The 72,089-nt window shown below is 34.4% G+C and overlaps 1 protein-coding gene across 2 annotated transcripts; it reads left to right on the forward strand.

Annotated features, from left to right (window-relative positions):
* The first annotated feature begins 33,459 nt into the window (after positions 1–33,459).
* Positions 33,460–54,231, forward strand: LOC145689864 (uncharacterized). Of its 2 annotated transcripts, none has more exons than XM_081764133.1 (3): positions 33,460–34,594; positions 39,831–40,384; positions 49,637–54,231. In XM_081764133.1, exons 2-3 carry the CDS (start codon positions 39,948–39,950, stop codon positions 51,087–51,089), a joined length of 1,890 nt encoding a protein of 629 aa, XP_081620259.1. In that variant the 5' UTR covers positions 33,460–34,594; positions 39,831–39,947; the 3' UTR covers positions 51,090–54,231. The 2 variants fall into 2 exon arrangements, with proteins under 2 accessions (XP_081620259.1, XP_081620260.1); XM_081764134.1 differs by having other exon boundaries at positions 33,460–33,697.
* Positions 54,232–72,089: the final 17,858 nt, after the last annotated feature.

The raw sequence follows: 72,089 nt of genomic DNA on the forward strand, positions 1-72,089 counted from the left end.
TTTCTCATTGTTCTCCTTTTCTCAAATTTTGTAAGATCACAATTATCAAGTATTTACCAGGGTTTAATAAACCTCAATAAGAAAAATAACTCACCTAAACCTATGTGGATTTTATCGAATTCACTTTAAGTCTCTGTGAGCTTGAAAAGTTAAAATGTGCATATTTGAAGATAATATATCGGTAGTTATAAACTTCACATTTTTTTCTTCCCAGGTGGACTAGTTGCTGGTATACACACCTTTTTTTGCACAGAATTCTGTGTTTAATTTGTGGGCGGATTAGCCTTGAAATTGATCACTCTGTGGTGGTTCAGATTTCATCTTAACCTTAACGTTAAACTTTAATAAATAAAAGCAACAATTTTCTTTTCAATGTTAGATCATTACTACAAGATTCTAGTAGTTGAATTCGTGCTTCTCTAGTGTTGAGCGTTTCTTTGTTGAAGTTGAACGTACCTTTTCAGACCGAAGCTATATGAGACTTGGACCTACAGTTTAAGGCGAAATCCGAACCACCATGATACGTTCAAATTTCAGTGCTCTTACATGGAATCGAACCTGAGAGCACACGCACCAAAGATTACGTTATCCACCAGATTAGTGGGGAACGCTGGCCAGATGTATGGGAGTTTTTCTTTCTTTCTTTTTCTTTCTTGATCACATCTTATCATTTGGCTCCAAACAGTATAATTAAATTTCACACGTCTGAAGACCAAACGGCATCCAGGAGCGATAAAGTCAAGCTGTTTTCTCATAATGTAGTACAACTGTTATGTAGTGGCAACTTACAGAAAATAATTATTTGAAAACAATAACTATTATTGATCATAACGTATGGATGTCTAATGTTTATTACATGTATATCAGTTTGTATCTTACAAATGATGTATATCGGATTTAATTCTGCCCATGCGGTTAGCGTACGCAACTTCGGCGCGAGAGGTCCAGGTTCGATTGCTGATGTGAGTTTTTATGGTTCTGATTTAATGTTAAGTTATAGGTGCTTGTATCATGTAGCCCAGTTGATGAAATGGATATTATACTCTGAACCAAAACCAAATAACACGTAGTAAAAATTATTTCTGCATTATATGTACAAAATATCTGAGTTTGCCATTCGTATTTCGTGATGCACTTTTTTTAATAGTATAAATTAGAATTTAGAGAAGGGCATCTTCATTTGGCAATGTCTAGTAATAACAAAACAAATAAGAACAATGAGAATAGGAAATAACCTAAATTAGTCTTCTCCTTTGATCTAGTAGTTACGTGGTCCCTGATTCGATTCTCTGTGAGAGAACATTATAAAATTTGAATACCTCACTGTGGTTGTGGATTCTACCTGTAAGTCCACGTCTCACAGAGCCTTGCTGCTGATTGGGCGCCAAACTTCAACAAGCTAAATCTTAAGTTACGTTTGTTGTGTATCTTATTGCTATATATTAAGCAAAATTAGAAACGATTGATATTTGAAGCTGAAAAGTGTTTTTCTGTTGCCACATTGTACGTAACCTGCTGAGACTATCTGTTGCAACTACATATTAAATATATAGAGCTTTGGTGGCACTGGTAGAGCGCTCACTACTGGCATATGTGGGGTTCCTGGCTCAATCTTACCTCCCGCCAAGTGAGGTTTGTAGTGGACAAACGCCGTGTGCATAGATTTTCTTGAGGTGATCCTGTTTCTTCCCACTCTGACATTTTTCGTTTCACTATTTCTGTCACTATCATCACTGTCTCTTAGTTTCAGAGCATAATCGTGAAACATTAAAAAGTATGGCGTCTTCCCTAGGATTGATTTCTGATGAATACGTGTTACAAGATGGTAAAATTGGGATGTTGTGCTCCTTTTGTAAGGGAATTCTCCACTTGTGATTGCCACCATGGCGCTTATGATTAAGCTCTATCTTGTTCACCTCAATTGTTACGCGACTTAGATTACATTGTGAGTAAAATGTTGCACGTGTAAATTCAATTTTCTGTGGGGTTAATAAGAATATTCGTACTAAATATTTGAAGCCAGTAGTGCTCATTGTAATTAATTTCTTTTTCGTATTATGAGTATAAACAAATCATGCCCAGCATGTTTTTGTCATTATAGTACTGGTAATGCTAATCATTACTTCGAAATTAAATATTATGTAGTCCTCTAATATTGTAGGTGGCAACATTCATTTACTATCCGGCTTTAAGCTTCTATATTCCGGGAGCCCTGTTTTTGTTCACTGGTCCCTGATACTTTCGAGAACCTTGTTATAATTTTAGATCTACTAACTTTTCCGAAGAAAAGTTATGATATACGAATATTACCGGGATGAACGGAGACCTATGTACCAGTTATTCCTATTAGTGGAAAAAGTATTTTATCGAGTATGATTCCCTTGAATGGGGCAAAAAATGTGAAACTTACTTGAAACTAAGTTAGTTCTAAATTCTGGCTGTTGTATTTGGTGAGCTTGTCAACCGTCCGATATCTTGATAACGTGACGAGAGAATAGCTGAAATTCGAAGCTTCCACTAACAAGTGTACGCTCCCTTTGGCATAATTACGTGTTTGTAACTGATGTGCTCGAATTATCTGGATATTTACGAGACGCATTTCGTATATATCAATTTGAATTGAGATTGATGTCTTTAATTATTTGCTTCGGGTACTCAGATCAACAAAGAGAATCAAAAGTAGATTAATAATCTTATAATTTGGAACAGTTAAGCAGGGCACATTTTGTGTGATATGTTAAAGTGATAACAGCGGGTTTTGGCTTGTTTCATATTCCGATATTGTAATGATATTACAAGTAACAAAAGTATTTGTAATAAGCCACTTACCGTGACGTTTTAACCACTTACCATATTTTTGTTGTCTCTTTATTTTGACAGGTGTCAAAAATGGATAGAAGCAGCGAAGAATCCTCGATGGTTAGAAGCAGCGAAGAATGCTCGATGGATAGAAGCAGCGAGGAATCCTCGATGGATAGAAGCAGCGAGGAATCCTCGATGATTAGAAGCAGCGAAGAATGCTCGATGGATAGAAGCAGCGAAGAATGCTCGATGGTTAGAAGCAGCGAAGAATGCTCGATGGATAGAAGCAGCGAAGAATGCTCGATGGATAGAAGCAGAGAAGAAGGCTCAAAGTGTAGTCAATTGCACGTTCTAATTTAGTTGCGTTGAATTGGGATTTATGGTTCCATTCAGCAGTGAGACTATATGACAAATTTGGACCTACAGCTTAAAGTGGGGGGAAATTATTTTTTTCAGTTTAACTCCCATGATTATACTATTTAAGCTAAGGCAGTTGAGTTAAGCAAGTGAACGATGACGGAGAAGTTGGTGGAATGAGATGTGGAAGGAAACAGGAGTGCCCCGAGAAAACCAACGAACACTTGTTGTCCAACAAGCTTAATGTGGGATTCGAAGCACTTGAGATCCCGCTAGGAATCGAGCCAGGGTTATCCGCTGGACCTTCATTTAAAGAAGACGTTAACAGTTTTAATTTACGTTTTTATTAAAGGTACAGTGCAAATGTAGTAGTTTTCAATATTTTTTTGTAAATTTAGAAAATATGTTAACTATGATATGTACAGTTTTTTTTAGTCTTTTTTTTTTCTGTAATTTTCTGCACAGAAATTTTAGAATTAGGACAAAGGTTATAGAACGACTAAACAAGTTTGAAAGTTATTTGTTTCACTTTCGCTTGTAAGTAAGAATAAGATTTTTAAACAGATTGGTGAGCAGAACGTCTTTTTAAACGACACTGCATAGTTTTCAGCTTTATTCTATGCCATAAGTTATTTTTGTAACATGTACATAACTATACAATCATTAAAAAAACTTTCTGTATTTATTTTGACTGATTAAAGAAGCCGAATAAGACAAAACATTAAATTTATCAGGTTGTCTAAAAAGTATTGAGCCATTGAAAGCCACAATTGAGAAGATATTTATTGTGATTTATGAAACCACATATGCATATATATATATATATATATATATATATATATATATATATATACAGTGGCGGATCCAGGATATGATCAAGGGAGGGGCTAAACCATAGTTTGCCGTTTTATCCAGTGTAAAGCAGGATTGAAGTCCATTTTATCCAGTGTAAACCTGAGCGTCAAGGGGGGGGCTATAGCCCCTTAGCCCCCCCTTGGATCCGCCCTTGTATATATAAATCCGCCTCTTTTAAAGCTAACTTGGCATCATTCAGTGTTCCGCAGAAATCAAAATAAATAATAATCTGACTGTTCCAAGTTCTGCCTATATGGAGGAGGTATTAAAACCTCACAGCCAAGTTGTCTTGATTTTGTTAATGATGTATGCACTGTCGTTGTCAGCGTTGTATACGGTACACTATTTGTTGACCAGTTGCAGCAGTTTCTTGTAAATTGTTAGATATAATTGCGTTAATTGTCAACAGTACAGTTCGAGCTTATCGTTCTACCCAGCAGCAGCAGCTCGTCATGCTTGATGTTCTAATCTCACTAAACGCACAATTCAACATTCATGTGCGATCATGTGAAATTTGCCACCATGATTGTTGGAATTTTCCCCAAAATACCTAGTCGTTTTTTCCCTTTTCTTTAGGGGTGGGGTAAAGCCCACATAAGAACAGCCACAATAAAACCACCCCCAAATATGTACTTCAAAACTATATTCAAATGAGAACCTTAGTGCGATTATAATTACTTTCTCCTATCGTGTTTCTCAGCCCGTGTCTAGTTTCGAAATCGGCTTAAAATGTGTATTTAATAAGGAGATCTCCAGAAAAGAATACTATTGAGGGAAAAAACTGTGAAAGCCATCCTTAACTTATTTTTTGTCTTCTATCAAATTTGTTGTAACTACACAATTGTGCTCTCTAAGAAAAGAAAAAGATACCATTTCCTTTCTTTTTGTAGTATACATATTAATAGAAATAAATAAAAAGTCTTTTTCCACTTGTCAGTTGACTACAAATTGAAAATGTTCTTTAAAAACAAAACTATTAAAGGTCTACCTCTTATGTTTCTAATATTAGTAAAACAACTAACAAAAGCACTAAATATATGTTAATAATACTTGCGTTACATTGCCGAAACTGTAACATAAGTGTTACTAAATATTTTGTGCTTTGATCAGTTTGATTTTATTAATGCTCTCTGATATTTCCAATTTTATAATCTAATATAAATAAGATAAAGAGTTTGCTTGTTAGTCTCTGTGTGTGACCTGGGAACCAGACGAAGTTTTTTTCCTTCTAAATTCGAACAGTGGGGGTGTGGTCTCACGAGAAGCGTTTACCGGGACATGTAAAAGTAGTAGAAAATGAGCGAGATTAGTGTTGATTTCAGTTTTCGTGGTCGCTGAAATCCACAGTGAAACTCCGATCGCATTAACTTCCAAATTCAACCCATTCAGCTGCGGGCCGGGGATCACCGGGAAGGGTACCGAGACATGTAAATATAATCCAAAATGACCGATATTAGTGTCAAATCCACAGTTTCCGGGGTCGCTGAGATGGTAATACTCCCACAGGCGTTGACTTCCAAATACAGCCCCCTTCGGCTGGGGGCCAAAGGCTATTTTTTTTCAAAATTTGAACCAGAGGCATTTACCGGGATATATTTTGTTTTTCAGTTTGTTTACATAGATACTTTGTGTGGCCCATGCGAATAATGGGTATTTCAGCTACTTAAAAATATTTTTCCAACAGTGCATTTGGATAATTACACATACAAAAGCGAAAAAAAGTTGCATTAAAAAGGAGGTCTGGAAGGATGCGACTACAAAACGATTATCGTATGTAACAAAGGTTCTGTAATCGTGAAACCTATTGTAAGGAAGCAGATGGGCAACTGATTTTCTTTTAAATATCCAACATTTCGATTCTTTCCAATAAACTACTTTTTATTTCAGAGAACGTCCATCTATGACTCCCGATACATGGGTGTTTTGAAGGAAACAAAAGAATTCTTCAGTCAGAACAGCAGGCTTATGGCTCTGAATCCTTGATATAATGAAAGGTTTTGTTAGTATTCTATATTATGTACCTAGGTAAAATTACCTATCCTTTCGTTACCCTACAATTGTCTGCTTCTTCGTTTCGAGAAATCTGTATATAAAAGCAAGTGCAAATGGTACAAAGTGTGTTCCACAAAACTCGATTGGAGCTTCACGGATTCCCTTTTTGTGAAAAGTAAATTCAATAGTTTTATATGTACCTCATGTCCAAAATTATTGTCGCATGTCTATAAATGTGTTGTTGTAGGAATATAATTTGATAACGAATTCGCGCGGTATTTCTTATACCGCTCGGTAAAGACATGTATGTGGCAAATTTCGTGTCAAAAGAGCAGTAAATAGGAACAATAAAACTTTTGATTATGCAACATTTTATTTTACTCATTCTAATTTCCGTATTTACATCTCTTTTACTATGAAATTTACCACAAATATACATTTTCCGATTATACACATAGTATCAGTATTAAAAATACCCTGCAAAATCATTATGAAATTATATTCTTACAAGAAGACACTTATAGATATGCGACAATCATTTTGGACATGAGTGTACAATAGAATATGAATGCTTAAATTTTAAGTTGGAAGTAGCACAGCTTGAAATATGCCTTTAAAATTTAGCAAAATAAAATTGTGCCAAATAAGAACAACAGATTTTTTTAAACGTTTTTCACAACCACACTGTGGAGCTTTTCCCCCCGTTTATCACTATCTTTTTCGCGCGGTGTTGTTGTGGGTTATCCACTTTTCATTACTCGTGATTAGCCGCTTCAGAAATAGCTAGTCTTTCAGTAAAATTTCGATCGAGTAAGTGTTTGAATCAGATCATGCGATACCCAAACTTTAAACTTATTTTTTTTCAGGAGGTTTTTCCAAATGGTTGGATGTTCAACACTATGCAACACACTACTCAACACTATTTATGATGGATGATAAGGTCCGTGGCGATGTCATGACTACTTACATCCCGATCTTGCTCGACTTTTGCCAAAAAAATACAATTCACTTTTGCCGGGAATGTCGCCCACTGCAAGGAGCATCTTGGCTGGCCTAATCTCCAGAACGAAGGCGACTGAACCATCTTTTGATTTGCTTTTCATAAGAGATTTTCACCCTAAGCAATTAAGTTTCTTCACGAACCTGCTCAGCATTTGAGCTTTTATCGAAGTAAAACGTTAAAATGTACCGCAGTTCTGAGGAAAATTCACTCATTTCTGCGGTGTTATACTTTACGCCTGATTATAAGAATTCCAACAGTTTTTACCCATCCATAGTTTCAAATGTTAGCTGTCAAATTGTTAGGCCTGATCCACTGCAACTCATATACCCAGAGATTTTAGGACATTATGCCATCTTTTGCGCCGGAAGCTTAATGCGTTTTAGACTACCTAATATATTACTTAAAAAATAAATAAAACTTCATTATTAATTTATAAGTTTTTGATTGATAATTGGTTGTTTAATGGGGACGTCAGGAGTGAGGATATTTGTCCCTGTCACTGTATACATTTTTCTCTTCATTGCTTCTCATATTGAAGGTATTGATTTTTTTCATAACGATTTTCTACTGATTACTATAGATTTTTAGTGTGTTATACAGTATTTTGTACACTATATATCTCAAAAATATTTAAGAAGTGTTTTTTTTTTAAAAACAACTGGTTTAAACAAAAAAAAAACAACGAAAAATGCCTTAAATCGTATGGGCTTAATGGTGACGTTTCCACATATCAAGTAATGTGCATTAGTTTTATCTCCTTTTCACCTTTTAATCAAGACGTCCCATGTTCAATTCTCGGTCGAACCACAACCCTTCTTTCAAGTGTAAACCAAGTACAGGTTCGAATGTCACTTAATCGAAAGTCTTCTTACCTCAGTATTACATTAGGATCGTAAGTCTAAACACGTAACGAAACTAAATTGTATGCCTGAATGCCTGTTTTTTTATAAAGAAGCCAAAGTTGCTTAAATGTAATGGTAGACATTGGCAAAATTTATCGACTGCCTATATAGCTTCCAAATATTAGCTGGGATTGGACTTTCAGTTTTAATTTAATTGAATGATATCTACATACTAAATTTGTAATTTAATACCTCAGTTTTAGCGTACTGCTTATGATACGTTGACCAAAAAATTTTACATGCCAAGCAATAACGGTACTTTTCATTATTAGTTTGCATTTGAAGTAATAACAGGATTTCCCAATGTCTGAGGCGGTAATTTCCCGATTTATATATAATTCTGTATAATCGTTTCAATTGTGCAACTGTGTATCTTTTTGTCCTTCTGAAATGACTCTTGAATGTACAGGTATGTAAAGATCAGTACAACGTTTTTTTTAAAATCTGGAGTCCTTCGTAAGAGTCGGGAGACTCATCGCATTTTTGACCAATTAGTCCCGGTTTCATGTCCGAATGGAGAACAATTTCTCTCGGATATAAGCCGAGAAGCGGTTTGAATTCCGCTTTAAGCTTATGTGACTTCTTCCAGCATAACCCTGTTGCTGCATAATAACACCGAGGCGAAACAAACTTATTTCTGTTCATATGTAATACAAATATATAAATTATTTAAACCAAACAAGTTTCTTTTGTTTTTTAAATAAAAACAATGGTTTTTGCCAACCCTGGTATACATATTTCTTTGTAGATTTTACAGATTTGTGTCCTTTGTAACGAGATTTATATATGTATTGCAATCTTAGTTTCAGGTGGAAATAATCAAAGATAATGTAAAGATTTTGTATCTGTAAAATTGAATAAAGGAAAGTAAGGCCAACCATAATATGTAAAAAGTAGGTTTAAAACTATATTTTTTAAAAGTGGTTTTGTTATATAATAAGTGTGTAGTGCTAATATGAAATAAAATGAACTGGGATAATTTGGTTCTTTTTTACAATCGGTCATGTCCCCTGATCATGATTTACTTCGGTACTCGAATAAAGGATCTTTATTATAATGTATGTGCTTCATTACATAACAATATTCACAGAGCTTGCGGATTGCAACAAGCAATTATAACTGTCCTACAGATTATTGCAAGATAAAACTCAATTTTTACGTGACGTTAACGTAAACCAATAGATAGGAAAGAGCAAGCATAAAAAAACAGTTTTAGGTGAGTTCTTTTTTACACATAATGGTTATGCACTAAGAGGAACGGAGGCACTGATGGTAATGGTTTAATGAGGAAATGTATGAAACAAGACAACTCCGAGAAAAACGATGTCCACCACGAAGTTCACTGAGTGCGGGTTGGGATCGAACCATTGACCCCACGCACTAGAGGTGAGTCTACCACTGAGGTACCGCATCACTCTGAGGAAGTTTTCAACACAATGCGATGATGCTTTAAAAGTGATAAAATTTACGAATTTATCAGCTAAGGTAAGATATTTTAAGTATTCTTATCTATAGGACAATTTATTCCTTGTAGACTATAGATAATACAAGTGCTTTTAGGGAATTATTGTCTAGCGATTATTTTAGTATTGGGCTGGAAATCTTTGATTCGTGGCTTCGGGGCGCTATAACGATTATTTTTTGTAAAATATAGAGATTTAAAATCAACAGTCCTGCGTGTTCGAATGGAATAGAGTGCGCCTGGAAAAGATATACCGAAAATATTATTGTAAGTAAAGTATATGTTGAAAACTGTAATTTTATCTAATGTTAAATAGCTACAACTACCTCCAAGTAGTTCTAATTTTGAAAATTTTCCCTTCACTCTGATTTCGAACGAAAGTTGTGTTAATATTAAAACATAGTGTAAATGTTTAGTGTATATAATATATATCTTCATGTATTAAAAAATTGGTGCGAAAACTGAGGTGCGAGATCGATAAAATTGAAACTGTGAATAGGTGTGGCTGGCTAGAAGGTCTTTGGCTTTACGTTTTGATAGGCTAATCAATTCCTATCCAAACCAGTCATAATTCAGTGTTCAGGGCCGTGCAGAGCCAATGTTGGAGGGATCGAAAGCATATTATTTGCTCACCGGCGTTGTAAGATGAAGGTCGGATATCATTGCCAGGCTTTTTCTTTTTTTTTAATGATTGAGTTAGCATTTAAACAACGACGCGAAAAGAAATTTCTCCAAATTCTCAGTACATAAAATTATACGTATAGTGTATACACTAAACACCTTTCTGCTCTTATTAATATAACTTTGGATTGAAATAATTGATTGAAGATAAAATCTTGAAAATCACATGGTTTCGAATTTTGAATTTTATGGGGAGGTATTTATCTGGTTCGTGGTAGCTTCTTTTTCTAATGGAAGATATAAATAACAGTTTCTAAGCAGATCACGATGTTTCTATTTAAATGTCAATGTATAACAGTTTCACAACTAAATAAACCTCTGGCTTCATCAAATATGTCATAGATACGGTGTTTGATGAAGTCAGTGATTTAGTTGGCGAAACTGTTATACATCAGTAATTTAATAAAAACATTGTGATTTGCTTAGGTACTGTTTTATTTCTATTTTGAAATATATATAAATTGCGCCGAAATTCTATATGGATACACTCCCACTATTGGTGACTAATTCACGGCTATGGATCTAATGCAAATGTTGGTGAATAGTTTAGGTGGATGGTTACACTGCTAGCAAGTAGTTACGTTTACCTGCCAGTGAGAGTAGATGTCACTACAAGCGCATCAAACGTGATACGCTTTTTTTCCACGTAGTTACGAATCTTACCGTTATTGTATGTTGATTTGTGCTCAGGATGGCGTTGAGTTCCGTATATGCAACGTAAAGGCTTACTTGCCTTCTTAGTATGTCTAATAATGAATATTATAGTAGTTCATTTGTAGAAAATAAAACTAGTTCAAAATCGTTGACATAAACACAGAACGTCCACACACAATAACAGTATTAGTAGCCTATCTTGAAATGTCATAGGCAAAACCATGATAATTAGCTTCAACTTTTAATATTTTAAAATACCATTAGGAAAATATCAATCAGTAAACTCAAAATTATAATATTTTTTAAAATATAGGCTCTAAATCTATTAAATATATAAACAATATTGTACAAATCTAAAGTATAAAATACGCCGTGCATTATATAATTTACCCTTGCACTACAAAGTTAAATGTCGATTATAGTATATTTACAGAAGACGTTAACTAGTTTAATTAACATTATTAGTTGTACAATAAATACTAAATGTTGCTTTCTTTTTCATAAAAATATTTTTAAAGGCTCTTTACAACGTATTTTCATTTAGGCTATACGTAAATCGAAACATATTTGTTCGCATGTATTGATATCATCAAGAAAATGTTTAGTACTATTCGTGCGAGCTTCAAATGAACGTTTTTCTCGCATGACGGATTTTGGTACGCACTCGCGTTTCTTCCTTGCACTATCTTGGTGTATGCCAATTATGTTCGCAGGCGTTGCTGAGTAACTTGCCACTTGTGTATTTGAATTAATTTTCGAAACAGTCTGTGTACTTTTGTGAACTTTTTGGCCATTATTTGATATCGTTATCGCAGACTATTCATATTCAAGCGTTTCGGCTGTAACTCGTTGATTATTATTGAACTTGTTTTTCTCACGTTTCTTGCATGCCTTGTAAATAATATAAATAGACGTAATAAGAAGAATAAAAAGTAACGTAGTTATACAACTAATCACTACTGTTTCGAAGTTGTTCATGATATCTGAAAAATAAATAAATCGCGTCTTAATATCTTCGCTTTGTACGCAAATACGTAAGTAAATTTACAATGCCATAAAAATGTCTTAGCAACTATTTTATCATAACATCATATAAAATTCAAGTGTATCCTGGATATTACAAGCTCTGCTCATAAATGATCAAGATGTATATAAGGATTTTTTAGAACACTTATGGTAGTCTTTGACTGCCTTGCGTAAAGTTTTGAATGTTGTATATGGATCCTAGTTCCATCAGAATAACCGGCTTCCAACAGATAAGTCTGCAATGGAATGACCCCATTAGTTAATATGTACTTGGCATTTGATATGACGTCTGTATGACGCACCTATATCAGGTTGTCTATTGAATTTTAAATATATATTTTATTAAGGTTGGTTCCAAGGCCAAACTGAGATGTGAAGGAAAGAAAAATTGTTTACAACTTTTTCACTTTTAATCTCAGAATGCAGAAGACATTGCATTTCTCCTTATTATTCATCTTCTATGTCTATTCGCTTCTTGTCTATAAAGTAAATAATTAATTGTTGCTTACATTTTGATTTTTACAATACTTAGTTCTTTAAACAAGGCATTAGAAGTCTCCTATACGTATATAAATATAAAATCTTTGAAATAGCTTAATGTATAAAACTTATTTATTTATGTTTTGAAATAATAGTAAAATGACTAACAGTTTCTGTCTTTCTGTGCTAACATAAGCCATTTATTACGCCACAAAAGTACTAATATGAGTGTTACTTTCTTTTCTCTTTTTTTGGGTAAGTAACTTGGTTCATCAAGTGACATCTGGTTATGCTGTAAGATGTGTAGCGCTGGATAATATTGAGGCGTGTTAGATATGTATGTACGTTGTACTGTAAGTAGCTAGTTTCTCGTTTAATTATAGGCTTATTCCGATTATGTCGATTCTGTTCCTAGCTAAAGGAGTATGAAAGATAGTGAAGTAACCCAATGTTAGTTCTGCATTTACTTAAGGCATACTGTTGAAAAAAAATAGACCGGGTTTAAATCGACCTGTTTTAATACTGTTATATTATACAGCCGCAGTAAACTCGGCTGTGCAAAGTCTGCCTAATGTAAATACTCCTTCACAAATAGGTATTTCATTATAGAAGGCCTGTCTAACCGTATTCGGATAATAAATAATTTCAATAATTTAAGTTATATGGTTACAAGGTTGTTAGTATATTGCGTACATATGTGACCTCTAGCAGGCATACTAATTATATACTAAAGTCATGCTTTTAGGCGGGTTTTCATCTGTCCTTTACCTCCGTGAGTTGCGAGCGATTGTGCTAAACAGCCAATGAAATCACGAATCGGAGATGGCGCGCTACACTCGCGTCAGAGTAGAAATTTGTTCAATTCTGACGGAAAAAGCGCGCGTACACTGTTGTATTCACTGACTAACATGGCGGAGGTAAGAACAACGTTTGAAGAACTGCTTGTAGAACAAGTGAGTGAAAATGAAATTTTGTACAACCTTAAGCATCCGAAATACAAGGATTCAATATTAAGGACAAAAACATGGCATCAAATTGCTGAGAATATTGGTATCGATGGTTACTTTCTATTTTACGCATGCGCATTAGCTAGCGAGTAGAAATTTGGCGCAATACACGCACGCATGTATGAAAACGAAAATAATTAACGGTGAATACGCTACATGTGATGCTTCCGTTCTAACCCGAGCATGAAAATCCGCCTTTTTCTTCACCTATCTTGTACGTCAGGCGCTTGTGCAGTTTGTATCTGAGCAATTTGCTTAGAAAGTTTATGTATTTAAAACCATGCGAATAATACCAAAAGCCTTAATATCAGTGCAATGCAATAACTGATGGTTTATGGCAAGAAATCATATGATATACGTTGCTATCCTTAAGCTTCAGAACATCTAGTTGAGATACGTATTTATCCAATTCCTAATATTTATCCAATTATTATTATTATTATCTGGCATTGATTCTTGTAATATCGTTCTCCTGTAATATCGATCTTGTATCCACAATAATAATAATAATAATAATAATAATAATAATAATAATAATAATAATAATAATAATAATAATAATAATAATAATAATAATAATAATAATAAATTTTATTGTCGTTAAGCTATACATAGCAATAGACAACGTCAAAATGTGATACAATATTGAAACGTAAGTATAAATAAATAATGATCTATAACTAAATTAATGATGAAGTGACATTACAAAATAAATTACAATAACAATATGCATTTTAAATACAACCTCACCACGAGATTACAAAATACGTTACATTTCTATTGAACAATTAAAATACTCCTGGAAAGAATAAAAGGGCGTTGCAACTAACCAATTGTAGAACTTACTTTTAAATTTATCTATATGTTCATCTTTTTGTGATGCAGGCAACTTGTTATACAGTTTATTCCAATTGTCTCATAACTATTTAATGATTTAGACAGTCGTTGATATGAGACATTTATGAATTTACTGGTTCTAGTATTATACGAGTGGATGTCTTGCCTGAGTTTTAAATTTTGGTGATTACTTGTTATATAGAGGAGTACTGTGTAAATGTATAGATTGATTATTGTCATGATTTTAAGATTGATAAACAAAGGTCTGCAATGAGCTAATTTGTCTACGTTTGAAATAATTCTGATGGTCTTTTTTCTGTATTAAAAGAATGCTATTTACATGATAATTGTTACTCCAAAATAATATACCCATGGTGGAAAGACTACAAGGTGGATGCAATGCAGTGCTACATTCTTGTCGCTCTGGCGCATGACGTCATATTGGTCGCAGACGTGGCCAACGAGAGTCAGGTGAACATTTAACAAGCGTTTGCTCTCTGGTATCTTACACGCAAACTTCTCTTGTATTTATAGTGATCTTCAACGAAGTAAAAATTTTAGTACAAACAATAATTATATGAACGTAATGTAATCAATGTTTAAGCTAAGTGAATTCAAAGGAAGATATTTACAATAGCAAAAGAAACAGCAATATCAGTTCATATTAAACAACTTTGAAGCTTGAACAACCCAATATTGCTCTTTACCAAGGTATATAAAATAACGCTCATTACATTTTCAGCTTTTAATTTCTTTTCTTTTCTTTCTTTCTTTCTTTTCTTTTTTAAACATCTGAAGTAATACACTCGAGTATGTATAGGCCTGAATAATATATAACACAGTGTGTTGTTAATGCATTTCATTATTATATATTTATGTATGCTCAAGTATATTTTCGTAACATTGATAGGTTTCGATTTACTGTTATTATTATTTTGCTTGAAAGAGAATTCTTTACTGATGACCCCATATAAATTTTGAGAATATCTCAAGGGAAAATTCATGGTTTTCGTAAACAGAGATGCACGTACGTATAATTTTCGTTATGCTTGGACAGTTTCTTTTTAAGAAGTTGCTCCCACGTAAGTTTCATCAGAATCTCAGGGGAGGTAAAAAACTTTATTGAGCAGGGACACACGTATTTAATATTTTAAACATTTTTATTTTTTATTTATAAAAAACATCTTATTTGAAATCGCTGATCGCTTATTTATAGAATTTGTATTTGAACAAGAGGATTCGTGAAATTGACAGTTTTCTGAATATTAGTGTTAAAATTTACGCCATAACAAACTGTATTATTAACCATTTGTACGAAATAGAACGTTGCATATACTATTGTGTTCTAAAAATATATAAAAATAACTATGTATATAGAAAGCACCTCAAACAAAGAAATTGCAACAACATGACTATCTCAAGCAAGAAACAAAGCACTAGGCGTAGGTGAAGACGATGTAAGGGTCTTACAGCTAGACTAAAAAACATAAAATTACATAATTTTCTTAATTTTCTTGATAAGTTTTCTCTTTTCTGTCTCGTGGACTAAAGAAGACAAAAGATAACTGTAAGTGTATGATTATATGGAATTTGGTGGAATGAGAATGCGGGAGTACCCCGAGAAACTCACGGACACGATGTTGTCCACCACATACTCACTTGACTGGGAAACGGACCAGTACCTCTTGCACCAGAGGTGAGCCTTCTGCCACTGAGCCACCGTGCTTCCTTGATTGGTTAAGAATCTACTATTTTTTTAAATTTACTGCAGTCATTCTTAATTTTGTAACTCTGGAGGGGGCCCCTAAATATGTATATATAATTATCCAAAGTTATGATTCAAATGAACAAAGATTTCAAAATTGGAGTGTAAAAATGTCCCGACAATGTCGCCCTGACATGGTAGGTGGATACTTTATCCTCTTGATCTAATACATTATTATGTATCTTTGTAACCGTTAATCGTTATTACGAACCTTCCATTCGTTAGTTAATTTGAAGTGCAAGGTCCCGTTTTAACACCGAGGCTACAGGGAATGCAGACCTCCAGAATGAAATGGGATCTACGCGTTCAATGCTCTCCATATGCGTAATTCCATATCGTGCCTCCCTTCTCGAGTTACATGCCTGCCTCTGTGGGGAAAATTTTGTCTCAATATCTTATGTAAAACGAAACGATGATAGAAATGATCACCTCTGTCGCTCTCCCCCCTCATGATTTCGAATCCAGGTCTTGCCTGAAAGTTCGTCTTTTTAAATCGTACTATTGGATTATGTATGCAGAATCAACACAAGCTACTGTAGCCCTATATACTATTATTCCATACTGTTAATACTAAAAAGAAACTACATAATGAAATCGCTTTTTATAATTTCATTTAATATTGCATTTATTTATTATTTTTATGTGAAACTTACCATATTTTAGGTTTATTTTGTCCTATTGCCTGCAAGCTAAAATCCATTTCTGGAGGCATTCCCCCTCTTTTTGAAGAAATCTAAAGTACTTTATATTAGTTCCTTTAGTTTTTCTGTAGTAATTACCACAGCCGTAAACTGCACAGTTAGGCATTCTCAATATCATTTAATAGAACAAAGTAACAAAGAATTTCCACTTGTCACTTAAAGCCGCGCCTTTTCCCGTTGTCTGTTGCAAACTAGATGACGTCACAGCCACGACAGCGCTCCAGGCGACATGCGCATGCAACCACATTGTAGTCTTTCCACAGGACTAGCTCGGGAGAGTAATGCTCCCGGAAGTAGAAACGAGAAACACAGTTCTGATTGGTTGGCGTTATCCACTTCTTGCCACGTTGCATTAAAATAACAGAAATCAAACGTTTGCTGCTGTTGGCCTTGTTGGCCGAGTGGGCTAGTGCTATATGCTGGTAATAAAAGTCTCTTTTGGCGCGAGTTCAAACCCGGTCCGAGGAAATTTTTTTTACATTTTTTTACATTTTTATAACACATTAAATTAAAATAATATGAAAATAATACTTAAAAAAGTGATTTATTTATATTTGTGCCGATAAGTAGCTGTAGTACTTATGCCCTTTTACTCCAAGTTATAGGGCTCGTTTTGTTCCCCTTGTACTTCATGATATAAATTTTGTGACTAACTTAAAACAACTGGCTAGGATAGCGCGTAAAACAGCTGGCTAGAGTAGCGCGCGGAAAAACGTACTTCCGTGAGTATTACTCTCCCGAGCGGGTCGTCTTTCCACCATGAATATACCATAGAAAATTATACTCTGAAAAAAAGCAAAGTAAGCCGATCTGACAGTTAGGAACATGATTTTTTTAGTTGTTTTAGCAGATATATTACTCTTGAGAGTCTTCCAGAAATATAATTAATTTGCTGTTCCCAAGATATGTTGTTGTCAATATATATACCTAGGAACTTCACACATGTTGAGTTATTCTCAGCAGGCACTTCTTTTAGACTAAAAGTTATATGTTGAGTTTTATTTTCGTTAAATAAAAAAACCATTGGCCTTAAACCTAATCACAACCTGATCCCATGTATTTTCAGTTAAATAATTAAGTCTACTAAGATCAGGACTAGTATTTAGGAAGGCCGTATCGTCAGCATATAGTATATAGTAAGCAGATAAAAAGTAAGGTAGATCATTTATCATTAATAAAAATAGAAGTGGCCCAAGTACTGAACTTTGGGGGTACTCCGTATTTAACTGGTGCAATACCGGATTTATTGATATTTACGAAAACAATTTGTTTACGGTTTTCTAAGTAAGACTTGAATAATCTAAAACTTAAACCCTTGATACCGTAGTACTCTAATATTTTAAGGAGAATTGCGTGTTCAACACAATCAAAGGCTTTGGTTAAATCACAAAATGTTGCCTGAACAAAATCCTTGTTTTCAAAGCCTGTAATAACGTTCTTTACCAACGAATCAATCGCTCCAACAGTAGATCTACCCTTTACAAAACCAAACTCTGAATCACTAATTACGTTATACTTATCAAGATAATCACATAACTGCATATGTATCACAGTTTCAAGAATTTGTGAGAAGACTGGTACCAGAGTATTTGGTCGATAACTGGATGGACAACTCTCGGGTCCCTTTTTATATACAGGCACAACTCGTGATAATTTTAAAACTTCGAGGAAGATTCCCTGTGTTAGACATTGGTTAATGCAATGGATAAGCGACAGAACAATACAATCAATAACTTTTTAATTAGATTACTCGACAATCCATAAATATCAACACTGTTTGAACACTTAAAGTTATTTACAATGTTGAGAACTACTTGGGGAGATATATTTCTGAATACAAAACTATCGTGTATAGGATTTACAGATTGTTCCATTAGATTGAATGCTGTTACATCAGGTTTGTCAATATTACTGTGTACTTCATCTACAGAGTTCAAAAAATAATTACTAAAATCTTCTGGATTGGGGTAAAGACAGTCCCGATTACTATTAACTATAGAATTAATTACATTCCAAGCTTGTTTACACTTATTAACAGACGATTCGATTTTTGCCGAAGTATACTGCTTTCTCGCTTCATTAACAGCTTGCTTATATGTATTCCTAGCTTTCAGATAGAATGACCTAGTTACATCATTTTTCTCTCTCTTAACTGTAACATCACCTCACACTACATTGAGAAAACTTGAGGGGTATATCACGTGGGATTATTTTCTTTATGTGGCCTTTTAAGTAGGCTCCGATTAATTTTACAATATATTTGTGGGATGAATATATCAAAGTTATAGAGAAACAAATTCAAGATGCGTTCAAACAGTGCAATAGTCATTGTAATTCGACAGCAATTGAAACCAATTCATGGTGCAGAGTGACCTCTTAAACTCAGATATTTTACCCTCAGTGATTGGCCTAGAGACAACTATTTTACATTCTGTGGACAAGATATCAACCTTCTTACTTAATAGCTTTATCCAATTTTATCCATACACAATTATGATCAGAAAAAGGAAATATTGATACATCACAATGAATTTGACATAAATTAAAATTTATAAATATGTTATCAAGACAAGCTAGACCTCTTGTTAGCTTCATATTTGTAATACTATAATTAAATAAACTTAACAATTTTTTAAATTCATCTACACTGTTCTTTGTTGTTGTTACGTCAAAATCAGAGTTTAGATCACTACCTATGACTATCTTAAAATTTCTAAAACTTGGCCTACTCAATAGGTTTAACAGTTCCTCGATCCTATCTAGAAAGACTATTGAATTACCGTTTGGGGATCTGTATAGTGATACGAAAACCAACTTAAGACAATTAATAACAATACCTGGGGCTTCGAAATCGATTTCAGTACATAGAAAGTCAAGGTCTAATTTCTTACGCTTAAATGATAGCTTGTCTCTTACAGAAATAGCTACCCCACCGTGAGCACGGTGATTCCTACAGAAACTATTAACAAGTACATAGTCATCTAATTTATTAAACACAATTTCATGCTCTTTGCACCAATGTTCACTTAATCCTACGACATCTAAATTATTTCCATTCCCAAAGTCATTTAAAACTACGTGTTTATTATTGATCCCTTGAACATTTAAGTACCACACTTTAAAATCAACAGCGTGGCTTTGTTTTACATTATCATCTTGTGCTATAACCTCTTGTAGATTTTTGGCTAAGTCAGCATCATTAAACTCTTTTGATCTAAAAAAATAGCATGAGGTAGAGGTATGTAATAGTGAATTGTCTGTGAGTGTAATAGTGAATAATCTGTGAAGAATGTGAAAGAGTTAAATAGTGAGTAATCTGTGGAGAATGTGGTATAGCAAATAGTCTGTGAAGAGTGTGACACTACTGTCAATAGTCTGTGATGAGCATGAGGATGGCCGGCTTTGGCATGGGTCAAAGAGTTCGTGGGAGCAAGAATGAAGTTGGAGTATGCAAGTGGGCTAGTTAGAAGTACTGTGAAGAATATTATTTAGTAGCATGGTGATAAAAATTAGTAAAGTACTTTTGAAGTTTGTGTGCATGTACCCGTGTCCTTAAATAAAGAGTATCTTAGTTTGGAAGTAGTTATTTTAATAGTAAAAGTAATAGCAGTATAGCTTGTATAAGTTTCAGCAGTATAGCAATTCTGTATTTGGATGCATGAAGTGTTATTGTAACATCCGACAGAAATTCTTTGCTCCTTAAAAAAATTAAAGATTGAATGATTTTAGTAAAGAATTAAATTAAAATTGAAAAAAAAACCGGGGGAAGAGTGTAATAGTGAATAGTCTGTGAGTGTAATAGTGAATATTCTGTGAAGAATGTGGAAGAGTTAAATAGTGAGTAATCTGTGGAGAATGTGGTATAGCAAATAGTCTGTGAAGAGTGTGACACTACTGTCAATAGTCTGTGATGAGCATGAGGATGGCCGGCTTTGGCATGGGTCAAAGAGTTCGTGGGAGCAAGAATGAAGTTGGAGTATGCAAGTGGGCTAGTTAGAAGTACTGTGAAGAATATTATTTAGTAGCATGGTGATAAAAATTAGTAAAGTACTTTTGAAGTTTGTGTGCATGTACCCGTGTCCTTAAATAAAGAGTACCTTAGTTTGGAAGTAGTTATTTTAATAGTAAAAGTAATAGCAGTATAGCTTGTATAAGTTTCAGCAGTATAGCAGGTATTGCATCACCTGAAGTTGTAGACTGTGAGATTATGAGCTGAACAAATTTATTACACATAAGGTGCTTCCCATTGCTGTTTAAATGTAGCCCATGTCTTGTGAAATGTGACCTATCTAGCAACTGCAAATCGACGTACTTTACATTTGGGAAAAACTTACATACCTTTGCTATTTTACGATTGGTACAACGTTCATGTTCATGTAGTATTATATTTACACATACACATGATTTTACGTTCATGTAGTAGTATATTTACACATGAACTGTCTGCCAGATCATGTGTATGGAATTCCCACTACAAACACATAGTCTTTGTTAACGTACGCAGCACCTCGTACAAGTTTCGCACTGCCTCCTCACCCTCATTCCTTGTCACATCATTTCCTTCCGCAATCACATTTTATGTCTTTAATGGTCATGTTTTTGGATAGCAATACATAATCTTTCAACACTTCGCTGGTTCCGGCCCCAGGCTTTGTAATGCAGCTCACATCATAACTTGACTGTAGTTTTCCTTGTAGTAGGTTAGCTATATTTCTAGCATGACTATCTCCAAGAATAAAAACGCGTCGTTTGTTACTTAATTGCAATTTGCTAGGAGTACTTTTTTTTACCTTGGAGTTTCGTTTCACTTCTTGGGCGACGTTCTTTTGTTTCTTTTCACTTTTCTTCCCTATGTGCAAACGATGATGCTTTTCAGATGAAAATTTCCCTTGCACACAGACTGTTGTTTTTCTTGAGTGTGCAAGGGCATAGTTCTTCCTTGCACTTGAATTTTCTACTACTTCAATATATGGAACATCAAACTTACTGTTCACTGGTACAGAACATAACGCTGTAGATAGATCTCCTTCCTCCAGCGTATTACCTTTTTCAAATACCATGTTTTCAGCTCCCCTTTTGTTATCTCATACCTGTGTCTTATCGTGCGCAGCAGTATCCTGTACTACAGAGTCAATTTGTATACTTACTTCGTTAAGTTTCTTTTTTAACTCCGTGTTTTCAACTTTCAGAGATTCCACACCACATTTTAAAGGACATAGTTCTTCATATAATAAACTTAGTATTTCAGGTGTGTTAATTTGCATTCAACGTTTTCCAATACACATTGATTGTCACTTGTCACTGTTGAACTGGAATTTAGCATTTTTCTTGATGTTGTTCTTGTGATAATTGTATTTTTGTTTCTAATTTTAATTTCACATGCTTCCCATACCTTTTGAGCACTATTTGTTTCAGTTTTGTCACAAATGTCAAACTTAATTTTATTCTTTACACGGGGAGCCTCAAAACTCTTACCTACCAGTGTAAATGTTGGTGTCCCTCTTATGGCCAACTATTCAAATTTTCAAGGTTATTGACATATTTTATCTTTTTGATTCGGCTTTATTATTGAATGAGTACAGGATTTATTAACTTTTCATAAGACAGGTGTATTTGTGTACCAATCATAAATTTTGGGAGTGGTACATTTCTTATTGTTAATTAATAATTGGTAATTGTTCTTAGAATTGGGTGGTATCTTTCTCTGGATACATCATTGTCAAATACGAGTTTGGTCATGTGATCTGTTATTGACTTATGATGAGATTAGGTTTCCAGGACTTTGGTACATTTAAACTTTGTTGGATAATTTGAGAATTTTCAAAATGAAATTATGTCATTGGTTTTGATTATTCCCGACAAACATAAACGTAATCAACACGATGTACCATGTGATTGACCTTGGTGAGGTAGTGTACAGGGATTTATTTCCTTTTCAAAATTCGTGGAAGTTATCAAATAACACGTTTCTAGACAACAGTTGGTTCTGCTAAGATAAACAATTGACCTAATTGAGACCTAACTACAACAGGTAATTATAAGATTAATTCTGACTTAGGTGTATCGAGAGAGGTACGTAGGACCATTCTTTGAATTTGGGAATTGTGATAAACATAATTTTAGTATGAGGCGCGAAATATGAAACAATACTTTGAACTTTAGTTAAGCTCATAGTCGAAGATCATTGGTGGTGGTTAATTTTACCTTGAGTTTTCAGATATCTGATAGGTAACCTTATTGTATCTTATGACTCATAGACGAAGGGTAATACATGCTACAACACTTTGAAATTTAATCACAATGTGATTTAATCTGACCCTGGCAAAGTTATTGTTGATGCAATTTGATTGGCTGAGCACTATTACAACGGTATGTTGTATGTGTTGTACTGTTGTACTATTATTTATCTGTACAGGTCTTAGAAAGACGATCAGAGGTGCGACAAAGGAGCATTTTTTGTAAAAGAAAAAGAAAAAGGAAATTGTAAAGATCATTATTGCTCCTTAGTTACAGTAAATGAAAAATAAATAAGAGAAGTTGTAGTGTGAAAGATTACGAAGTTCTCAGAAGAATTGATGTTCAAGAAATAGAAATATTAAACGAAGGTCCAAATAAATAATATTTACGTTTCAATGTTCTGTTATAGATATTGTGGCTCAAGAGATATTTATTAAGAACAAGCAGTTTCATAATTAAATGGTGCCTTCATACCGGGAGTTAGTGTATCGTTCCGAAGTAGAGTAACAACGAACACAATTGAGCCCAATATTTATGTTACTATACTAAGAAGTGGTAAACGAATAAACCGAGGTATGTCGGAAACTGAAGGTATCCAAGACAGACATATGCAAAGTGGTAGTCCTGCTCCTGAAACCGTGACAGATCTTTTAAAGCAGATATCATGCCGAATGAACCAACTTCAACAGAATCAACAGGAGTTCCAGCAGAAAATGGTTACTCAACCATAATTTGAGGAATTTCAGAATGTAACCCATCAACAATTTGAGGATTCCTTAAAGCAATTGCAACTTAAAATTGAGGAACGACTGGAAGATAAAATGGACCAATTACAATGCAAAATAGAAGGTCAATTGGAGGAACAAATTTCTACGAGATTTAAGCAGTATGACCAAAAGATGGAACGAGTATCCCAAAATTATACTGAGATGCAGGATGTGGTTAAAGTAATGGAATCGGTAATTAACGAACACACCCTTCACATCCGAGAACTTCGAGAGGATATGAATTGTTTCCAAGAGTGGTACCATGCTACTAAGGAAGAGCACGACGGTGGACATAGACATCAGTCCCACAGTGGACATAGAAATCAGGCTGCGTATAATGGATTAGAACCAGTAATCCCTCATGATGGTGGACATAGAAATCAGGCTGCGTATAATGGATTAGAACCAGTAATCCCTCGTGATGGTGGGTATCGAAATCAGTCTCCTTTTAAGGAACCAGAACCAGTAACATCTCATCAAGTTTTGGAGGATAGTGAGTCTTCGGGATATAGTGAAGGAAGTGCCGAAGTTGGAAGAAGAAAGAAATATTCATCCTGTAGGAATTCAAAATATTACGGTAAATATTTTAAATCCCATAATAATGACAAACCTTTGCGATTTAGCGAGGTAAAATCATTGACCAAATTTAGTGGTGGACCTGATGATATTCCTGCACGGGTATTTATCGAGAAGTTTGAGGACGAATGTGAGTTAATAGGAATAAAAGAATCAAAATTCTTGAAGATACTTCCGCACGTGCTACAGCCTCCATGTTTAACGTGGTTAAAAGCAATCCGAGAAAATCTTCATGCTTATTCAGATTTTAAAGCTGCCCTATTATCCAATTATGAAAACGACTTTATGCTTGCCAACAGAGATGCTTTATTACGTACCAAAGTTTTCGATCCTCGAAGCCACAAGAATGTCACGGAATTTGTAGTATCGACATATAATGAATTAAAAGCACTGAATCCTAATCATCCTGAATCGCGTATAATTGCTTCTATTCGCATCCTATTGCCGTTCCGATTGCAACAAATGTTAATGTCTGCACAATGTGTCAATTTTAGTCATATGGTCATGCTAGTGCAGAACTTTGAGGGTCAATATTTAATGCAGAAGAACAATAAAAATCCCAATAGAGGTCAGGGTAATGTTAGCCGCAACCCTATTAATTATGCTCATGTTCGCAATCTAAGTGTACAGAATGGAAATAGCTCCCACAAACAAGGAAATGGCAATCGTCGTTTTAATGAACGAGCGTGTAATCTAAATAGTACCGGTAATTCAACGCAACCTAATGGTAGAAATAGTAATAGGAATTTCAGAAATAATCACAGAAATTATAATCGAAGTAACAACAATTACCGTAATTTTGCACAAAATCGGTTTGCAAATGGCAGGAATTTCGTAAATAGGAATCAAAATATGGTAACTTCCTGTGAAAGACAAAGAAGTACTATAGATTGTGCTATCCAATGCTGCTTAAATGTGCCCTTTGAACGAATAACTTGAACCATTAAAAAAGGCGTCCGAAAGATTTGTATTAGATCAACCTTTGCTTACGTCTATGGTTAATGTGTTCTTTATTCAATTTATTATTAAAATGTACGTTAAAAATATATGTAATTTGTGAAATATTACGAAATGTCGATGAAATAAAGTTATGGCAGCCTACCGAAAATACTAGAAAGAAATGGATGGACTTAGTCAAAAATGTAGTCCCTCCTGAGATCATAAGTAAAGTTAATATAAATAATGTATAAAAGAGGGAACTTAATCTCAAATGAGATAAACACAGTATTTTATAGTTATATAATTTAGTTATTGTATTTTTCCTCATGTTATTTTAACTTAACTATTTTTCTAGTAAAACAATTATTTTCTTCAATGTTAATGTATGCTATATTGTTTTATTGCGTTCACAACACTATAATTACTCCATAATCACTTTATGTGATCTATATGTATATTCACGTAGAATGTTTATTCCGTTTTTACATCCTAATGATGTTAAAGGAATTAAAAGAAAAAAAATGGATCAATTTTAATAGAGAACATATTTATATTTAACTCTTTGTAATTATGCTCAATTCCATGAGCTAAACTATATACATTATAGTAAATATATCCCAATGAATCTAAAAATAAATGTGGACCGTATTATTATAGTTATTTTTCTGTTCATATACCTTGTTATTTATATTATAATGTGAGGCCAAAGAATATGCTTAACTATGCGATTAATATATGATATTGATATAAAATGTAATCTTATATATATACACAAGGGTTGTTCAAAATGTGTATTCTTGTACTGTCCAGGATTCTTTTCATTTATTGTTAATAAATAAATGAAATCCATGTTCGTGACGCCAGATACAACGGTATGTTGTATGTGTTGTACTGTTGTACTATTATTTATCTGTACAGGTCTTAGAAAGACGATCAGAGGTGCGACAACGGAGCATTTTCTGTAAAAGAAAAAGAAAAAGGAAATTGTAAAGGTCATTATTGCTCCTTAGTTACAGTTAATGAAAAATAAATAAGAGAAGTTGTAGTGAGAAATATTACGAAGTTCTCAGAAGAATTGATGTTCAAGAAATTAATGGTTTGTAATAGGAATATTAAACGAAGGTATAAATAAATAATATTTACGTTTCAATGTTCTGTTATAGATATTGTGGCTCAAGAGATATTTATTAAGAACCAGCAGTTTCACTATCTTTCATGCAATCTGATCGGTTGATCACTATCTTTCGTGCAATCTGATTGGCTGATGATTTTCAAATTTTCGCTTGATTCAGTTTTAAGTTCTGTTTAACATTTAAAAATCTAAGATTAAACACTTTTGTTCAACATTTTGTACTCTGATAAATATGATCAAAACCGTTTATTTGTTAATCGAATACTTAAAAACCGGATGTTTGACTGTTAACCGTGAAACGTGAAATTATTTTAGTTGAATTTTTTGGTTTGAAAATTTTTTCGCTTCAAACTTTGTTCGGAATTTTTGTTTGAAATTTTTATTGAATTTTTATTTTCAAAACTTTGTTCAAGTTTTTGACTTTAATCAAATTATTTGAAAATTTTGTTTGAAATTTTTGTTTGAAAATTTTTTGTTTGAAATTTTTTGAAATTATTTTCAAAATTTTTGAACTTTTTTGTTTCAAAATTTTGTTCGAAATTTATTCCTTTGAAACTTGTGTATAATATTTTGTTTTAACTTTTTGGTTTCAAAACTGAAAATTTTTTGTTTGAAATTTTAGTTTGGATTTTATTTTAATTTTTTCGTTTGAAAATTTTTTGTTTCGAAATGGTTTTTTGAAAATTTTGGTTTGAAGTTTTTAAGTTTGTGCACTCATTGGTAGGGAACCGTTTCGTAACTGTTTAGAACAAAAACCTTTAGCAACATTGTTTATCGTTATGCAATAGTACACGTCAGAACATGGTAAAGCAACGTCATCAGTTGTGCACCATTATTCGAGATAGTATTCATGATAACGTCATCATGACTATTTGTCTGCAGTTTTTAAACTCACGTGATGTGATGACATCATTTACCAAGATTACCGATTTACAACAGAATGTACCTTATAGAATCTTAGCTAGCCAAATGATTCCTACAAAGTTTGGACAAAGAATCGTAGTGAGGCTTGAAAATGATAAGGATATTATTTTACTGGCAAGTTATTTACCAATGGAGTCATCAAAACAAGAAGAACTATTACGTTTCTTAACATTGGATCTGTATCTTTATGCTATAAAAGACTCGTTAGACAGAGTGATCAATTTGAATTTAGTACACAGCCGGATCTGTGAATTTGGTTTCGTGAGCAAATGTGATGAAATCATGAACTCAAACGTCAGCACATTCCTTTCCAACGACGTCAGCCGTAGCTGTATGAAATCAGCAAATACCATGTGAGCCCATAACATCATTCGATCATGTGCGTTTCAGCAGGAAAGATGTGTACTTCTAACGATAAAGAATTCCTCTTCGCAAGCTATTATCCGATAAATATATTTAAAACAAAACATGTTATAGTTGGTATCTGCGCTACAACGTTTGAACTTGTGATTCGAGTAAGCAAAGCACAACAATTTGGTGTACAACAAATTTGAAGAATGATAATATTATGTTCACGAATCGACTAAGTGAATGATTATTTTCATGATGAGCTAAAGTGACCATAGTCAAATCATTAAGCTCAAATCAAGAAGTGGTGCTGTGTACGGTCCTCGAGAAGAAGGTGGTGCTATTACGTAAGAAGAGTACATTGCATCAAGCCCGCAACATGGCGTATCTAACGCAAGTGGAATGGACCAAATTCATCAATGAATTCCAGCGTGTTAAACATCAATGGAAAGTGTTCAACAAAACAAGTATATTCCTGAAAAAGTACAATTTTGAGAAACGTGTGATGCATATTTTACAACATGTGTCTAGATGTTGTGATGGTTCTCAACATCGTTCGTGTGTGCATATCTATATTCATAAATAGTTTATTTGTGATCAAATGGACATTGAGTATCCACCAATTCATATTGCAATAGACCTTAACCCCTTCAGTGTGGGTGGCGAGATAACTCGTTTCTTCAAAACGCACCTGCTGTGCGGGTGGCGTATATATACGCTTTCATTTTGCTTTGGCTATTTTGTATTGCGTATGGCGAATATACTTGCCCATAGTATGATTAATGTTATTTCTGACAATATTTATCGAGTTTGCGCTCACATAGGAACCCCAAGAGGCAACACAGAAAAATTGGGCTTAATCTGTTGAGGCATTCCCAAATTTTGTGTAACCTAACAATATGATGATGATTATGATGATAATAATCATAAATACGACAATGACAAGTTATACTAGCTAATTAGAAGCAAGAAAGATCATAATGCAGAAAATTTCATTGTGATTGCTTGAGAGGTTCAAAAGTTATTAAAAGATAACAAATTCCAAAGTTCTAAAAAAACTACACTTTTACAGCGGTTCGCATCTGAAAATTACGTACTGAAGGGGTTGAAATACATAATTTGGAATTAAAGTTATACGCTAAAGACAAACATGTGCAAAAATTTCAAAATACATTGTATCGACAATATCCAGATCCATTATCTGATATGGATGTATGTAATGAATCAGTGCAGTGTAATAAAATGATCCATTTCAATGATTTGTGTTTTTCACTTCAAGTACAACCCCATGAACTGCCTGTACTATTGCATCATGATAAACAATGTTGCCAGAGGATATTGTTCTAAACTGCTACGAAACGGTTCTCTACCAATAAGTGCATAGACTTAAAAATTTGAAACCAAATTTTCAAACAAAAACTTTCAAACGAAAAAATTTCAATCCGAAATTTTCCAAACTAAAATTTCAAACAAAAAATTCAAATTTTTAAACTGAAAATTGGGAAACGAATAAATTTCAAACAAAAAATGTTTCAAAAAAATTTTGTAAGTAAAAAGGTTGCAACAAAAAAAAAATTCCAAACAAAATTTTCAAAAAAAATAAACAAAATTTTGAAACAAAAAATTAGCAAACAAAAATTTAAAACAGAAAATTTCAAACAAAATATTGTAACAAAATTTTGAAAAAACTTCAAAAACTTGAAACTAAATTTTGAAACAAAAATTTAAAACAAACATTGCAAACAAAAAATTTTGAAAAAACTTTCAGACGAAAAAATTTTTAAACCAAAAATTTCAACTAAGATAAGTTCACGTTTCACGGTTAACCGTCGAACATCCGGTTTGAAGTATTCGATGAACAAATAAACGGTTTTGATCATATTCATTAGTGAGTGCAGAATGTTGAACATAAGTTTTCAAACCAAGATTTTTAAATGTTAAACAAAACTTAAAACTGATTCAAGCGAAGAATTGAAAATCATCAGCCAATCAGATTGCACGAAAGATAGTGATCAACCAATCAGATTGCATGAAAGATAGTGATTATCAAATCTAATTGAATCAATAATAACTTTGCCAGGGGGCAAAGTCACCTTGGAATTAAATTTCAAAGTGTTGTAGCATGTATTACCCTTCGTCTATGAGTCATCAGATACAATAAGGTTACCTATCAGATATCTGGAAACTCAAGGTAAAATTAAGCACCACCAATGATCTTCGACTATGAGCTTAACTAAAGTTCAAAGTATTGTTTCAAATTTCGCGCCTCATACTAAAATTTTGTTTATCGCAATTCCCAAATTTAAAGAATGATCCTACGTACCTCTCTCGATATACCTAAGTCTTAGAATTAATCATATAATTACATGTTGCAGTTAGGTCTCAATTAGGTCAATTGTTTATCTTAGCAGAACAAACTGTTGCCTAGAAACGTGTTATATGATAAATTTCACGAATTTTGAAAAGGAAATGAATCCCTGTACACTACATCATCAAGGTCAATCACATGGTACATCGTGTTGATTACGTTTATATTTGGTGGGAATAATGAAAAAAAGACGTAATTTCATTTTGACAATTCTCAAATTATCCTACAAAATTTTAATGCACCAATACTGTCGACTGCTAATCCCACCATAGGTCAATAACAGATCACGTGACCATTCTCATATTTGACTATGATTTACCCAAAGAAAGAGATACCACCCAATTCTAAGAACAATTACCAATTATTAATTAACAATAAGAAATGCACCCCTCCCAAAATTTTAGATTGGTACACAAATACACCTGTGTCTTATGATAAATAATAAATCCTGTATTCATTCAATAATAAAACGGAATCAAAAAAGATAAAATAGGTCAATAACCTTTAAAATTTGAATAGTTGGCCATAAGAGGGACACCAGTATTTATAACGGGCATTGGAAAACGTTTACCGAATTTTGTTATTTGATAATTCTCAAATTTAAAAGGGAACATATACATGTAAAGGTAATAAACCTCTCTACATACCCATAAAACGTGCTAAATCCTTGTCATAGGGGGTTAATAACCTCCGAAATTTGATTTTTGGTAGTTCTTTAACCATGAAAGGAAACGAGGTGGACCATCCAAATTTATAGTGGTACATATTGAAGTCCTCTACTATGATACCAAATGCTTATATTAAACAATTTATAAAACCTAGTCGATGAGCCAAGATACCCGTCCCAAATTTTTCAAGGGGTGCATCAATGTACCCGTGTCTTGTGATAGGAAATTAACCCCTATACATGACCGTCTAACTATGTAAGGTAATAAGACCTAATCAAAAGGGATAAATTGGGCTAGAAACCAAACACGTGGTACAATATATTGCTTATGTTTATATTTTGTCAATTTTTTACCCATGAAAGGGAAGAAGGTGGACCACCCAAATTTATCATGATATATGTTGAGGTCATATACTATGATACCGAATGCTTAAATTGGAAATTGGCGCGGGAGACCCGGGTTCGATTCCCGGCGGGACCTCATGTGGTTCGGATTCCTCGTTACTCAGTAGGTCCACGTCCCATATAGCCTCGCTGCTGAAAAGGGACGTTAAACTCAAAATCACCTCACCTTAAATTGGAAAATTTCAAAAATTTAAGGGGTTGGCCAAGGTAGCCCTCCCAAAAAATTAAAGTGTGCATCAATATACTTATGTTTTGTGATAGGGAATAGACATACACATTATCATATAACGATATAAGGTAATTGGATTTCATCAATAAGGAAATAAATTGGGCCAAAACAAAACACGTGGTACAAGGAATTGCTTACGCATATATTTTGGCAATTTTGTACCCCTAAAGAGAATGAGGTGGACCACTGAAATTTATAGTGATATTTATTGTGGTCCAATACTATGATACCAAAAGTTTAAATTTGGCAATTTCCGAAATTGTAGGGGTGGGCCAAGGTGCCCCTCCCAAAATTTTAAAAGGGTGCATTAATGCAGCCGTGTGTTATGATAGGTAATGGACTCCTGTATACGCGCATGTAACTATATAGGGTAATAACACCTCATCAAAGTGGATAAGTTAGGTCAAAATCTCCGCAAGGGTATCATACCAAGTTTTTAGTTCCTGCAATTTCCAAAATTAAAGGGGGTAGTCGTATGTACTCCTGTCAAATTTTAGGGGATGGACCAAGGTACCCCCGCCAAAATCTAGAGAGGGTTGTCCTAAATACCCCAAAATCATCGGTTCCGGGCCACGGGCATTCACCTTTGACCTATGACTTCACAAATGTTGGGGTTAATGTCCAAACTTCAATCAGGTCAGGCCATTACTACTATTGCCTTGAATTATGCATTAATACTAATTTAAAACAAGTATAAGGATTTTCAATTTGTTATTATTAACTTTAGTATTATTACCTAATTGATGGGTTTCACGATAGTAATAAGAAATATTAATGACAACTAAAGACCCTGCACCTTGTGCAGAGTCGTTCTGGAGCGTAATTAGATAAATATTAAAGCATTTGACTATCATATGTTTCCAGCAGTAGTCAGGCTTTTAGTATGACCCTAAACACTTTCAAGACGACACTGAATAAGATACCATGAGGTTAAAAGACTAAACATATGACACTAATTAAAGCAGAGACTCTCCGTACATTATTAAGAAATCTGCGTACACTAACGCAACACACACATGAAAAGCAGATTGTGCTATTGTAAATACTAAGACGATTATAGGAGATTTATTTTTGCCTTTACGCAAACCGTTACTGAATGTGCCCGCTGTCTTTGGAGACAATCGTAATTCTTGACTAGGAAACATTTATACATAGAAATTGAAGTTTAAAAGGGAAGGTATGATGAAAACCTGTTTTTATTTTAGGCGACGTAAATGTTATTATAGCAGATTATCGTAAGATTAGCGTTGCCTTGACACAAATCATTATTGAAGGTCCCCACTGTGCTTACACAGAATATTCTCTTAAAAACGAAAAATTTATACGGTGATTCGTTTAAATAGAGGGTGTTATTAATGAAAACATATCTTTACTTTAGGCAGTGTAACTGTTATTATAACTAATCTACATATTATCGCAAGATTATCGTTCCCTTGACAAAAATCATTATTAAATATCCCCACTGATATTACAGTCTTCTGTCGGTACCAAATAATTTACATGGTACTGGGACCCTGCGTCTAGAAGACCATATATCAGCGATCTTATGGTTCGGCAATGGCCGCTGCGGCGAGTGCGTCGTTTGTGGTAGTATTGTATGAAGAAGAAAGTTGAGTAGGATTTCCTAAACGCCTACACTACACTTACACTTTCTTTGGAGTATGTTTAGTACAAGGCGTCCAGAAGCACGTAAAACACACAAAATTTACAGGAGAAATGAGTGATGCAAGTACTTCGACGTAACATAACGTAACCAAATCTAACCTAGCCTACCACAAACTAACTTAAAATAACCTTAACTAACCTAAACTTACCTAATATTAGTAGAAATAAGCGAAATTCTATCGGTTTTTGGAAAATTATGCTTGACCCTTACACTAATTTAACATAAGCTAACCTAGCCTAAACTAAACTAAACTAATGTAAGCTAGCCTAAACTATCCTAACGTACTCTAAACTAACCGAATGTGAACAGAAATGACCAAAATTGTAACATTTTTTAGAGAAAAGAGCGGACCCCTTCTGCTATACATAGGCCCTTTCTTTTACTTCTACACGTACATACTCCCCTTGTTTTTTTATACTCTTTCTTTTTTCATTTTACACTTCCCACTTTTCTCCAACTTTTTGCCGTGTTCAACTTGGCTTTCAGCTCTCTTTCACTGAAATTCTTTCTCGATTTTGACCTTATCCTGACTTTGATCCTTGTCCCGTTTGTGTCCTTTTTTCCCAATTATGTCCTGTATTTTATACAATTTTGTTCCTGAATCATAAATCCTCCGTGTGAGGTACTCATTTGAGAATTTTTCATACATTGCACACGTGACTAGCGAGCTGGTGCACCTACCTCTTTCACCAGTAATGGTCTACGACAAGGCAACAAAGCAGACAAGACCTTGTTCAGAATTTCTTACTTGTAATCAATACCAAACAAGCCCACAGAAAGCAAGGAAATGTTAGTGAGGACAGCCATAGAAACCACTAACACATGAAGAACTTAGTTTTAACTTCAAAAATCTTCTAGTGAAACACAGATAAAACAATTTTGCATTAGTGACCTCTATGCTTTAATATTTGAAGCGTTAGTTTTTTTTTGTATAAGAAAATTACCAACGTGAGGGGTTAAGTTCCAAGGTTGGGCGTCCGTTTCAAGCAAACTTTTTACAATTTACAGGAAAGATATGGATAATTTGATCGTTTGTGTGCTTGATAATATATAAGGATTTCGAAAAATCTGTTTATTTGTTATATATAAACCAGTGTTGGGAAGTAACGTAACGCAAGTAACGCGTTACTTGTAACGCGTTACTTTTTAAGTAACGTTTCCTAGTAACGCGTTACATTTTTTTCCAAAGTAACTGTAACGGTAACGCGTTACAAATTTTTAAGTAACGTACCTAGTTTGCGTTACTTTTTTCGCGTTACATTTCGGATGAGTAACTACAATATATGTATATATTTTTTATGTTTCTTTCCTGTAAGTGAATTTCTTAGAATGAAACAATCGAGCATGAACTATGTATGTCAGTGGCCGACAGTCACAGACACACAGAGAAACAGATAAGTTCGTAGTGCCACTTGCTGTTTTTTGAAGATGAGGACAGCCTTAGGGAAATCACGTGTACTGATTGCAAGCACCTGGAAGATTTTGTCGTAGATTTTGACAGCTTCAAATCAATACATTCAGTGAGTGAACTAGGAGTGCAATGAAACCGGTAGTCTATTTTACTGTTGTTTTTATAAAGATGGAGAACGAAAATATTTTACCGTTCGAACATTTGAAAGAATACTTTTTTTCTTAAGAACCGAGGATGATGGTGGACAGAATTTAAAAGTAAAGTGTCGGAAGTGTCCCGGCGGAAAATATTTATCAACAACTAGGGTGCCGTAATTAACGATTTACAGTATGGGATTAATATGAATAAACTGTGTTTTGATGAGCAGACCTAATTTATTACTAGAAAATAGTTTGCTGGTGGTATGTAATATTGGAGTTCTTTCAGATCAGTTTGCTTATCCTAGAATCCCGTTGATTATAGAGTAGTGTAATGTTTCTCTATATTCTTTATTTTTAATTTTACATAACAACTGTTATTATTATATAATTTGTTTAGCAGAATAATAAGCAACCATTTTTCTAACGCATAGGGATGAACACGAGTAAAGCTAAAACTCGACTCGACTCGAATCCAAGTCGAGTTTCGAGTCAAGTCAAGGGGAATATCCTCGAGTCAAGTTCCGAGCCGATTCAGTTTTTCGCATCGAGTTTCGAGTCCAGTCGAGTTTGATAAATGGCTCGTTCGTTTTAAGTCGTCTTGAAATCATGGCCTGATTACACTGGAAAACGAAAGCCATGGAATACTTCTAGTGTTGCTCACGAGAGGGGACACTGCTCGCATCTCGTCTCGTCTCGATAACGAGACCACAAGAGATTTTTTATAACAAGCTCGGCTCGGCTCAACTGAGAAGATGGCTCGAGCCGGCTCAATTGGAGTGAACCATCGGCTCGAGCTGGCTTGGTACGGATGAGCCATTTGCTCGGTTCGGCTCAACTGAGCCTAGGGCTCTAGCCGGGTCGGTTGGGTGAGCTGTTGGCTCGGCTCACTTCTTGGTTCGGGTCGATAGTGAATGAGCTGTGAGCCGAGCTGCTCGAGTCGTTGACAATTCTAAACCCGGGCCGAGCAGTTTTGAAGATATTTGGCCAGTGCCCTATAACTTTTAACAGTGTTTGGCTCGAACCCGAATACTCAACCTAGACCCTCAATCCAAATTCAGAAGCTCATGAACAATGTCCTTGACTCCTAGACTTCACGACTACCGAGGTTGGCAATCAACTAGTTTTTTAGTATTCAAATACAAACGGCCTATCTTTCTTTTTATATAGAGTGTTATAATTAATAATAATAATAATAATAATAATAATAATAATAATAATAATAATAATATAATAGCGGTAGTAATAATAGTACGGAAAATTGAAGTCATAATTTTTTTACACATTTTTAAAGTTTCTGACCTAAAAGTAACGCGTTAGTAACGCGTTACTTTCGAAGTAAAGTAACAGTTACTTTTTGGAGACAAGTAACGCGTTACTAACGCGTTACATTTTAATAGAAAGTAAAGTAACTTGTAACGCGTTACATTTTTACAAGTAACTTACCCAACACTGATATAAACGGCTATAAACATTGGACTATACGGCGAGCGGAGGGAACTACTTGGCGCAAGGTAAGTGAACAGTTGCATTGTGGGAAAGAAACGAGCATTTATGTTATCAACATGGCGAATGTACAAGGGCAATGAACTAACAGTTTTTACATTTGTGAAGCAATACGTTGATAACGAGCAAAATCTTCTAATAGTTTGTGAAGAGCACGGATTAATGAATCTAATAACAAATTGCACAAAGTGTGCAACGGAGATAACAGCGAAAAAACATGGCGAATGCGGACGCCCAACTTCGGAATAAATGCCAACGTGAGTTTATAAAATTGTAAATTTACAATGTGGCAACGTGAATTAATATTAATATTAATAATAATAATACTTTTATGAAAATGGGTCAAACCTCTAACATTAAGCTAAGCTGTTCCTCCCCGTATCCTACTTATCTCTTATCTTACACTGCTATATCAAAACAGTCCTACTTATCGATGAGCAGGTGGAATATGTATTGTAATGCTTACCTCAGTATTTCACGCAAAATTTCGTACTCGTAATTTTACTCATTATCCTCCAGAATTTTTCACTATCATTAGAAAATTACGGAATCCGGCAGAAATAATAGGGTGGAGTTGTACAATACGGATCCCAGATTCTAAAATACAGAAAAATTTGGAGAAGTTTTTAATTTGCCAATTTTATGTTGAGAACAGAATCCAACCAACTTTGTGGGGCTTATAACCCGTTCTTACCGTTACCTGTAACTTACTACTTACACGATGGATACATAGAGTATAACTTTGTTCGTCCGTTTCCAGCAAAATTTTTAAAATTTGCAGGAAAGATGTGGATAATTTGATCGTTTGTTTCCTTGATAATATATAAGGGTCTCGAAAAATTGTTTATTTGTTATATATAAGCGGTTATAAACTTGGGACCATACAGCGAGCGGAGGGAACTACTTGGCACAAGGTAGCCGAACAGTTGCATTATGGAAAAGTAACGAGCATTTTTGTTATGAACATGGCGAATGTACAAGGTTAGTGAACTAACAGTTTTAACATTTGTGAAGCAATACGTTGATAGCGAGCAAATTCTTTTAAAAGTGTTTGAATATTAATGACCCTAATAACAAATTGCTGAAAATCTGGAAAGGAGATGACAGCGAAAAAACGTGGCGAAAGTGGACGTCCAACTTCAAAAAGATGCCGTAGAACTGCACGAGTAATGGTTTAAATGATAAATTCTTTCATGATTTGTGTGTAAGTGTTCGGTTAAATAAAAAAGAAAAAGACTAACCATTTTGTGCTAAGTGGCCACCAAACAGCTAGAACGCCATGAAAGGGATCCAGGAAAAGGAATCAGGTGCTTGGATGGGAGTCCTGAGATCAGCCTAGTAAGTGAATAACTTGCGAAAGATTACTCCTCGGGTCCCTTCCTTTCTACACTTAATCACTCGCAAGTTTCATAAATCCAAAGGGAATAAGAATAGATACAAATTGCTACTAGATAAGAACTCCAACAGAACAGTAAGGAGGATTTGCGCTTTGTGTAGTAACTAAATTATGATCTGTCAAATCCAGGATATAATTTAAGACTGCTAACTTAGTAAAAGTGCGAAATAAATCAAATTTTGATTAAAACACAGCCTTGTGTGTGAGCACAGTCTGGCCACTTCGTATATACGTGTATAAAACTTAATGTTACTATGTCACTCGAATATAAATCGTAGCAGTGATGAGCTGAAAAGATTTCCGCCTGAGTTTGAAAGAAATATTGCGGAAGCACATCTAACCCTACTTCAGTTGCATCGAAAGAATTCTCCGGAGGAATTTTGTAGCTCCGGGTGGAAACGTTCACTGTCGTAGAAAAGTAAAATTTAGATTATCTGGTAACCATAATATAAAATAGTAGAAGTCACGTCTGGCTGAAATCAGTATTTGTAAAAGAAGGAAAATAATATACGATTGTTTGTAAGTTATAAAAAAACGTGCAGGTTTACTTTAGGGGCACTACTCGAAATAATTGTTTCACTACTTTCCTCTTTATATTCCGTGAAGTATTTGCGATTGCCAACATGAAAATAATTCACTAGGCCTAGATAAAATTCAATGGGACCCCTAGAAGTAATTGTTGAAAGATTAAAATTCTTTTAAAATGTGCGTATAAATACAACTTCTGAAATTATAACGTAAAACTACTACGTAAAAATACAACTAACCTGTGCTAAAGAGCCAGAAAAAGCACAAATGCAATCTACCCGAGTTAGTGGAAGGCGAGTGCACGGGCGTGAAAACGGAGTAACCGTGTCAGCGTAGGTGATTGTAGGCGAAAGGAAAGTTATTGAAAAGAAGTGTATTGATACGTTTAAGAAGGTCTTGCTATGGTTTCATACTTGTGACGCTACACTTGCTAACATAGAGTACAGATGTCTACACGTTTCAGAAATACACCGCTGGTGGAAAGTAGCATTTAATACAGCCGTTTTTCATATGCATTTACGTATTTCATCCTTCATAAAGTAGTTGTATTTATTTCGATAGTACCCCTACATTTGTAAACCTAAAATACAGCTGTATTAGGCTACTTTGTATTGAATTTAATCGCTTGCAGAAATTTGTTCCATAAAAATGCGTCTTTTTGTGCCTTTCTAAGCAAAGTATTCGTTCTACCTGTAAACCTTACAAGATTACTTCAAAACTACATCAGCTGCGAGAAAATTACTTTATTTTGCGTCCTAATCAAAAAATAATCATTCAAATTGTAAAATTATTGATGTGAATAGGGATTTATTTTAAAAATTTTTTTATATAAATTTGTTAAAAAGAAAGATAAAATGTCTTGCCTTTTTGTTTTAGTTAGTTTCTTAAAAGTTATCAAAATTAGTCGTTGACATATGTCAATATTGCTCTTCGGTGTTATGATTTTTATTGATATTGATTTCGGTGTTTTTAACATCGAAAATCATTATTACATGGGAAATAAAAATAACGTGCGAGCTGGTATCTATGAAATGTTTTACCTCGGAAAAATATACCGTTAACCCACGCTTGTAATAGGTTTGTTCTTGCATTAATGTAATTAAGATAGCGCTGTACTGAAAAAGATTAGGACGGTATATGCCCCATTACGTCTCATACAAGAGGTCTATAGTTATTTTCAGGTTAGCCTGTCCGCCATGTGGGCGAAAATCGGGTTCATTTCTGGTAGGAACTAGTGTTGTTAGGATCTAATCTTGGCCAGTATATCGATGTTTAATGTAACATTGCTAGCAGAATGGACGCTAAACGCAAACAGAACCAATAAACCAAGAGATACCGTAAATTACTAGAAGTAAGCATTGAAAATGAAATATTGGAGAACCGATAGTACCCAAGAAAGTAAGACTAGCAAATTAAAACGCGAGAGGAACAAATATTAAATATGCTAGCTCTACATGCATTTGAGTGAAGATGAAAGGCTGGATAAAAGAAGCAAATATCTCTATATAAGGTTATAATACGTCTTGAATATATTATCCATTTTTAAGTCGGAAATTTCTATAACATTACTGTCATGTTTTACTTGACAAGTATAATCTAGTAATATAGAAGAAGATATTTCAATTTTGGCGTTTCCTGTGCTCATACAACACTGTTCGTACGTTCAGTATTTGTAAGTTTATTTGAAAGAAACGAGAGAACTGCAAGAATTGTACCTCGATAAAATGTAATAAGGTATAAAAAAATTATAATGGCATGGAAGAAAGAAAATATATTCGTATAAGATCTCATATGTAATACTAAATAAAATAGGAAGGTTTTTTCTTTTTTTGGCAAGAGAGAACATTTTAAAAAACGGATATTGGTCCGTATTTCTGTATTTTCGTCATTTAGTTATATCGATGTTTTGGTATAAGTAGTAGCAAAATTTTGGATATTACATCTCAAGTCTGATCCCAAACCATTCCACCCAGTAACTCAATTTCACCTGAAGAGCCAATTATCTTTGTCTTCTTCCGGCCCAATCATAAATTTTATTAAAACGAGAATTTTTTTTCTTATTTGTTTCAGGTCCATTAATTTCTCTTGAACATTATCTGCTGAAGGTTTCAAATCTCCAACATAAACAGTTTTGTTTTGACCGGATTGTGTTTACATTATTTCGACGTTGTTTGTAATAACATTGAAATGAAAACTGAAATCGTTCCTATTAAAGTTAGAATGAAAACAGAAAACAAGTCATTTGAAGAACGTAATTATAAACTATGTACTAGTAACATAAATGATCATGAAGACCGTCTTACTATACCATTGGAATGCAAGGAAAGAAAAAGGGCAACACACTTTGAGAATATCAGCTCAGAAAAGAATGAGGACGGAACAATATCAGATTGGAAACTAACTTCGAAACCAATATGTTTGGTGAAGCGTTTACCAACAGATGATGTACTTGTAAAGAGCGAACACTTTCAGAGTGACATCAGGCCAAGATCCTCCGATTTTACATACATCAGGAAAGCGTCAAACAGTCACATGTGTGCCAGTATTGGAGACAAGATCGATGACGCAGAGGATGTTCAAGAAAATGATAATCTGGAAGTTGGTAGCAACACGCAGCCCTCGAGGTACGTTTAAATTCGTTTATTTCGTTTGGGGTATGTTTTGTATAAATATTTGTTTTCAACACTTAAAATACTGCGTTAAATATTCTTTTTTTCTTTCACCTTAAATTGTGTTCTTGGATTCGCAAACATTTGAATACATAAATACTGCAATCTTATGCGTAGCGTTGTAAGAGGTGAGACAGTTTGGCACAGAAATATGTATCCAAAGGTAACGGTAAATTGATATAAACCTCCTCCTTACACTATTCCTTGAGTGTTAGGACTGAATGCTAACATGGCTGTGGTAATTTCAATATCCGGTAATATATTTGTTATTATAGGGAACACTACATGGCCAAATTCCTTATATCTTTCCAGTCTTACTAAAAATATTTTGAATTTATATAAGTCACATTTTAGTATTCATTTATTTATAAGTACTGAATGTGTAATATTATTTTATATAAAAATACTTTGGTAATTAAGGATGTCAAGAGCGACTCACAAGAACGAAATATCGATTTTATGTTTTTCTTTTATTTGTTTCATTTTTCTTCATTTTAAAAGTTGTTAACGTTACAGAACCCTCTCACTTATTGTGTTTGCTCTAATATTGATGTAAGTCGTATCACGAACAAACTCTTACTAGGCTAACCAGAAATTCAGCTTTTTCTCATTTGAAAATAAGTTATTTTTTATATGGCTTCATTAACTTCAGTGGTAACAGTTCGTCTTTCACACCTCAGAAGGTTTTATCTTAAGATTGAGCGTCTCATCATATGGACTTTAACGGGGGGCAAAGCTTACAGGTAAAATGTTTTTTTCTTACTACTTCTCTACTGCATTTGCAGGGAAAAAATCTGTTATCTTTAAAAACGCTTTCGTCCGTCCTTTGAACACTGAGCACTTTACGGAGATGTGATCACCTCCGGAAATGGTGATATTGGTACTGTCCCAAATCAGGATAGTTTCCTTGGGTTTCTTGGAGATCTCACGTCCCTCATTCCACTATTGTAATGCGTTTCATCTTCTTCCTTAGCGTGGGTATTTAACCGTGGGATTTTAACCATTCTACAAATAAATGTTGACGGATAATTGGCTGAAGGTAAGCGATGGGATTCGAATGCATTACAAATAGAAGGAAGTTATGAACAATTAACTGTTCTCTTTCGATTTTTTTTCAAACAAATACATTGCTTCGATACTTCATTTTACTTGAGTGTAGGAAGCAATACCTGTTCTGTAACGAAATATTGTGTAGTTATAATTGTAGAGTTTTCTGTTTTTAATGATAAGTAGTTAGATAACCGTCTAATGAGAGACATTGGAAATGTTTCTTTGTAATTGTTTAATGAACTGGCAGAGAAACACTCTATTAATATAATGAGTGTTGTGGCCCATTTTATTATATAAGTAAACAAATTCTTTCCGTGATTGGTAGTAAGAAACTCAGTGATAAGTTGATAAAGAGTGTGTGCATTATTTACCATAATGTGAATATTGTGGGCGTGCCTTCATTCGTCTTTCTCTCTTCATATTTTTCTTGACATTTCTTTATCATGTCTTAGTTTCTGTTTCTTCTCTCTCTGTATCTATCTTTATCTCTTAGTGTTTACTTCTTTCTTCTACACATTCTGCCTTCTCGCATCTGTACTGTGCCAGAACTATACCCAGGCCCCTGTACGAAACATATTGACCAGGCGTAACTTAAACATAAGTGTCCCGATTCATATTTTCAACTTCTAAATTTACATCCGTATTTAGTTGCTATAATGGACGCCGTATAGAAAGTGAATAAATTATATTATATTCAACATGGAAATCGTGGTCAAGAACTGAGCATAGACGTGTCTTTGCTCTATACAACAAGTCTTCGCGCTGTTTAATTTCAGCGTTGCCTTCTTTAGCGATCAGATGTGCTATTATTTTTTTCCGTTTGTTATTGTGACTGAATTTGTTTTGAATGAACCATGTCGTTAGTAGGATAAATACATTAAAATACGATTTTGGTACTGTTTCGGAGAGACCAAGTACATTGAATTAGCAGCAGTGGCTTAGTGATAATTTCGAGTTCTCTGTTGATGATATTGTAAGGATAGAAATAAATTTTTATCGTAAGTTCTTACGGAACTTCTTACGGAAGTAAGACTTCTTACGGAAGACCTATGTGAAAATGTTTTGCGTATTTCTGTTGGAACAGTGTATTATATGTATACAAATGGCAAGCATACAGCCCCATTTTCATGGGCTGATGTTGATATTATTACTGTTAAATTGTTACGTACTACAATGGAACTTCTTGATTCAGAAATTAGAAAAGTTCTTGGTGAAAACGGTGTTATATCTAACATCTCTGACTGATTGTATACAATAGATCGTGTGTATCCAGTAAGAACGGCACGTAAGCTAATCCACATAAAAGTTAAGAAACATTCCATCGTTTGTACTTATACAAGGTAAGACATTTTGTGTAACTTATCAGGTACGTACTTGTTTAATTTGCAATGGGACATATGTATTCGAATTGTCCGCTTTGAGTTTCTAGTGGCCCTAACAGGTATGCTGCAAAAGTATCTCCTAGAATTAGGCATAGTGACCCTTCAGCTTTTTTTATGCATAAATTTGATAGCATGCCCGCTCCTTTTTGCAATAAGAATTAATATAAAATACAGTTTCGTGCCCACTGCATCCTACTATGTCTACTTTTCACGAAAAAAATAACGAACATTCCGGAACATTTAAATAATGCAAATTCTGTGTGCGAGCTAAATAGTGTGATTTCTCCTTCTCCAGTAGTTCAAGTAAACATATCTAGTACTACTACTAAGAAACCAGATTACTGTGATCATGATCCTCAGTTGCCGTTATCTCCAGTACAACAGACACACATATTAACGGATATCCTTGCATCACATTCTGCAAATGAAATGGAAAATTTACCTGGTGAGCGAGAAATTTGTTCTGATAAGCTGAATTTTGCAGAGAGTAATGGTTAGGTTTGCAATTCCTCAGATTCGCATGAGCCAGATAGCTTGCCTGATTATAAATGTAACTGATCACAGCATATCTTCTCAGTCTAGTGAGATACACATTGATTCTCCTATCACAGATTTAAATGAAATTACCGAAGAAACTTCTACTCGTCGTAAACGTAACAACGAAACGGAGTAAGAATAAAACTTTAAAAAAAACATCTAAAACTGACACAAATGTGTCTATTATCCGTACAGGAAGCGCAGTTATCATGTGATTATTTCTCTTGTACATTATATTTTTAATAAGTGAAGCTGTAGTAGGTTCAACTAGGCTAGATTCTCTTTTATACATTAAGTCGAGTTTACTTTATGATACTTGTGTGTTCTAAGCTTTATGAAATTCACTTTCACGTTAACTGCTATGCTGTTTCTGCTATTTTCTTTGAAGAACTGTATTTCTTTGTTATTGGTAGTTGTGTTTTCCTGGCAAAATGATGTTGCTTAAAATAGCTACAATTAACATTAATAATATACAATGCCCCCTCAAGCAATTCTCGTACTGTGATTTTTTGCGAAATAAATTAACTGATGTTGGTATTTTTCATAAAGTTGGTATTGCGAAACTAAATCTATGTCCATCATACAAGTAGAAAATAATTTTGGCAATAGTGGCACAGGTACAGCAACTGCTTTCAGGCCTTCAACACGTTTTTCTTTTGTGTATCACTTCTGTCTGCTCACATTTTTAGTGGCAAATTAGAAGATATCAATATTATGAAACTATATACACCGAATGACTCGCTAGCTAGAATCCTGCGAAATTCCTTTGTGCAGTTGATCATAATTGTGCTTTAAGATTTAAAGATCAAATCCCAGGCTTTAATTTCAGTCATGATCTCCAGAAATTAGTAACTGGAATACATTAGCAAGATGCATGGATATGTCTGAGGCCACAGGCACGTAATTATACTAACTTATAATATAAAAGTGCATCAGGGCTTGATCGTATATATGACTCTCCACCATTGGTGCAATATATTAAACAAGTTGAAATTCTTTCTACTTCCTTTACTGATCACTCTGCTTATATTGTAATTTTTTCTTTAACTCAACTAAATGTTGAATGAAGTAGGAGTTACTGGCAATTGAATACTTGGTTGTTGGAAGACGAACATTTTCGTGCCGATTTTCATCGAAATGAAAATTAGGCAAAGGAGATATTTTTCTACTATTAGTGAGTGGTGGCGTACTTACTTCGAGCAACGGTTTACGAGTTTCTGCTGTTGGTATTTCTCGGAAAAATGTAAAGATCTTTTCAATTTACTTTCATAACTAATGCTTAAGAGAAGCTCGAAGTGCAGCTTCTTTGACCTGTCCATGTTAGCGCAGGTTACACGTTATCAAGCATTGCTTCTAAATTTGAATCGCCGATGTGTAGGTGGAATCAAGATTAGAAGCACGGTCCCTTTCGTAGATTCTGATGAAGAACTATCATTATATCTTGTACTTCGTGAGATGAAACGAGGCCAAGGCAAATGGATCCGTCACATCTTTGACAACTTCATAAAGGTAATGCCTCTATTAAACATGTATTTCTTTCGTATTACCACAACCTATATGTTTTTTTCTGAAGTTTATAACATGCCTGAGAAATCATTTACACCACCACCTTGAGTTCTTGACGATACAGGATGACAATTTCTTTTGTGCCCATTTACTATTGATTTTGCACGACAAACAGTAATGTCAGCACCTAAAGAAATCTTCTGGACTAAATGGAATAACTGCAGAATATTATGTTAAATTTTTCCTTTCATCAGTGAAATACAAACTGCTCTTGTAAACGAATATTTCAGTGATGATATTCCACAGATCTTTTATAATACTCAAAGTGTTACAGTGTTTAAACAAGCACATCCTACAAATGTTAATCCCATCAACCTATAACTCCTCTCAATATCGATTACAAATTTCTTGCTCGTTTTTGAACAATACTTTCTCAATATATTGATATTCTTGCTGGACCATTTCAGTATGCACGAGAAGTTGAAAAGAGAATTTACCATGTACAAGAAACTCTGCAAGATGTTGATGCAAATTACCAGTCTAAAAATATTAGTCATGTTTTGATGCTTGTCAGATTTTAACCAGACCTTTGCTCATGTAAATCACAATAATTAATGGTCTTTGTTGTAACTTGTGGAAGTTGAAGACTCGTTTATTTGTTGTATTCGAGATTTGTATAATGCAACACAGTCGAAACTAAAAGTCAATGGGTTTTTGACAACTCCTATTCCTATAAAGCGTAGTACCAAGCAAAATAGTTCATTAAATATGCCTCTATCTTTAAAAATTTCTATATGTCCTTTACTATACAGCATCACTCAACGTTTACAAGGTCTTCATGTCTGTCCTGTTCCTATCAAAGTATGGAATATTTCTGATGACATAAATGTGTTTCCCCGAAACCAACAGAATTTGTAACTAGTTGAAGATTCTATCCAAAATATTCTCAATATTCAGGTGTATTTCTTAATCGAGTAAGGACTAAACTCATGCTCTTATAAAATCGCTCTCGAAATGCCTGTGACCATTTTCAGAAACTGTTACCGGTTATGAAAATATTTGATTTTTCTTCCTCGCGCGACTTGCATGATAGCACATCAGACAATTTCAAGATGTTTTTCTAAAAGTGAAATCTGTTTTACATCAACACCAATGTCATCAACTTTCGTTGATGTCTCGTGCATATTTTGTGAATACGTATGCCTTTTCTATGCTGTGGTACATTTGTGAAATTTTGCCATTGCTTAAACCTTATATTCAATAATTTAGAGTCATAAGTAACTGGTTTGTGTGTGCCGGTAAGATTTTTCGAGTACGCTATCCAGCTATATGTTTCCCATATCGTGTAGGAGAGTTGAGCTTGATATATGCTGAAAGTAAAATGAAAGTTTTATTTTACCCCAGAGGGTTCCAAAACATTCAAGGTATTGGAGATCTACTCAACACTATATTGCTTGCATCTCTCGTCATCACCAATGATAAAACATTACTAGTGTCTCTGCCTCTCATTTCTTCCGAACCTAGGTATTTTAGCGACGTTCTATCTACTTTTGTTTGTCTCCCAGTAGCACCCAATATCTTCCTCATTGTGTGAAACTTCTTTATACTTTGCTTTTAAAACAAAACAAAACAAAAAAGAAAAAGAGCCCGCTATCATCATACAACCTTCACATTACCAAATGAGAATTAGAAACTGATCTGGAAGAACATTTCGTTTAACTTTATTTCAAATTCAACTCGTTCGTTATGGTACAGGTTTTTAATAACATCGTGGACACTAAGAGAAAAACGAAACCATCTCCAGATTACTGACGACAATTGATGTGATCTCAGTGGAAAAATAGAAACGTGAAACATTGTCTCACGCTCTGCAACAGATCAAGATCGGTTTGGAGTATCTATTGTGAATTGAAACAATATCTGTGTAAGATCAGCTTTGATTATTACTGTGTATGCTCCAATTACCTGATTTTAAGTATTTTAGAAAACGGAAACATCATTCTGTCATTTCGCTCAGTTCAAACACAATTATTCTCTTTCCTTTTTCCCCTGAAACATGTCACAGGTACAAGGACTTCCTGTGTTTACGATATGGTAAATTCCCTCCGCCATGGAAGAAAATATCATATGCTAATTACCTGAATAATCTTCTGTGATCAAGCTTTATAATTGTTATTTTTTTTTTTATTATTCTTTCTATATATTCTTTGCTGAGATTGTAATTATAACTGTCAGTTATGTAACTTTATGCTTCTAATTCAACAATAATGTAAATAAAAAGTTGTTTAAAAAAATATATTCATTTCAAGTATCTATATCATGTAATTATGCCTATTGAAAAGGAATATTTAAACATTATATATAGATTAAAAAATAAGTTTAAAGCGTGTGATTATTGTACTTGTATTTACCGTCAGTGTATGTTGGAACACCACCAATTTCTTTCTTTTTTTTTTTCACTTTAAGCGGCTAAATCCGGACGTTCAATGTTTGTTCTTTGCTAATTGCAAATGGCGTTAACATTTGAAATAATATGAATTATGTTGGGATTTGTTCGGAAATTCTTCTCTATCGTAATGAAGAAAAGAATAAAAACAATACGCAAAGACACAAAGTATTACCTATACTAAATATTAACATTAGTAATTGCTATCAAACTATGTTAAAAACTACTGTGTTCATTAGTCCTCAGCGTATTCGAAGCGATGTTCACTCGCACCAACAGAATCGAGAAGTTCGTTGATGTGACAGTTACGCAAGGAAGATGAATATTTATTGTTCTTGTTGTTACTTTTATTATTATTATTATTATTATTATTATTATTATTATTATTATTATTATTATTATTAGTATTATTATTAAAGAACTTTTGAATTTTTCAGGCGAATTTACTGCATAATACATTACTATTACTGTAATTATCAAGCATTGTATGCTATTTAGTTTATTATTTGTCACTAATGTTCTCCAAGCTATCGTTTGACTAGATCAATCATGGGGTAGTGGTATCGTGCTATTCTTCGATTTCCCGTCAGGTAATATCTTTTTTTTGGTATAAAGTAATGGCTGCAAACATATAGCCGGAATAAACAAAAACGAGAAAGGGTTCGGCACGGATAAATCTACGGGGATGACTGGAAAGTTCATTTTTTGCACGTTTAATTTTTATTTAGAATGAAATTTCTATATATTTTTCACTGTCTTGTTTTATTTAGGTTACCTTACCACTTGGCGTGCGATATATATCCACTTTTATTTGGAATAAAGTACTATTTCAGTTAAAAATGAACGTTTACAAAGGAGACAGTTACATACTTTTTGAAGAATACTAGTTGTAGTTCTCAGTATGGTTTGAATCCCAAAAAGTGCGATTGTGTGCACAGGACACTTTTGGAGAGATGGCGATTCCTATGATTCACAATGTTTAGGCATTCGGAATAAGAATGTTATGTGGTTCGGATCTTTTAGGTGAATGGATAATTTAGTATTATGCTTGCAATAATCATTGTGATGTCTTATAGCTGTTTGTATTAGGTATTCTTATTATGTAAGTGCCTATTCATGTTTTTGATTTGAATTGACGTATCTCACTGTCAGTTCCGGGAGCATTTCTCTCTCTCTCTCTCTCTGAATGCTTATATATATATATATATATATGAGATACGGAGAGGAGGACAGGGAGAGACTTTTGAACTGAGGGTGCTTCTCGTCTCAGAGTGATGATCGGCAAAATTGCATAGGAATATTGCTGTATTTCCGTAACGATGGTCCCTGCAGTAGGCACATTGATCAAGAAATTTCCTATTGTAGACTGAATTCGGGAAAATTTCGTTTTTCCGATTTATGCCCTTTGATATGTACCTCTGATTAAATATACCTGCTTCCTCATTTTCATTATTTCATTTTTCTGATGAATGTGACTGGAATTTTTAGCATGTCTTCACTTAATATATATGAAACGAGTAATACTGTCTCTTTTGACACCTCTTGTGTAGCTCTATGCATTATTAACAAACATAAAAATACTCCTGCGAGTGGATTTGAATTGACGCCCTTTGGATTTATAATCTAACTTCTTGACCACTATACTAAAATCGCTGATTTGATAGGTGTTTAATTGTTGACATATTTGTTTGCATTTGTATTTTATGTTCCCACTTCGACAATTTTTACTCTCTTTTACGTTTGCAGCTTCTCTGAATTTCCCTTTCGGTGTCGTATTTTATTTACCCCATGCAGTATTCGCACTCACAGTTTGTGCATCTGTTCACTGTCTCACTCAGATTAGAATGTTCTTCTTACCCATCACTACACTCTTGACTGATTTAATTTTGTTATTTTCCAAAGTCGGAGCGCAGGAATGCCGTATTTAATGTAATGTAAATTTACTTATCTGATAGACCGTGCTTGAGTTAAATCTTTTCGTGCTTTTAAATGTACACTCTAATTCAGATATTAGAAAACAGGTCATTTTCGTCTATGGAGAGTATAACTGGTACGAAAACCCTCGATTTTTCTAAATTCCATATTTTTAGAACGTTTTATGTTAGTTCAATAGTATGAGATATCAGTTTATCACAAAATATAAAGTTCGTGGCCTGGGAACTCCTCTTACTTTAGTTGCAAAATAAGAGTTTGTACCTTATTATTGTGTACCTTTTATGGCAGCGCTTGCATTTTCTTGAGTTTCATTTTTTATTTCCATTCCATGCTTATTAAAATTTTTTGCAGGTTCTGTAAATACCCTCTTAACAATGAAGTTTACAAAAGATTTACTCGATCATATTTGCCGACACAAATGTCAATTCATACAGGTCAAAAACCTCAGAGATGCAAAGAGAGTGGAAAGGGATTTAATCGTCGTTCAGGTTTGGCAACACACATGCTAATTCATAAGGGAGAAAGACGTCACACATGCCTTGAGTGTCGAAAGGCATTTATCAGGAAATCAGACTTGAGATCACACATGTTAATACATACAGGTGAAAAACCTCACACATGCGAAGAGTGTGGGAAAGGATTTATTAAAAATTCAAAGTTGGCAGAACACAGGTTAACACATACAGGTGAAAAACCTCACACATGCAAAAACTGTGGGAGAGGATTTACTCACAGTTCAAGTTTGGCGAGACACATGTTATTACATACAGGTGAAAAACCTTATAAGTGCCAAAAGTGCGGAAAAGGGTTTATTCAAAGTTCAAGTCTGAAATATCATATATTAACTCATACAGGTGAAAGAAATTACACATGCCATAAGTGCCAGAAGGATTTTTTGACGAAGTCAGCCTTGGCAACACACATGTTTATTCACACAGGTGAAAGACGATACACATGCCATGAGTGTCGAAAGGAGTTTATTGACAAGTCAAACTTAGTATCACACTTGTTAAGACATACAGGAGAGAAACACACGTGCGAAGAATGTGGACAATGTGGAAAAATATTTACTGCAAGATCAAGTTTGAGAAGACACATGTTAACACATATAGGTGAAAAATACTATACTTGCGAAGAGTGTGGGAAGCGATTTACTCAAAAATCAACTTTGGCTGCACACATATTAACACATACAAGTGAAAAACCTCACAGATGCGAAGAGTGTGGCAAAGCAATTATTCAAAGTTCTCACTTGGCAGCACACATGTTAACACATACAGGTGAAAAACTTCACACATGCAAAGACTGTGGAAAAGGATTTAGTTACAGTTCAAGTTTTGCGATACACATGTTGTTACATACAGGTGAAAAACCTTACACATGCGAAGAATGTGGAAAGCGATTTGCTCTAAGATCATATTTGGCTGCACACATGTTAAGTCATACGGGTGAAAAATCTCAGACATGCGAAGAGTGTGGGAAAGGATTTAGTCAAAATTCAAATTTGGCAGCACACAGGTTAACACATACAGGTGAAAAACCTCACACATGCAAAGATTGTGGAAAAGGATTTACTCAAAGTTCAACTTTGGCGAGGCACATGTTATTACATACAGGTGAAAAACCTTACAAGTGCAAAAGGTGCGGAAAAGGATTTATTCGAAGTTCAAGTCTGAAATATCATATATTAACTCATACAGGTGAAAGAAATTACACATGCCATAAGTGTCAGAAGGATTTTTTTACGAAGTCACACTTGGCAACACACATTTTAATTCACGCAGGTGAAAGACGTTACATATGACAGTGTCGACAGGAGTTCATTAAGAAGTCAAACTTGGTATCACACATGTTAAGACATACAGGAGAAAAAAAACACACCTGCCAAAAATGTGGAAAAAATTTACTGCAAGGTCAAGTTTGAGAAGGCACATGATATTACTAACAGGTAAAAAGCCTCACACGTCCTAAGAGTGTAGAAAGGGATTTGTTGTAAAATGGTATTGGTTTAAAGATACCTTAACATATACATGTGAAGAACCTTATATATATGAATATAGAAGATTTATTAAGACAAATGGATATGGCAAAGCACAATTTCACAGGTACAAATGAAGATTCTCACGTGTTCTAAGAGTATGAAGAGGGCTTTTTTTTTTTTTTTTACAAATTCAGCTTTGGCAAACCTTGTTTATGTACATTTGAACAACCTCAAAAGTGCCAAGGGTGTGTAAAGTGATTTCTTAATATCAGAATTGGCAAGATACATATATTTATATGCAAACAGGTAAAACAGTCTCACATGTCAAGACTTTAGAAAGGAGATTTTTAAAAGTTCCGTGTTGGTAACAGATAAGTTTACACGGACAGGTGTAAACCTCGTAAGTGCGAAGATTGTCGTGATTGATTTAAATCTCTTATATGACAAAACCATTTTGATACGTACAAGCGAAAAATCTCAGACGTGCATACAGTATGGAAAGGATTTAAAATAACTTCACATATTCTAACATACATCTTAATTCATATAGGTTAAATACCAGAAACGTGCCAAGTGTTTAAAGATAAATTTAGTTCAAACTCAAATTTCTCAACACATTTTAAAACATGCAGTTAAGGATCTGCATACGTAATAAGACTGTAGTAGGGTTCTTTGAAAAATCATTTGGCAATGCACTTTGTACAGGCAGAAGAAAAACTTCCTACTTAGGGACCGGAAAGGCTTTTAGCCAAAGGTCAACCTTAGTAACTCCCATGTTGAGACGATGATATGTCACTTGAGAGGCTTATAATCGAACGTGACAGTGGAATCTATTAAAAAATAAGTCTGAGCAGGTACTTGTAATCATACATATATATATATATACAATTTACTTTACTTGGTTAAATGTTCCATTCTATCATTGGAAAAATCGGTTAAAGTTATTGATCAAAAGACTATTGTTTTCATACTTGCTAGTAACCCCGTAAAATATTTAGTTACTAATTGATTTAAAACGTGTATATATTTTTCGCAAACACATATTGATTCCTGTAAGATTTCTGCAAGAAATATAGAAAGAAGAAATCCTTTTAGCGACCATGAATATCAGATGAAAGAATTCACTAAGTTTCGTGCGAGGTACGGACGCCAAGGCGGCTCAATGGCAAAGCGTCCACCTCTGGTTCGTGGGGTCCCATGTTCGATGCCCGCTTAAGTCAGTTAAACTTTGTGGAGGACAAACACCATGTGCGTGGGTTTCCTCAGAGTTCTCCTGATCCTTCACACTTTGCTCGTTCCACCCGTACATTCATCATCGTCACCTTTAAAATTGCCTGCGTGCTGCATAAAACAAAGTTTTCATTTCAATTTGTACCATGTATTTATAAAACCAAGTTATTATGATTTAACTTGTATCTGCGAAAAGTTTGAAATTTTTATTGCTTGAAGCAAGCAGATAATTTCTAGCAAGCAATTTTATTACATTGAAGAAAAATTCAAATTACGTGGAAATCACAACTGGCTTACTTGGTGCGAAATACAATTTGTAGGTTCTAAGTTGATACGCAGTCAACCCCAGTTTAACTAACTATATGCTTTGAGCTCCTGCAATACAAGATCTGTATGGCGAAGCAAAAATGTGTAAGTTACTTGGAAACCCCCTTACGTCAGAGTCTAAGTTAGGAAAAGTGAAGTCGAGAAGGATATCATATTCCTACTACTGTAAGGCATGACAATATTTACGGTTACTATTTACTTCTTTCCAAGGATTGGTACGCGCAACTATTCATGATCCAACCCTACAAGTCCAAAATGTATCCCAACTCCTAAGTTAAAGTTAATTCGTAACTCCTAACTTAGAAATTCATACTTGCAATATGTGCTTCTCAGGTGGCAGAGTGAATGCTTATCAGTTCTGATTTCTTCGACATTAGGTTCCGAACTGGCAGCGGCGACAGATTTCATCGTTGTGCTGGTTTATATATAGCAAGTGACGTCCTACACGTAACCTTCATAGGTGTTTTCCTCAGGGGTAACCTTAGCACACGTCCAGAGAGACAATGAGGAGATTTCCGCACAGGCGCCGTATTGTTCGTCTTCTAATTTTCTCTTGATTTGCTCGATCACGAGAAGCTCTCCTTCCTCGCACATAAAAGAGAGCATGAGGAGCATATTCATATATTCGAGCAGTGAGTCCGGCATTTGGATACCACGAACCAAATTTGTGTAATAGATTATTCGTCGAGCTTGTTAAAAGAAAAGAAAAATAAGAAAAATCGTTTTCCAAAAGATAAATGTGATCCAATCCTAACTTCCAGTTGGTAACGGTACTACAGTATAATGGGTAATGTGCGAAGAGGCTTTATTAATGAGAAAAAGGTTAATGTACACTGTAGTTCTTGTATATAATGAGGGTTACTTAATAGGATCGTAGGGTTTTATTTCCAGATTATATTTTACCTGGAAATCACAATGAATAGTTAATTAACTTCTAATGGGTTAAGCTTAAAATATTACACCCTATTTTCTTTAAATATGCATTACAGTAGTTATAGATATTTAGCGATTTTTTTATCTTTATGAAAACGTTTCTTGGCAAACACTACGAGATAAATTTATTATATTACGATGAAACCTTACGATCTTCTTGGCTTTGTAGCAGTTTAATTTCCCAATATGCTACTTTGAGGCATTACATGCCATTATGTGTTATTTTCACACAATTTGTACAATATGGTATGGGTGTTTTACCAAATGGCCAAATTCATTTGATATTAAGATTTGACTTAAACAAATTACGAGCACTATAAGAATACCAATTAATAAATAATGATTTAAGATATGTTTTTAACATTATATTTACATTTTTTTATAGTCTCTTGTATTACATATGAAAGAAGATAAGCTATGAGACAAATTATAGGTAACTTATTAATGAATAAACGTTTGGACTAATAAATATTTGAAAAGACTAACATTTTTGGCTTTCTGCAATAACCATGACCTGAACTAAAATTTCTAGTGGCCAAATAGTTTGCGTTAAGCGCTGTAAGAACTATTCATAAAAAGCAATATTAATATCATTTAAAAACACATATAATACACAAGGTTGGCAATACGTCTACAAACCCCATACCTTTATCAGACAAATAAAGCTATTGCGCTTAGTCTAAAATACTATAAAAAAGGAAAGGTTACTTCCCGCATTTTTCAGTTACTCAAAATGGAAGAAAGTACAGAATAAAGAAATGTATTAAGACTTTGCTACCTTACTAGGACATCATTAGTTAAAATTGGGAATATACTATCTTCTTATTCTGCTAAATATAACAATTATGAACCTATAATATAGGTCTAGTTAATAGTAGTGTATCATAGGCCGATATCAACATTTTAAACGGTTTAAATCATAAATCTTAAAAACAAATAATATTACCATTAAATACCTATATGCGCTATAAGGTACTAATAAAAAAATATGCATTTTTTTAAATTCCGAGAAAATTAAAATGTTAGATTGTATAAATAATTTTTTATTGTACATTATTCAATGTGTAAGCAGTTTCAGTTCTGTAGTACATTAAAAATGTATTATCATATTGATTGTACACATTGATTTATTTCAATGATGTACTTACTAACTAAGGCGGTATAAACTTATCCCCTCAGTGAATGCGTATTTGAACATTTAAGGACAAAACTCTGAAACTCATTTTGTTAATACGGGACTCATAATAGTTTTTTTTTTTTTTTTTTTTTTTAAGGTTTACTATATGACAGGAAACTAAGCGCAATAAACAGTACACAACTAGTTCTATTTGAAACGACAACTTCACCTTGTGGGTGCTGAAACTGACTCTTTGACTATTTTATACTGTGTGGTACACATATGCAACATGTTAAGCAACGAGTAATATAAACTATAAAGTGGTAATCTTATGTTAACTAACCTTATCGTACTGGATGCACACTTCTTCAATATATAACAACACGCCCAAATTTTTCTAAGTCCCTTAAAATTGTGAGTTTGGTAACAACGCGCATGAAATTGAGCAGGGGAAGTCATAAGAATGAAAGGGTAGTGAAGCCTTCCCAATACACCTTCTTGCTTGCTGTTTGAAGTATTCAGATCCTTTTTCATTACTTAATGTAATGTTAGTTTCAGCGAAAAATAGTATCCTGGTAAATGCAAGTAAACTTTGTGTAGTTAAAAAAAAAAACTTCAAGCTTTTTAACCCAAAGAAAATCGTGAAGAGACAAAAAAGATTTTATGGAGTTCCATCCTTAATATAATGATAATTGAAATACAATTGGAAGTTAACTCTACAATACAGTGGCGCGAATCCTGTTGGGATGAGGAGACATGTCCGCTTCAATCTTGGAATTGAGGGGACAGTCCACCCCAATAATCCGATTTGAAATGACTTTTTTTATAAGGAGAAATGTGATGCTTTGTGTCCAATTCTCACAAAGTGAGATAAAACTGCTATCCCCTTAGAATGAGCCTCAAATCTGCCCAACTCTCAATGTTGAGAACAACTCTGATTTTCCTCAGCATTGTTTTTTCAAATTCATTAAAGCATCGCTTAAAAATCATTATGGGAATCTACTTACCCGCCCCCTCTCCTTTAATGTTGAAGACAGATTTGCTCCACTGCTACAATGTGTTTCAACAGTCGTCCGTGTTTAGTTGCTTCTTCCTATTGGAATTAAAAACCTTTAAGCCTGGTTCGAGTCCCACGGTTAATATCATTTACTTGTTTTAATAAACTTTTATGCCCATCTTGGTTTAGAGTTTTTGTCTTCTGGATGAATTTCTTTCTTTCTTTCTTCAGGAGAAGTCATACTTTAGAAAGTCGCTAACGAATTACCGTTTCTATTCAAGGATTTCAGAAACTAGAAAATGAGTAATCTAAGCAAGTTTTCTTTTTTAAAGTTCCATAGATGCTAGTAAAATGAGTTATAGCACTTATTATTCCCAGTCTTGGTATTGATGGGAAATAGATTTCACCCTGACAAAAATGTGTGCTCGAGAAGAAACTTTTCATTCCTGGCACAGAATGTTTAAGAATCTTCAGGAGAATAGGAAAAGGCAACAATTTTTATTTTGTAGGCGAAAGTATTGCAATCAGCAACAAATCCCTTTAAGAAGATTGGTTTATTATAACATCCTAATATATTTACATAGTCCGTATTTCTGTTACTCAGCAAGACATAAACATCTTAGCGATTACTTGATAGATCACCATACATTTTATACAGTAAGTAGTGAGTCAGAAGTTGAGAATCGAGTTCGATTACCTAGGCAATAACCATACCGGTAATAAAAATGAACAATTACCGGGTTCCTAAGTTGATCGCTACAGAACAAACACGGTAACACATGCATATGGACAAGTGGTTTCCTCCTATCGGTTAAACATTCCAAGAGTATATTTTCACCTGTCTTATTTATTCTGTACTAAAGCCGGAAGCCATAAAAGTCTATTACAACTTTCGGTTTCAGTATTGATCTACGTGGGCCAGGTCTGGTAAGAGACAGCTATAAGCTTTTTATTTAAAGTCGATGTAATGTTCTGAGAATAGAAAATATCTTCTATTTTAACCATATTCAAACCTGAGGTTTCAGATATAAACAGTGGTGCTATTTAGTCGCTTCACAAGAACCGGTTGTAAAATGTCATCAATTCGCAGAAGGGTTCGCTATATCCATATATATACATATACACGCACACATGAGATGCCAAGAATGATGCTCAGATATCAAGAACGAGAGCTGGAACCATACGAATGAAATAGTGACGGTTATTTATATTTGATATGCCATTATTTATTGTTGAAACACTATTATCAACAATTCTTGATCCATTGCTGGATGAAGGGCTTTCCAATACTATATTCACAATGTATCTTGGACATCTCGTTTAGAAGATATTCACAGTGCTACTAAATTTCGACATACCGCCTTGTTTAGGGTACTCTGTAGTCGCTACTTGTCATTTGTAGTATCCAGTAAAAAAAATTACTTTTCTCTCCCTTGTGTGGTTTGTTACCTAAGAGCCTACCTATATTACATTTGTCTATATACCTATCCATGAACTCCCCCCACATATATATATACAGAGAGAGAGAGAACTGGTTGTTAGAAATCAGAATAGCACCACTGTATATCTATTTATTTATTTACCTACAAATGCTTCAGTTACAAATCAATGTCCAATTTGTACTGTAATAATGTAACATCGTACATAAGAAATAACAAAAAAGAAAAAAAATGTTAAAAATTAAGAATTACAATAGTTTTTTTTATATACATAGAATATGTACCATATTTACAGACACCTTAACTTGTTTTAAAAATGATTTTCAGATTAAAAAATAACATCTGACAATAAACTATTATACAATGATGCCAGTCTGAAGTATAAGGAACGTTGTATAATTGATAATCTGCTCGTTACATATATAAGTAACATATAAGTGCAAGTAAGCCAAGAAGGTACGCGAAAACTGAACGAATACCATCTCGGAGTTAATTTTCAAATTGATAATTTTATGCAAAAACAGCAAGTTCGGTACAATACGTCTAGTAAGTGGAGTCTGAATATTGAATTTTATAAGTAGCTGTGTTTTATTAAGACTACGCAATGAAGGAACTCTTTGTTTGACAATGGCAAGAAAAACGTTAAGGACAGAATCGAAACTTGATAAGTTTGAAGCACAGACCATATTTCATATCGGTGAGCAATATTCGATTTTAGGAGATACAAAGGGTTTGAAGAAAATACTGAGTACTTTGAGATAGCGAATTTCAGTAAATCTGTAAAGAATACACAGTATTCTCACAGCACTCCCAACAGTAAGGTGATGTAAACAGCAAATTTAAGTTTCTCATCGAACAATACTCCAGGATCCTTATGTATAGCGATTCTTTCGATAGAATTGTTATTAATACAATATTTGTAATAAAGTTTATTTTTCTTCAAAGAAATACTAAGAGTACAACATTTTTAAGGGTTTAGTTTTAAATTCCAGGTCGTATACCAGTCCATAAGTTAAGTAAAAATTTGTTGAAATAGTAGGGCATCATCTATGGTAGAAATTTTGTGGAAAATTTCACAATCGTCAGCAAAGAGAAGAATGTTCACAGATGGTAAACACAGGAAGGAATGGGATCATCCATGTAAAGAAGAAATAGCATTGGTCCTAGAACACTATCCAGGGGAATTCCAGAAAGAACTGACAAATTTGTAAGAAGCATCTGGCATAACAACACGTTGCATACGATCAGTAAAATAATCCTTTAGTAAAGACAACAATTTGTCATGAAGATTAAATTTGTTGGATAGCTTGTACAGAGGAATATGGGTGTCAATTTTGTCGAAAGCTTTCGAGAAATCTAAGTATGTTACATCCAGTTGAGAAATTTCTAAAATACAGTTTATAGGATGAATAAGAAATTCTGACAAGTTGGTGAGGCATGATTTCTGTTGCAGGAAGCCATGCTGTGCTATGTTCAAATAAGTTGCTCTGAACGTGTAAAGTCTGTCCTTAATGATTTTCTTGCAAAGAATTGGCAACGGAGAGAAAAGACGGGAAATGGGTGTATAGGAACACCCACCAGATTTATAGGCTGGAATAATTTTAGCTTGTTTCCAAAGTTGGGGATAATAACCTTCTGTAAAACCTCTATTAAATAAAAAAAAATCCACGGGATAAGCAGGGGGCGGAACTATTGCGAAGGAAGATTGTGTAATATTATCGGGTCCAAAAGCATGATGGTCAGGTAGAGATGACAAGAGTGACTTGATTTCAACGGACGTAGTAGAAATCGATCATGGAAACATACTACTTGAAGAGCAGGAAGATAACTCTGTACCGTCTGGGGGAGAATTTTTTTGTAAAAATAGTCATTGAATGATTCAGCTCTTTGTTCTCCAGTAAGAGAGCTCCCAGCATAATCGACCTTCATGAGTATACTAGTTTTATTTCTTCTTGAATTAATGAGAGACCAGAAGCTGTTAGGTCTCAAACAAAACGAAGTTGCAATGTTGAAGATGTAATTATTGTAATTTTTTAAGGAGAAACTTCGGAGTATCGACGACTTTACGAGAAACTATTATAAGTAAACTGGTTTGGAGGTTGTTTCCGGAGTGAGCACGCGAGCTTCTTGTTTTCCAGAGCATACTGAATCTCAGCATCAAACCAAGAAGAGAACTTAGAAGACTTATGGTTTTTGAGAAAGAAAGTCTTCGACAACAGCTATAAAGGTATCAGTAAGAAGCGTTGTAACATCATCGATGGTACCATTTCCCAACAAACACCATGAAAAAAGATCTAAGGGACGGCAGATATCGTCCCATAGTGCCTTCTTCCACAGTTTATTAACATGTTTCTCAGGACTAGAATTTTTGTTGGAAGTTCGTATATTAGGGATAAATGCAATATGCAATGAATCATGGTGAGCAGGAAGAAAGTTCATATGTGGAGTTATGTCAGTCTCATTTAAAGAGGAGGCAACATAATTTAGGTTACTATCCCCGCGCGTATTGAACATTTATATTGACGTAAGGACAAACTATGAATAAATGTATAAAAAGATCAGTCATCATTTCGACACTTTCCAAGCCCCATATCAGGTGATATCCAATTAATGGATAAATTAAAGTTGCCTCTTAAAACTGCATCACCTAAAGAAAGAGTTCCTTATTCAGAATCTCTCCAAGCTTTTAAGACGAAAATTTATCAAATTTTTTTCTTTGCAAACCGACAACAATATTTATTTAGTAGGGCGCCAATACTTATACGGGGCGCCGCGCCGTTTGGCATTTTCTAACACCTCTCCTTGCTCGTTCGGCGCCCCCTTGCTATCAGCGAATGAGTAAAAACTTGTGATTGTTATTGAAAAGTGTAAATTACGAGCTTAGCGAGGAAGAAAAATTTTAACAAACTTCTTCCTTTGCAATCCTACAACAATATTAAGTAGGGCGCCAATTCTTATAGGAGGCGCCGCGTGTTTGGCCTTTTTCCAACACTCTTTTTGCTCGTTCGGCACCCTCTTGCTATCAGGGCCCGGGGCAACCGCTCCCTCCCTAGCTACGGCTCTGCTTACAGTTTGTAGGTATAGTTTATTAACACTCTGTATATATATATATATATATATATATATATATATATATATATATATATAGAAAGATAGATAGATGGATGAGGTTTATTCAGGCCAAAACGGTCCCGTTCAGACCGGTTTTTCAGGCACGCAAACACCTATGAGGTCTATACCAAACTTCACTGGTCTATTTCGGTCCTCATGATGTCTAAAGAAGTCCTTTGAGGTCTAAATATGATTTCAGGGCTGCCGACATACTTTAAAACAACTTCAAGAAGCAGTATGAAATATAACGTATTAAATTTATTTTTGCCTTTTACATAAACAAGAAAAATTGAAATTTGGTAACATGGAAATATTAACTGGGAAATATTGTTTGATGTGTTATTTAATGCAACAAAATTAACAGTGTTGCAACCCAATAAGAATATTTTTCAAATAACATTAGGCAATATTTTTTTATATATTTCAAATTTGTATGTTAAAGAAAAACTTACTGCATTTATTGTTCAGTGCTGCAAGCCGAAGGCGTTGCAATATCGAAAACATTCAAATTTCAAAGGTTTCTACTACAATAACATGGCAAGTGAATTGCACGAGAAAATGCATATTGGAAGTATCTTATTGTCGAATACTACGATGACAATATGACATTGGAAAAAATATAACATCAATGTTCTTTATTTCGGAAAGGGTACTAACTATAACAACCAACCGCAAAATGGTTTTCAATAGACACAAATATTACGCCTTTTACAACAATTTGATAAATCAATCCGTACTCTCATAAAGAGAAAACGTTGCTAAAGATTGTTGCACTGTATAAAATGACGTATCTGTAGGAACCTTTTAAAAATCTGTTGGTTTCCTTTCCTTCCATGACATTATTCGATTGTTTTCGAAAATGGTATTTATTACAAATTGAGGAAGAAGATGATGGTCGTCAGATAAGTACACGAGCTTTAAAACTCATAGTTTTTAGAATTTTTATAGTTTCTAACTATTTCAATTTTAGATATTTTTAATTTGGTATGATCTTCCGGTTATCTAGAAAAATTTCAATTTATCAGGTGTCATCGGCAAAGTTTATTTACCACAATTTCTTATTTAAAACTTAAGACCAAGTTATTCGGATCTATGTCCAGGCAATTTTGTTATAGTTTATGTTTTAGCTATTGAAGCTCTTATATTATAAGGAATTATTACATCATAAGAATTTTAGTAATTGTTGGCTATAAGCCTTTGACTATTATTATTATTATTATTATTATTATTATTATTATTATTATTATTATTATTATTATTATTATTATATAACACGAATGGGTTAAAAGGAACCACACAAAATTTTCGGAATTACATAATTCTTAGCATTGTTGTAAGCTTAACCATTGTTTATCATATGTCCGGAGATATCAAATTGCTCTATACTACATTATGATATTTACATCCATTGAAAGGAATATATGATTGAACGTGGTATTTCCAAAGCGGCTTTAAGAAATAAAACATTTTGAAAATAACAAAGTTTCAATGTATTTAAACGTTTGTCCATAATTTTGTACAATACTGTGCTTTGAACATTAATTCCCTTTATTTAATAGTTTTAACGCATTAATGAAGCGATACGGTAATTCGTAATTTTCCATCGATTTCATTTTCTACCTAGTAAACAAAATAAACGTTTCGATTATTGGTTGAAACCAGTATTCGATCCAGTTCTTACATATAATCGATGTTAGTAAAAAAAAGGTACAAGTCACAAACACATTTAATACAAACGGCAAAAACTTTTTTTGTATTTTCATGTATCCTAGGCTTCAAGAACAAAACTAACCCTTTTAAATTATGATGGCACAACATCTGTGCCATGGCGTCGACCTTCGGAATTTACTTTATAAATCTCTACTGAAGCTTTTTAGACCGTTTTTTTTTTGCATTCATTCAAATATGGAAGCACCATAGAACATATTTCGTGGGCATTTTGCAGCCTCGCGTGCCTGGGGACTGTGACGTCACAAACGTGGACGATGGGTTTTAAAAAAGGGTATATTTGAGAAGTTTTTTTTTTCAAAAAAACCCTCACACATTACTATTTACCCTAGATACATGGTTTGTACCTCGTTGGTTTTATGAGACAGGCTTTCTAAATGTACCACTCAAATTTCCCTATCGTGTACCAGAAGCGAGGAGATCTCGTCCAAAATGGAAAATAGGGGATTTTTTAAAGAAAAAAATTTTTCCCCATTTTTCTCTTCATAGGTACATGATAGCGAAATTTAAGTGGTACCATTTGAAAGGCTGCCTTACGCTGAAGGAAATGAGGTATGATCCATGTTGCTAGAGTCAATAGGCGTGTGTCAAAAAATATCGATTTCTTTATTTTTTTCATTTTTTTACACATTTTTAGTCAATTACTTTAGTAAAGTATCTACAGTATTATCGCTATTTTAAAGTCATGATACGTACCTCGTTTTCTTTGGCATGAACCAGTCTTTTAAACGGTACCACTCGCATGTCTTTAGCATGAGGCCGGCCAGAGGGGCCTAAATCGGGAAAAAAAAGATTTTTTGACAAAATTTTTCTTTTCGCGAATTTTCTCCACTATGGCACATGATAGAGACATGCGAGTAGTACCGTTTAAAAGGCTGGTTTTCGCCAGACAAAACGGTTTATCATTTATGTCTCTACGATAATTAAGGATGACTCAGGAAATTTTTATATAAAAATGGGTTATCCATTACTCACATAGGGGAAAGCTGATACTGTTTGCACATTGGGCAATATTTTTTCCTCTTCTATTTTTCAAGATATAACATTGAAACTTGGTACAGTTATTACACACAGCATGTAGCATGTTTGAGATTTTTTGGAGTTCTGTGGGTTGACTCAGGAGCCGGCCAGAAGGGCCCAAAATCGGGGGAAAGGGATTTTTTGACAAAAATTCCAATTTTGCAAATTTTCACCACTATGGTACAGGGTAGAGACATTCGAGTAGTACCGTTTGAAAGGCTGGTTGATTTCAAAGAAAACGAGGTACAATTCGTGTTCTCACAATGAAGTCTTGATGACGGTGATGATAGTATAGAAATTCATTAAAAAGGTATTACGAAGGGAAATATGTAAATCGGCTGTAGCATCAAAACTATTCACCCTAGTTCCAATTTTTGTATCTCATGCTCTTCACCATAAAGCAAAGTTATTTTAATAGCATTCGTATGATCTTATCCTAAACGAAAGGGGAGATATTCGCGATAGAAAAGGAATCTTTGAAAAGAAAATCCCTTTTTCTTAATTTGAGCAGAAATTTCCCGCATTTGGTACACTTTAGGGAAATTCTACGGACGCAGTTGGAAACACTGCTTTACTGGAAACAAAGCGGGGTATAAACCATGATCCTACGATAAATAGTCTTGACGCAATAGATGATTGAGTGAAAGTCTACAAAATACCTCAAAAAATCCATAATTTAAAAGGGTTAAATGTAGGAAAAGAAAGATAAAATCAATACTTACAGAATATATTCTCTATTCTTGTACAGTCGTACATTTATTTAAAAAATAATGTATCTTCCTTTTACCCTTCCTGTAACTTGATTTTAATTTAGAGTTGACTAATAATAGTTAATATTAGTTAAACCTGTCTCGTCTGTAGAAGGTTTTGTACAAAGGATCTTTTCTTTTCGGAAGATGTACTATTATCATTTGGAGGAGCGCTGTCCCGTCTCGTATCCCGTCACGGAAACTCTAGGTGTTAACAACATACATAGTTGAGTGTTTCAGCATAAACCTAAGATTTTGTATATTCAACCAAAGTTAGTAATGTGGGCCTCAATGATAAGTGGTAGAGCGTTCACTTTCAGTGTATAAGATTCCAAGTTCGATCCCAGCTTCCAGGCAAGTGGTAATTGTGGAGGAAAATTTTGTGTATGAGTTTTCTCGGCCTCCTTCCGTTTACTGCTAATTTCCTCATTTCACAGTTTTGTTTATTCTCGTCACCACTGTCCTCTTTAGACTCGTCTGGACGTTTAAGCCAGAAAGACTGAAAACGATGCTGCGACATTCAAGACATCTATCATAATAATACTTACGAGACATCACTATTTTTGCTCAACGATTGAAATTGAACACCTTATTCAACTGGGAGCCTGTTTGAGACGGAGACATACAGTTTAACGTAGTCTCTGAACCGCAAGAGCTTCCGCCGGGGCTTTTCCACCCCAAAGACGCGTATTTTAACTATATACCACAAAGGAGTTCGTTCGTGGTTATATACATTGTTTGAATTCTTTATCGACATTGAGGGTAAATAAAATAATTCTCAACATGACATAGACTTCTAAGGATGCAATAATTTAAAATTATACTGTATATCGTTTTCTTAAGCTCCCCCCTCTCTGGTAATAGTCGTGAAAATAAAACTTAAATTATTAATTTTGACATTAACTAAATTAATGACTTATTTTGTGAGATACCCACAAGTAATATTTCTGAATATTCTTCTAAAGTATTTAATGTGTCTAACAAGGTATATGTACAATGTCAGATATCTGCAAATCCATAAATGACTTCGTTAAAAACAGTTAATATAACATCGTCATACAAATTCACTTACGATGACAAACTGAAGGATTTAAGAATACAGTTACAAGTAACAACTATAGGGATTTTAAAATAGTTAAAATGGGCGACAATAAAAAAAAACAGACAATATAATGAATTGTAGTTAGTTTTTAGTATAAAATTAGAATCCAAAAGTTTACATATTCCGTTCTGAAATACAACTATCGAATTAAAGTTATATAAAAAGACAAATCCAGTGGAATAATTTCCAACTTGAAACCACTAAACACGGTTTGAGACGGGAAGAAAGCAAACATTCCCTCAAGGGATATTTCACTTAGTTTCTTTGGGGATCATTCAGATGTTGATTGAGGGGGGAATATCTTTCTCGTTCTTCAGTAATTCGCATCCTAGTTATAAGTATTAGGGTAGTTTTATTTTTCGACTTCCCATTTTTTAAATCTCATCTAGTATGGTTTCATACCAGACCAAAGCAACTCATGAGAAAAATTAGCTCAGTTGAATAATGTTAAATGGTTCCAAAATCGATCTTAAGTATTGAATGTATTTACCATACACAATATGAGGCAATAGTAGCTTACCTTATAAATTTGGAAAGAAAATTGTAAGTTAACAACCATATATTATGAAAGTAAGAAGTGGTAAATGTTTATACATAAGAAGGAAATAACATCAGACGTGTGTTCTGGTTAAACGCACCCCAAAACATATCATATGACACTTTTCAATTAAGAATTTGCACTTGAACCTAAGATGGAGTACTTCAAGGTCGCAACCATGATGGTACTATACAGTAATAAATGCGACTCTAGCTTAATTATCCTTATTCAAGATATGATGTCAGTTCTTCTAGCGGTTAGAAACTTACAATGTACTTTTGCCTCGCATTGCATATTGTAAATCAATGAAAACTTGCGGTCAAATTGGGCACAATTTAATGTTATTCAATTCAGCTTATTTTCCTCATGGGTTACTTTGGTATAAGACAATATGAATTCACTTTAGGTGAGACTCTAAGAATCTCGGAAGTTAAAGAATAAGGACCACCCAGTATAGGGTGTTAATGAAGTATACAAACAAACTGTAACAGGTGATTCCTTACATCAAAAGGTCAAAAAGTTCCTACGAACCTTTGGGAAAAACTCATAGTTTCAGAGCTAAAGCTGTCCAAAATAGCAAAAAAAAAAAAAGCCAAGTTACAAGAGGCCCTATTTTGAATTCGAGAAATCGTAGAGTGGTAGTCTTTATCAGCGGAAAGGAAGTCATGTATGCAGAGTATTCCCTAGAGGGTGAAATTCCCAGACATGCAATCAACCGAGTATGATCTGATTTGTGATTGGTCCAAAGTAGCCAAACGATAAGCTTTGACAGCTGAACACAGAATCCTTTGGCTCGATATCGGAACTGTTAACGATTGTCAACAGCATGGTCTCTCGTACTCCAGAAAAAGCATGTTGTTGTGTTTTCTTTCAGGCTTATAAGTGAAGAAAACGTGAAATATACCGTGACGAAATGCATAAGTAGGTGATGGAACTTGACGCTGTTTCTTCACCTACTGCGCATGCGCAAACTGTTCAAGTTCCGATTCATGTTCCGACCCCTGTTCCGACCCCGGTTACCCCGGAACATATTACCCGCACTGAGTAGCATTTTAAACCACCCAACACACATGCGCAGAAACATTACACCTAACAGCAAGACTATGGACCACCATGACACTGCTGGTAGTATTTTTTCAACCATGATAACATCAGGAGCGTAGTCGTTCTCTTTTACGAGCACTTTTTGATGTAAAAAAGACTATGGCAACATAGTAGAGCAGAGATTAAAAAATTACAAAACCATTTAACAATATAGCATAAGTCTGGTTAGCCACACACACAAACACACACACATACAAATTTGTTTACGCATTCCCAGTTCGAATTTAGCAGAAATTACAGCTTCAACTGTCACTTCCGGTTCCATTTAAACACAACACCAACAGCAATACTAACACAGAGCAGATTATACCAACACACTACAGAGGCTACAACATAGGACTATGAACACACACTCCAACTCCTATTGAACATAGTAGAGCAATGACTCGCTCACCGTTTGCGTGGGTTCGCATGCACATAGTATTCACACACACACACACACTTTGTTCACGGAACGCTTAGTAGCGCATGAGGAAACTGTTCCGGTTGCAGCGCCAGATCCGGTTCCGGATCAGACTACGCAACGAGTACCCTTATACGACTGTGACCTATTGTAGCGATTACACAAGAAAGACTTTCTGTTCCCACTCAATTTCCAGTACCAGTATCTGTTAAGGAGCAGACTACGCAACGAGTAGGATCTTACGATCCTTTTTTTCTCCTTTTTTTGAACTGTTATAAAAGACTATGACCTATTTTTCATTCTCTAAATAACATATTACATACAATTGTTTAGACATGTGTAGTTCCAGTTTAGTAGAAATAACAGTTTCAACTCCCACTTCCGGTTCAGATTGAACACAGCAACAGACCGCAGACTACAAAGGCTACAACATAGGACTATGAGCACATATTTCAACTCCTAGTAAACACAGTAGTGCAGTGGTTCGCTCTAGAGTGGCCAAAAATTTTCTGATCGGATATCCCGGACCCAATGAGATCCGGATTCGGATCCTGCTGGATCTGGAGCTAGATCCGTATCTCGAACCCGAGTCTCAGATCCGGATCTAATTTCGGATCTCGGATCTGAGTCCGGATCTCGGATCTCGTTCCAAAGTCCGGATCTCGGATCTGGATCCGAAATTCGGTGTTCGGCTCTTGGTCCGGATCCCGGATTTGAAATTCGAATCTCAGATCTTGATTCGTATCCAAACCTACATATGAAATTCTGATGACAAAATTGAAAATTTAAAATTCGTCAATTTTTTTTTCGGATTCACTAATATAGTAGGCCACTGTGTTTTTTAATGTTTCCATAACACGTTTATGCTACCTTTGTTCTTTATTTTATTTTAACATTCCAATATTTACATGTTGCACTTTCTGCTGAAGTCTCTTTAGTAACATGTTTCCAAGTTTCAGCAATGCACTTTTCCATTTTCAATTAATAATAATATAACATCTGTCACGATATTTACGTGTATTATTATTTTATGTCAATGAGAAATGTGTAAAGAATCATATACTTAAAAAAATGTTTGTGACAATTGATTACAGAGAAAGACACGTAATAAAAATGCATAATTAATTATTTATTATGCAGCAATTAATTATCTAATTTTGTATAAAATCACTTTCAATCATACATATAGTCAATGCAATCGTGTTTTCATGCAGATAGAACATGAGTAATACATTAATATTAGTAAATCTCAAAATGCCAAATGTCCCCTTTAGAACCTAACTTGCGGCTTGCTCATCTGAGGTCGGGGTTTGTTGAAGGAGTAAATATAAAAGAGATTTCTGTTTTTCTACTTCCATGTTTCTTTAATCATACATTGCGGGATGTAACCAAAACATATTCATGCATCGTATCATTGAAACGTTTTTTGTCTTTTATATTAAAGTGTTCAAAAATGTTTAACATATTCGCATTTGTTCATGTGATCTTAGGATCAATTCTCGGTGGGAAGATACTTACATGAGACAATTGAAAGCAATGAAAGTAATAGGTAAAAGTCAGGAAATTGGTATTAAAACTTAAGCTATCTGGTGAGACTGTAAGGCGGTAGTTAAATTAACCCACACGATTCGTGAAGATATATTATATCGCTATTGTTATTTAGTATAAGCTACCAGATACATCCTCAGAGGCCACTTTACGCGTACGGTAGTAATCAACAGATGAAAACAACATTGGAAAAGGAATGGAAGGAAGGTCTCCACAGCCTTAGATTTAGGTACTAACCTAGCATTTGCCAAGTATAACTGAGGAACAACCCTGGAAAGTCCTAAATCAAGATGGCTCGTCTCCGAATTCGAATCCGGTGTTACCGAATTGCGAAGCAAGAATCCTAACAATTAGCATAAGTTCGCTCCGTATTATTATTATTATTTAGCTAATAATTAACGCAATGTTCTAAAATTAGTGCAAATTAAACCCTACTTTCCTTATTGCCGATGTTGTAGATAAAAGACCTACATGAGACATCAGTCCACCATTAAATGGACCTTGTTCCAGAAAGAATACTACAACTGGAATTCAGGAAGCGGGGGTGAAGTGATTAATGAAGATGAGGAAACTATGTAAGATGCAAAAACTGAGTAATTATGACTTCATTACAGATATATTCATTTACATACATCAATTAATATTTCTGTGATACAGGGCAACCTCACTTTCTATAGTGGCAGGAGAAAGGCCCACTTCTGTAAACAAACATATTAAGCAGTTCCTATTGGTGTAATGTCCGTGCAAAGAAACGTAGGTAAAACTAGAAAAAAATAGGGAAAACGAGGGGGATATGATAAAACGCCCTTCAACTTAAAAAAAGCTAAAAATAACTAAACTTAGAGCCACGAAAGACGCGAAACGAATTTTATTGAAAAGTTTGCTTTTCCTTAGTGACTAGTTGTGCTATGAACGTGAATCACAAAGAAAACAAGTAGCTAGGTCTGAGTTTCGCAAACCAGTTGAAAAGAAAATATTGGATAAAATTTAATAATAAAGAAGGCATTTATGATAATTAAAACAAACTAAACTCTTGGCACGACAGTCGTTTGGTTCCTACCAGTGGACATACGTTCAAATGGGGATGTGTAGTCAACGCATCGACAACCGAAGTCCCTAATACCGAATTTTTAGACTGGTGTCCGATACCTCTTACTTCAGATAACTCCCCAATTGTCCTCACGATGCTGGGTCAGCACAAAATTTTTGAGTGCCTCTCCGGAAATTGAATCCATGGCCACGGGCACCGAAGGCACGTGCTAACCACTGTCTTATATATATATATATATATATATATATATATATATATATATATATATATATATATATATATGAAAAGGTAACAGCTTTTTATCAAATTATTTAACCTGCTGAAAGCTTTGCACGGATTACACTGTAACCATTACGACACCACGTAAACATAGAAGTAAACGAGGACAGTTAAATACACTTATGTCCGAAGCAGGATCCGAATCCAAGACATTCACAGTAAACGATCCACAGCCTAATACTGCAGACCACCCGACTATGGCTGTTGGGTATTCTCCGCTAGGCGGTAGCATATTTAAGGTAACTGATTACTTTAAAAGTTGCTCCTAAATACTGACAATCTAAGTCTTATGTATCAAATATTTTCTGTGATAATACCATACACTCTCCGTCTTCTACAGACGAAAAGCTATAGTTACCCATATTACCTAGTACAGAAATAAGTTCTGATTCTCTAATAGGTGTTGATGGTGATAGTAAAGGTTCATTGAAACATGATCCCCAAACCCAAACTGAGATATTGATGATGTTACTGGAACGGCTGAAAAGTCATCGTGGACGAGTGAATTGCCCACTTGTCGGGATGAAGGGCGCTTGTGATGTGAAATGCGGGGCTGTCAGAAGTACTACTTACAATTATTGAATTTATTTTTTTCTATGCTGCCGTAAACCCTCTTCAAGATGATAACTGTTAATCTTAGCTTTGAAAATGTTACATACGGAGTTTTATTGCTATCTTTAGGTTACATATAAATCTCTTCATTCCGGAATTATCGGATTTATTTTAACGCTTAACTTCCAAATCTCTTCTGATTTACGAATATCTAAATCGGGAGTATCCCCTTACGGACAATTAGTGACATTTTAGCTCATTTTGAACCAACTATATGTATGGTTAGTCTTGTTATATGGGACTAATTGAGACCAGAAGCAGTCTACAGGCTAAGTCCAAAAGAATCTTGGCCTATCTCCAGACAAAACACGTTTTTTTGCAAGGTGAACTGTGTCAATCCGATACCCACATGAGGAAATCTTCCGCTCAAGTGAAAGCTTCCATAAGAATCAGCACCCTAATCGATGGAATGTGCCTTGCTAATTTTTTCCCAATGTGAAAAAACCTAACTTTATTGTTAAAAATGAAAATTCCTTTCATTCAAACAAGTCGCCATTACAGTTTTCGTATTTGAACACAACACTCATGAAAAGTCATATTAAAGCGCGACTTACCCCTGAAAAAGAACATTTATCTTTTTTAGTTTCTCTTGTTCCCCAAAGTACATGCAGAATTAGTGAAAGTGCCTTCTGCTCGAATTACAACAGCTACAATCTTGGTACTAGCACATGTTTCGGTTTCTAGATCTCAAATATATATCTTTCAGTCTGATTCTATGTGTGAATCCGAAATTTCAAATCTAGATAAGGGGCACTAAAATTGATGCTTTATTCTCGGTACACATATTGTGATTTACTAAATAACTATTAAATCTAATTGTAAGGTGTACATTTGATATTTTGAGCAGACTGAGCAAGATAAATATACGTAAATACAACGTTGCGTGCGGTTTCCTTTTCTTGTCTTAACTGGTTATGTTTTCTTAATTGTCAATGAAATAGGTCTCTTGAGGAATTTTAAATATTCGAGTTTTGCAATCCGGTTTTAAATGTATCCTGGTTTCCGATGTTCCAAATCCCAGGTGTGTATCTCGGTCCTGGAACCGGGGGGACCTAGATTCGACATTCTAACTCTCATCTGGATCTTTAGAGTAGATGAAGGAAACGAATAGACTTCTCAATATTCGTCTTAATTTTCGTTTTTCTTCTCACTGTCAGGACTTCGTGAAATTACTTTCGGCGAATTTTACATATTCAAGTTACTCACAATGTGAGTGGAATGTGGGTTTGGATAGGAATCAAGATCTGAGATCCGGATTTTGGATCCAGATCCGAATTTCGGACCCAGATCCGAGATTAAAATTTCGGATCCAGATTCTAGATCCAGATTGTTGTATGTTAAAAAAAAGTCAAACAAATGTTATAAATGTTCAGGTGTTGGTAACACTGATAAATTGGTAACTATGCCATCTAGTGACAGTTCTGAACGTGAAATTCTGTAGATACGGTTTACGTCAGAATTCAGGGAAAATTGAAACTGGTATAATATTCATCCGTTGTTAACAACTAATTATTGTGATTTCCGGAATATAACTT

This window comes from Thermobia domestica, chromosome 7 (assembly GCF_964235325.1).
Source record: "Thermobia domestica chromosome 7, izTheDome1.hap1.1, whole genome shotgun sequence".
Classification (NCBI taxonomy): Eukaryota; Metazoa; Arthropoda; class Insecta; order Zygentoma; family Lepismatidae; genus Thermobia; species Thermobia domestica.

Excerpts from the sequence above, each read along its gene's own strand:
- LOC145689864 (XM_081764133.1), top strand. The coding sequence starts at position 39,948 with ATGAAAACTGAAATCGTTCCTATTAAAGTTAGAATGAAAACAGAAAAC. Across the intron at positions 40,385-49,636 it reads AGCAACACGCAGCCCTCGAG|GTTCTGTAAATACCCTCTTA; the intron begins GTACGTTTAAAT and ends AATTTTTTGCAG.